The sequence below is a fragment of the Arachis ipaensis genome, chromosome B5 (genome assembly GCF_059453495.1).
Source record: "Arachis ipaensis isolate K30076 ecotype BB chromosome B5, ASM5945349v1, whole genome shotgun sequence".
In the NCBI taxonomy this organism is placed as follows: Eukaryota; Viridiplantae; Streptophyta; class Magnoliopsida; order Fabales; family Fabaceae; genus Arachis; species Arachis ipaensis.
In genome coordinates this window covers 27,258,364-27,330,452 of record NC_142440.1, presented here as the reverse complement: position 1 = coordinate 27,330,452, position 72,089 = coordinate 27,258,364, and the positions used below count along the sequence as shown (strand labels likewise).

General features: G+C 35.2%; 2 protein-coding genes, 1 long non-coding RNA gene, 1 other non-coding gene and 2 pseudogenes across 6 annotated transcripts; 3 read left to right on the top strand and 3 right to left on the bottom strand.

The window, feature by feature from the left end:
• The first annotated feature begins 11,572 nt into the window (after positions 1 to 11,572).
• LOC148563678 (small nucleolar RNA R71) lies at positions 11,573 to 11,676 on the top strand. Its single transcript, XR_015884310.1, has one exon. It is a non-coding gene; the product is annotated as a small nucleolar RNA R71 (small nucleolar RNA).
• Positions 11,677 to 21,095: 9,419 nt separating this feature from the next.
• Positions 21,096 to 26,617, bottom strand: LOC107643390 (uncharacterized). Its single transcript, XR_001620836.3, has 2 exons — positions 25,671 to 26,617; positions 21,096 to 23,886 (listed from the first exon to the last, which is right to left on the bottom strand). It is a non-coding gene; the product is annotated as an uncharacterized LOC107643390 (long non-coding RNA).
• Positions 26,618 to 35,249: 8,632 nt separating this feature from the next.
• LOC107643388 (WAT1-related protein At3g28050-like) lies at positions 35,250 to 44,515 on the bottom strand. Of its 3 annotated transcripts, none has more exons than XM_088488381.1 (7): positions 44,274 to 44,515; positions 43,984 to 44,049; positions 43,022 to 43,135; positions 36,124 to 36,367; positions 35,854 to 36,012; positions 35,622 to 35,773; positions 35,250 to 35,514 (listed from the first exon to the last, which is right to left on the bottom strand). In XM_088488381.1, the coding sequence occupies exons 1-7, from the start codon at positions 44,444 to 44,446 to the stop codon at positions 35,352 to 35,354; spliced, it is 1,071 nt and encodes a 356-aa protein (XP_088344507.1). In that variant the 5' UTR covers positions 44,447 to 44,515; the 3' UTR covers positions 35,250 to 35,351. The 3 variants fall into 3 exon arrangements, with proteins under 3 accessions (XP_088344507.1, XP_088344508.1, XP_088344509.1); XM_088488382.1 differs by having other exon boundaries at positions 43,022 to 43,184; positions 44,274 to 44,513; XM_088488383.1 differs by lacking the exon at positions 43,022 to 43,135 and having other exon boundaries at positions 44,274 to 44,513.
• A 552-nt stretch (positions 44,516 to 45,067) lies between these two features.
• Positions 45,068 to 46,263, bottom strand: LOC148563677 (uncharacterized). The gene is made up of 4 exons (XM_088486897.1): positions 46,256 to 46,263; positions 45,879 to 46,052; positions 45,705 to 45,794; positions 45,068 to 45,383 (listed from the first exon to the last, which is right to left on the bottom strand). Exons 1-4 carry the CDS (start codon positions 46,261 to 46,263, stop codon positions 45,068 to 45,070), a joined length of 588 nt encoding a protein of 195 aa, XP_088343023.1.
• Positions 46,264 to 47,113: 850 nt separating this feature from the next.
• On the top strand, positions 47,114 to 63,676 carry LOC107643389 (protein FAR1-RELATED SEQUENCE 5-like; annotated as a pseudogene).
• Positions 63,677 to 63,839: 163 nt separating this feature from the next.
• On the top strand, positions 63,840 to 64,704 carry LOC107640406 (1-deoxy-D-xylulose-5-phosphate synthase 2, chloroplastic pseudogene; annotated as a pseudogene).
• The last annotated feature ends 7,385 nt before the right edge of the window (positions 64,705 to 72,089 follow it).

The window sequence follows — 72,089 nt, the reverse complement described above, 5'->3', positions numbered from 1 at the left end:
TGTGTTTTACTTATATTGTATATACTTGTGCTTTTACTAGGATTGAGGAGGTTCGGAAGGCGGTGGTGATGGGATCGCATGGCGGATCGGTTGGTGAAGGCTGTGGGACAGCGGTGTTTGATTAGAGTAGAAATCCCCTAAGATAGATTACCCTTTGGTGGTGCTATGGCTTAAGTTTTGTTGAGGTTTTACATATTATGCGTATTTGTTTTAGAAATGCTTTAAGCTTGAATCTTGTGATGGATATAGAGTCTAGGATTGCCTTTGGCGTCCCGGGGTCTTATATCCTACATCATTGGGCACTGTTACCATACTGAGAACCTCCAGTTCTCATACCATATTTCTGTTATGTTTTTCAGATGCAGGTCGCAACCCACCCCGGTGAGATGTTATATTGGTGACAGGAGCGGAGGATCTGGATACCTTTGAAGTCCTTTTGTTTATTTAGTATATATATGTCTCTCACATTTGTATTTTGTTTTGGTCTAGAGGCTTGTATTGAGAGAACAAAACTTGTATAAGCTGTTGTTACTGTCTGGTTTCACATATGGTCTGTATATGGCTAGCCGGCTTAAACTCTGCGAGCCGTGGCTAGATTCTTATGATATTATACTACTATATTTTGTTATATACGTCTGTTTCATGTGCTTTAAGTTAGTAGCTTCGCTAGTACATTTTACACTTTTCAAATCCTGTTTTTGAGCTATATTCTTCATCGGGCTTCTAGATATTATCAATTCCTTCTATATAATATATGTAAAAGCTTAAAATTGTCGTAACCTTTGATTAACCTTTGCTTTACGACGCGAGGTAAGGCTTTAGCTAATTAGGGTGTTATAATCACCGGGTGAAACAACCCTCATCATGCCTCCATCGAATGAGGGGTCTCTCAAGTACATACACATACAAATCAAACAAAGAAAACACAATAAGGTACAGATATAGCAAGTAAAGCAAGTAGTAGATGAAAATAACTAAGCAGTTAGGCAAATCGAATCAATGCACACTCAAGAAAAATATACAAATGCATATGATGTATGCCTATCCTATGACTGATGAGTCTCATATGTCGGTTATATAACCAAACCTGACATGTCCGGTAGCTACCCCGAACATTGTCTCTCTGTTGTGCTCACTTATCTCAGCACATTGGCAGACCGTTAGAGGAAGAATCCCCTGTCACCATTAGAGGGAATATGTGCCTTGTCACCATTAGAGAGAAAATGTGCCATGTCACCAATTGCAACCAAAGAGAATTCATAGACGTGTTCATCGTTAATCATCCTCACCTCTCATTATCATAATCATTTTCATCATATCTTAATTAAACTCATTCATCAACATCTCATAATGTCATAGTCATTCTCATCACACCTCTCATCAACTTATGTCTCATTCAATTATAATTCATCATTATTATCATCATCTTTATCAATCACTACTCATTCAGTGTTACCAATACCTCATTAACTTAGTTATCCTCTTCGAAATTCCTTCTCAATAATTACTCAACTAACTCAACATGTTCACACTTGTTCCAAAGTTTTAAAAACTCACTAACGAACCCTAAACAGGTGTCAAAGAGGTTTGGAAAGGTAGATAATAGGTTAAGTGTAACACCCTAATTACCTTAAGCCTTACCTCATGCTATAAAGCAAAGGTTAATCAAAGGTTATGATAAATCTATGACTTATACATAAATATATATATAGAAAGAGTAATAATTCTAGAAGTCCGATGAAGAAAATAAGCTCAAATACGGAATTACAAAGAACGAACGTTCACACGAAACTACAAGCGTAAAAGACAAGATCCACTATGTGAGATAGCAAGATATATGTAGTTATATAAGAGTATAATAATCATATGATACTAGTCTAAGCCTGCGGAGTTTAGGCCGACTAATTAAATACAGACATACAGAATTTTGAAAGTAAAACAGCTTATACAGTATCTCTCTCTCAAAGTAAGCCTCTAAGGCAAACTAAATACAAAAGTGAGAGTACTAATGAAAATAAATCAAAGGACTCCAAAACATGATAAAGATCATCTGTTCTATCACCGTCAAGCAACTCACCGAGGTGGGTTGCGACTTGCATATGAAAAATAACAACAGAATATGGTATGAGAACCAGAGGTTCTTAGTATGGTAACAGTGCCCAATAATATAATATATAAGGTTCCGAGACGCCGAAGGCAATCTTAGAACTTCACATCGATACAGAATATCCAAGCCATAACAAAATAAATAACTTAAACCCTAAACTGTAAACAGGGTTATCTAAACTTAGGAAATTTCTAACTAATACTAAACCACACCGCTGTATCCCACAACATTCGCCAACCTACCCTCCATGCGACCCCATCGCCACCGCCTACCTATCATCCTCAGCACCAGACAATCACAGATAATGCACGCAAGTAAAACATAGATAGTATTCATATATAACAAGTAATTCAAGAAGCAAGTAGACATATTATACAAGTAGGCAAACTCAAGTAATCAAAGCAAACAAACATATAAGAGATGCATACGATGAATGCCTGTCCTATTGGCTCGTGATATCACTTGTCGGTCTATAAATGCCAATCCAACACATCCTTCCAGATGTAGCTTTTCTGCCACGTCCACGGATATAGTGCCGGGCACACTCGCATGCGCAACCCAAGGGTATAGTGCCTGACACACTCTTGCAACAGAAAAGATTATCAAACATAATTCAATTCCAGGGACATAATACCCTGCACACTATCATACTTAACCCAAGAATATAGTGCCTGGCACATTCTCAATATTCAACAAGATCATCATTCCTCTTTGAGTTACCACCACGCTTAACCCAAGGATATAGTGCCTGGTACACTCTCAACATTCATCAAGATCATCATTCCTTTTTGAGTCCTCAACTCATTACACCCATCATCAATTCATAATTCCCATTCCAAACTCATTAGTTCACCAGTTTCTCAATTCGTTGTCAGCAATCACCAAGTTCACTACTCTTCCTTCTCTCTCAACCAAACTCATCCTCAATACACCAGAAACCTAAACTTCCGTTCTCTAACATTTCAAGGTAATACCCAGATAATTCCACCCAAGACCTTCTATATGTTTAACATTAAAAAATAAGCCAAAATGTCTTAAATAGGTGTCACAGAAGTTTACAACCCTATTGGGAAGGTGGAACAGTTAAAAACAAAATTTTAGTTGAAAAACAGGGCATGTGTGTACGCACAAGGGTGTGCGTGCGTACGCCCAAGAGATTTTTAAGATGTGTGCGTACACATTGAGGTGTACATACGCACAAGTGTAAAATTTTCTAACTCTGTTCGCTCGAACAAGGCGTGCGAATGCCCTCAACAGAGTGCACCTTCCAACGTGTGCATGCGCACAGCTTGCAAAACTTCGCTGGTTATGTGTGCGCACAGGTCGTGCTAGCGCTCTTAACAGCAAGCCTTCCCCTATGTGTGTGTGTGTGCACAAGGCTGTGCGTACGCACAGGTTCAAAAACTCACATGGGTGTGCATGCACACAAGGTTGTGCATGCACACAAGGTTGTGCGTGCGCCTACAAACCAGAAATCACAAATTCTGCAGGATGCACAAAATTCAGATTTCGACACCAAACTTTGAATGATCCAAACTTCCTCTACAAAAATTCATTTCCTACAAACTTTATATCCATTTAAAGATTTTTCAATGAACTTTAATTTAAAGCAAATTTCAACAAATTTTGAAAACTGAGGCTCAAGTTATAATCTATCAAAGTTCACCAAAAATATGTTTTTACCAAAAGTCTCAAAACCTATATTTTACCAAAACTCCCAATTCAAAACCAAACTAATCACAATCCAAACAATACCAAAATAACATAAAAGTCCATACCATTCCTCTCCCAACTCAACCATCCATAATATTCCAATTACACCATTCAACACCATCAAAACCCTTAATCATCAACATCTAAAACCATCATAAACACTCATAATCATCATCAACCAACAACAACATCAACAACCAGTATAAATCCTCATCAATTTCAATAACCATCACTAAACAATGTCTAACATTAACCAAATCTATCTAAATGTTTATTCCTCATATTATCCTCATAAAACTCACATCCTCCAACAAAAGTCAACAAAATCAACATTCATACTCCTCATCAATTAACCTCAATATTAGTAATCATTATCAATATTCATATTACCACAATCAACATACACACTCATCAACATCAACCAACATAATAATATATCATTAACACCAATAACCCTCATACCCCTTATCAACCTCCCATTCATCATTAATATCATCAATCACTCATTAACAACAAATAAATCACAACATTCTTCATCCACCTCCATACAACTTATCATCGAATATCAAATTTACATACAATTAAACATACACCCAAACATTCAATCCTATCTTAAGGTCAACTAGCCTAAGTGTCCAGAAATATTACATATTACATAAAGAAAACCGAAACCATACCTTGGCTGATTATCCTCCACGCACGAAACCACCAAAAAGCCAAGATAACTCCAAAAAGCACCAAAGCTCAAACTAACAACACATATATCACTAAAATCAAAACCTAAAAACCATAACATACAACACTACAAGGGTTTATGAGAAACTTTTCCTTGTCCAAAGAGGATTGGGGCAATTCCAAATAATTACCCACTACTAGAGATCACCAAAACAACCAAAACCACAAAATCTACTAAAAAACCATAACAAAAAATGCACAGAAACTAGGGCAGGAAATTGGAGTGTGAGCTTCGAGTTCTTACCAGATTTTCTTATATAGAAACAAAGAGCTCGATGAGAACTTCACGTGGCCGCAAACAGCTCGTCAATCGGAGCTCCGTAGCTCAAGATATTGTCAAAAGAAGGAGGAGATGAATAGTGCTCTTCTTCCTCCTCTCTTCTCTCAAAACTAGCGCCCCTCTCTTTGTGTGTGTGCTGAAAATGAGCTTAAAGCTCATCAGAATGTGCTTTTATATGTTGGCCTTGGGCCCACTTTGGCCTGGTCCAACCGTGTAGCATTTTCAGTTTGTTTGGTCCACTTTGGGCCTAAACCTTTAAGGTTAGTGCCTGGTGCACGAAATTATGATCCTTAACAACGGCGCCAAAAACTTGGTGCTCGAAATGTAATTCACACACTTTGTCACAACTTCGCACAACTAACCAGCAAGTGCACTGGGTCGTCCTAGTAATAAACCTTACGTGAGTAAGGGTCGATCCCACGGAGATTGTCGGCTTGAAGCAAGCTATGGTCACCTTGTAAATCTCAGTCAGGCGGATTCAAATGGTTATGGTGAATTGATAATAAAAATATGAATAAAATACAGGATAGAGGTACTTATGTAATTCATTGTTGAGAATTTCAGATAAGCGTATGGAGATGCTTTGTTCCTTCTGATTCTCTACTTTCCTATTGTCTTCATCCAATCCTTCATACTCCTTTCCATGGCAAGCGTTATGTAGGGCATCACCGTCGTCAATGGCTACATCCCATCCTCTCAGTGAAAATGGTCCAAAATGCGCTGTCACAGCACGGCTATTCATCTGTCGGTTCTCGATCATACTGGAATAGGATTCAGTAATCCTTTTGTGTCTGTCACTATGCCCAGCACTCGCGAGTTTGAAGCTCGTCACAGCCATCCCTTCCCCGATCCTACTCGGAATACCACAGACAAGGTTTAGACTTTTCGGATCTCAAGAATGGCCGTCAATAATTCTAACCTATACCATGAAGACTCTGATCTCATGGAATGGAGGGCTCGGTTGTCAGGCGAGGCAACCATGCGGCATGAACCAGGAGGCTAAGAGATACGCACTCAAGCTATCGCAAGTAGAACGGAAGTGGTTGTCAGGCACGCGTTCATAGGTGAGAATGATGATGAGTGTCACAGATCATCACCTTCTTCAAGTTGAAGAACACGTGTATATCTTAGATAAGAAATAGGCTTGAATTGAATAGAAAAACAATAGTACTTCGCATTAATTCATGAGGAACAGCAGAGCTCCACACCTTAATCTATGGTGTGTAGAAACTCTACCGTTGAAAATACATAAGTGATAATGGTCCAGGCATGGCCGAATGGTCAGCGCCCATAAAAGTCTAAGATAGCATAAAACTGATCAAAGATGTCTAATACAATAGTAAAAGGTCCTATTTATATCAGACTAATTACTAGGGTTTACATAAATGAGTAAATGATGCAGAAATCTACTTCTGGGGCCCACTTGGTGTGTGCTTGGGCTGAGCATTGAGCTTTACACGTGTAGAGGCTTCTCTTGGAGTTGAACGCCAGTTTGTAACCTGTTTCTGGCGTTTAACTCCACTTTGCAACCTGTTTCTGGCGTTTAACTCCAGAATAGAGCAGAAAGCTGGCGTTGAACGCCAGTTTGCGTCATCTAAACTTGGGCAAAGTATGGACTATTATATATTGCTGGAAAGCCCTGGATGTCTAATTTCCAACGCAATTGAGGGCGTGCCATTTGGAGTTCTGTATCTCCAGAAAATCTACTTTGAGTGCAGGGAGGTCAGAATCCAACAGCATCTGCAGTCCTTCTTCAACCTCTGAATCTGATTTTTGCTCAAGTCCCTCAATTTTAGCCAGAAAATACTTGAAATCACAGAAAAACACACAAACTCATAGTAAATTCAAGAAACGTAATTTTTATTTAAAAACTAATAAAAATATATTAAAAACTAACTAAATCATACTAAAAACTATGTAAAAATAATGCTAAAAAGCGTATAAATTATCCGCTCATCACAACACAAAACTTAAATTGTTGCTTGTCCCCAAGCAACTGAAAATCAAATCGGATAAAAAGAAGAGAATATACTATAAATTCTAAAATATCAATGAAACTTAGCTCCAATCAGATGAGCGGGACTAGTAGCTCTTTGCCTCTTGAATAGTTTTGGCATCTCACTTTATCCATTGAAGTTCAGAATGATTGGCATCTATAGGGACTTAGATTTTAGATAGTGTTATTGATTCTCCTAGTTTAGTATGTTGATTCTTGAACACAGCTACTTTATGAGTCTTGGCCGTGGCCCTAAGCACTTTGTTTTCCAGTATTACCACCGGATACATAAATGCCACAGACACATAACTGGGTGAACCTTTTCAGATTGTGACTCAGCTTTGCTAGAATCCCCAATTAAAGGTGTCCAAAGTTCTTAAGCACACTCTTTTTTTTGCTTTGACCTTGACTTTAACCGCTCAGTCTCAAGTTTTCACTTGACACCTTCACGCCACAAGCACATGGTTAGGGACAGCTTGGTTTAGCCGCTTAGGCCAGGATTTTATTCCTTTAGGCCCTCCTATCCACTGATGCTCAAAGCCTTGGATCCTTTTTATTACCCTTGCCTTTTGGTTTTAAGGGCTATTGGCTTTTTTCTCTTGCCTTTTGGTTTAAAGAGATTTTGGCTTTTTCTTTCTCTCTTTTTTTTTCGCCATTTTTTTCTTTTCTCTTCTCTTTTTTTTCGCAATCTTTTGTATTCACTGCTTTTTCTTGCTTCAAGAATCATTTTTATGATTTTTCAGATTATCAATAACATTTCTCCTTTTTCATCATTCTTTCAAGAGCCAACATATTTAACATTCATAAACCACAATATCAAAAGACATATGCACTGTTCAAGCATTCATTCAGAAATCAAAAAGTATTGTCACCATATCAAAATAATTAAACTAGTTTCAAAGATGAATTCGAAACCATGTACTTCTTGTTCTTTTGTTTTTAGAACATTTTTCATTTAAGAGAGGTGATGGATTTATAGGACATTCATAACTTTAAGGCATAGACACTTAAATACTAATGATCATGTAATAAGACACAAACATAAACATAAAGCATAGTAAACGAAAAACAGGAAAATAAGAACAATGAGATTAAGGAATGGGTCCACCTTAGTGAGGGTGGCGTCTTCCTTTTCTTGAAGAACCAATGGTGCTCTTGAGCTCCTCTATGTCTCTTCCTTGTCTTTGTTGCTTCATCCCTAGTGATTTTGGTGCTTCTATCCTTAGTTGCTCCCAATAGTTATGTGGAGGAAAATGTATCCCTTGAGGTATCTCAGGAATTTCTTGGTGAGAGAATTCCTCATGCTCTTGTTGAGGTCCATGATCTCTTGTTTGCTCCATCCTTTTCTTAGTGATGGGCTTGTCCTCTTCAATGAGGATGTCTCCCTCTATGTCAATTCCAGCAGAATTGCAGAGGTGACAAATGAGGTGAGGAAAGACTAACATTGCCAAAGTGGAGGACTTGTCAGCCACCTTGTAGAGTTCTTGAGGTATAATCTCATGAACTTCCACTTCCTCCCCCATCATGATACTATGGATCATGATGGCCCGGTCTATAGTAACTTCAGACCAGTTGCTAGTAGGAATAATTGAGCGTTGAATGAACTCCAACCATCCTCTAGCTACAGGCTTAAGGTCCAGTCTTCTCAATTGAACCGGCTTGCCTCTTGAGTCAACTTTCCATTGAGCTCCTTCCACACATATGTCCATGAGGACTTGGTCCAACCGTTGATCAAAGTTGACCTTTCTAGTGTAGGGGCGTGCGTTTTCTTCCATCATTGGCAAGTTGAACGCCAGCCTTACATTTTCCGGACTGAAATCTAAGTATTTCCCCATGGTAAGCCAATGCTTTGGATTCGGGTTCACACTTTGATCATGGTTCCTAGTGATCCATGCATTTGCATAGAACTCTTGAACCATTAAGATCCCGACTTGTTGAATGGGGTTGGTGAGAACTTCCCAACCTCTTCTTCGGATCTCATGTCGGATCTCCGGATACTCATTCTTTTTGAGCTTGAAAGGAACCTCGGGAATCGCTTTCTTCTTGGCCACAACTTCATAGAAGTGGTCTTGATGGACCTTTGAGATGAATCTCTCCATCTCTCATGACTCAGAGGTGGAAGCAATTGCCTTCCCTTTCCTCTTTCTTGAGGTTTCTCTGGTCTTAGGTGCCATTGATGGTTATAGAAAAACAAAAAGCTATGCTTTTACCACACCAAACTTAAAATATTTGCTCGTCCCCGAGCAAAAGAAGAAAGAAAGAAGGAGAAAAAGAAGAAAAATGGAGGAGAGGGAGAGAGGTGTGTATTCAGCCAAGGGGAAGAAGAGAGGGTTGTGTTGTGTGAAAATGAAGAATGAATGAAGGGTTTATATAGGAGTGGGGGTTTAGGGTTCGGCCATTAGGGTTGGATTTGGGAGGGAAAAGAATTTGAATTTTGGAGGTAGGTGGGTTTTTTTGGGGAAGAGAGGATGGATGTGAATGGTGAAGAGGTGATGGGGAAGAGTGATTGAGGTGATTGGTGAAGGGTATTTGTGGAAGAGAGTTATGAAAAGGTGTAAAGAGGAGAGAAGAAGAGGTGGGGATCCTGTGGGGTCCATAGATCCTGAGGGGATCTTGTGGGGTCCACAGATCCAGTGGGGTCAAGGACTTAACATCGCTGCTCCAATTAGGCGTGTAAAATGCCTTTAGCATGCATGTCTGGCGTTAACGTCAGCTTGCTGCTTGTTTTTGGTGTTAAACGCCCAAATGTAGCCTGTTTCTGGCGTTTAACGCCACTTCCATGCTCTGTTCTGTCGTTAAACGCCAGTTTGGTGCTTGTTTCTGGCGTTTAACGCCAGCTTGATGCTTCTTTCTGGCGTTAAACGCCAGTTTGATGCTTCTTACTGGCGTTTAAACGCCAGTAAGTTCTTCCTCCAAGGTGAGCTGTTTTTAAAGCTGTTTTTCATTCTGTTTTTTATTTTTCAGTAGTTTTTGTGACTCCACATGATCATCAACCTAAAAAAACATAAAATAATAATAGAAAATAAAATAGATATAATTAAATAACATTGGGTTTCCTCCCAACAAGCGCTTCTTTAATGTCAATAGCTTGACAGTGAGCTCCCATGGAGCCTCACAGATGTTCAGAGCATTGTTGGAACCTCCCAACACCAAACTTAGAGTTTGAATGTGGGGGTTCAACACCAAACTTAGAGTTTGACTGTGGGGGTTTTGGTTGACTCTGCAGTGAGAGAAGCTTTTCATGCTTCCTCTCCATGGTTACAGAAGGAGATCCTTGAGTTTTAAACACAAGGTTGTCCTCATTCAGTTGAATGACCAATTCTCCTCTGTCCACATCAATCACAGCTCTTGCTGTGGCTAGGAAGGGTATTCCAAGGATGATGGATTCATCCTCATCCTTCCCAGTGTCTAGGATTATGAAATCAGCAAGGATGTAAAAGCCTTCAACCTTTACTAACACGTCCTCTACTTACCCATAAGCCTGTTTTCTTGAGTTGTCTGCCATCTCTAATGAGATTCTGGCAGCTTGCACCTCAAAGATCCCTAGTTTCTCCATTACAGAGAGTGGCATTAAGTTTATTCCTGACCCCAGGTCACACAGAGCCTTCTCAAAGGTCATGGTACCTATGTTACAGGAAATTAGGAATTTACCAGGATCCTGTTTCTTTTGAGGTAATTTCTGCCTATCCAATGCATTTAGTTCATTGGTGAGCAAGGGAGGTTCATCTTCCCAAGTCTCATTACCAAATAATTTGGCATTCAGCTTCAAGATTGCACCAAGGTACTTAGCAACTTGCTCTTCAGTAATGTCTTCATCCTCTTCAGAGGATGAATACTCATCAGAGCTCATGAAGGGCAGAAGGAGGTTCAATGGAATCTCTATGGTCTCTAGATGAGCCTCAGATTCCTTTGGTTCCTCAAAGGAAAACTCCTTATTGGTCACTGAGCGTCCCAGGAGGTCTTCCTCACTAGGATTCACGTCCTCCTCCTCCATTTTGGGTTCGGCCACACCAAGTAAGGTAATGGCCTTGCACTCTCTTTTTGGATTCTCTTCTGTATTGCTTGGGAGAGTACTAGGAGGAGTTTCAGTGACCCTTTTACTCAGCTGGCCCACTTGTGCCTCCAAATTTCTAATGAAAGACCTTGTTTCATTCATGAAACTTAAAGTGGCCTTAGATAGATCAGAGACTATATTTGCTAAGCTAGATGGATTCTGCTCAAAATTCTCTGTTTGTTGCTGAGTGGATGATGGAAAAGGCTTGCTATTGCTAAACCTGTTTCTTCCACCATTATTAAAGCCTTGTTGAGGCTTTTTTTGATCTTTCCATGAGAAATTTAGATGATTTCTCCATGAGGGATTATAGGTATTTCCATAGGGTTCTCAGGATCATAAGCTTCTTCTTCAGAAGATGCCTCTTGAGTACTGTTGGATGCAGCTTGCAATCCATTCAGACTCTGAGAAATCATATTGACTTGCTGAGTCAATATTTTATTCTGAGCCAATATGGCATTCAGAGTATCAATTTCAAGAACTCCCTTCTTCTGAGGCGTCCCATTACTCACAGGATTCCTTTCAGAAGTGTACATGAACTGATTATTTGCAACCATGTCAATGAGTTCTTGAGCTTCTGCAGGCGTTTTCTTTAGGTGAATGGATCCACCTGTAGAATGGTCCAATGACATCTTTGATAATTCAGATAGATCATCATAGAATATATCCAGGATGGTCCATTCTGAAAGTATGTCAGAAGGACACTTTTTGGTCAGTTGCTTATATCTCTCCCAAGCTTCATAGAGGGATTCACCTTCTTTCTGTTTGAAGGTTTGAAAATCCACTCTAAGCTTGCTAAGCTTTTGAGGAGGAAAGAACTTGGCTAAGAAAGCCGTGACCAGCTTATCCCAAGAGTTCAGGCTATCTTTAGGTTGAGAGTCCAACCATATTCTAGCTCTGTCTCTTACAGCAAACGGAAAAAGAATAAGCCTGTAGACCTCGGAGTCAAACCCATTGGTCTTTAACAGTATCACAGATCTGCAAGAACTCAGTTAAGAACTGAAAAGGATCTTCTGATGGAAGTCTATGAAACTTGCAATTCTGTTGCATAAGAGAAACTAATTGAGACTTTAGCTCAAAATTGTTTGCTCCAATGGCAGCGATTGAGATGCTTCTTCCATGCAAGTTGGAATTTGGTGCAGTAAAGTCACCAAGCATCTTCCTTGTACCTCCACCATTATTATTGGTTTCGGCCATCTCAACTTCTTTTTCGAAAATTTCAGTAAAGTCCTCTTCAGAGTGTTGTGTTTTAACTTCTCTTAGCTTTCTCTTCAGAGTCCTTTCAGGTTCCGGATCAGCTTCAACAAGAATGTTCTTATCTTTGTTCCTACTCATGTGAAAAAGAAGAGAACAGAAAAGAAGAGGAATCCTCTATGTCACAGTATAGAGATTCCTTTATGTGAGTAGAAGAAGAAAAGAATAGAAGAAGAAAAATTCGAACACCAAGAGGAAGAGAGGGTTCGAATTTTGAGATGAAGAGAAGTGTTAGTAAATAAATAAATAATTAAAAGGAGATGAGAGAGGGAAGAATTTTCGAAAATAATTGAAAAGAAAAGAAAAATATTTTTTGTTTTTAATTTAAAATTAAAGTTAAAATTCGAAAATTCAGAAAGGAAAATAAAATTAAATCAAATTAAAATTTAAAACAAATAGTTAATTAAAAAGGAATTTTGAAAAAGAGGAAGGTGATTTTTGAAAATCAGAGAGAGAATTAGTTAGGTAGTTTTGAAAAAGATATGATTGAAATAGTAAACCTTTAAAATCAAACAAAAAGTTAAGTAGTTAATTGAAAAAGATTTGAAAATCAATTTGAAAAGATAAGAGGTTAGAAAAGATTTTGAAATTGATTTTGAAAAAGATGTGATTGACATTTATTTTGAAAAAGATTTAAAAAGGAAATTAAAAAGATTTGATTTTTGAAAATTAAAGTTGATTACTTGACTAACAAGAAACAAAAAGATATGATTTTAAAATTTAAAGATTGAACCTTTCTTAATAAGCAAGTAACAAACTTAAAAATTTTTGAATCATTCACATTAATTGTTAGTAAAGATTTTGAAATTATGAACAAGATAAGAAAAAGATTTTTGAAAATTAATTTGAAATTTTCGAAAATCATAAAAGAAAAATGAAAAAGATTTGATTTTTGAAAAAGATTTGAAAAAGATAGAATTTTTTTAAATTGAAATTTTGATTTGACTCATAAGAAACAACTAGATTTTAAAAATTTTTGAAAAAGTCAACTTAAATATTCGAATTTTATGAGAAGAAAAAGGGAAAGATATTTTTTTTTTATTTTTGAATTTTTAATGATGAAAGAGAAAAACAACCAAGAGACTCAAAACATGAAAATTATGAATCAAAACACATGATGCATGCAAGAACACTTATGAATGTCAAGATGAACACCAAGAACACTTTGAAGATCTCAAGATGAACATCAAGACTTATTTTTGAAAATTTTTAAGAAAAGAAAAACATGCAAGACACCAAACTTAGAAATTTTCAATGTTGAGACATTAATAATTCAAAAATGCATATGAGAAACAAGAAAAGACACAAAACAAGAAATTTTAAAGATCAAACAAGAAGACTTACCAAGAATAACTTGAAGATCATGAAGAATGCAATGCATGGATTTTCGAAAAATGCAAGAAAGAGATAAACATGCAATTGACACCAAACTTAAAAACTGACACAAGACTTAAACAAGAAACATCAAATTATTTTTTTGATTTTTATGATTTTATTAAAATTTTTTTTAATTTTCGAAAATTATTTTGGGCAAAACGAAAAAGGAAAAAAAAATTTTGTATTATTTTCGAAAATAAGAAATAAAAAAGCTTAAAAATAAAATAAAATTACCTAATCTGAGCAACAAGATGAACTGTCAGTTGTCCAAACTCGAACAATCCCCGGCAACGGCGCCAAAAACTTGGTGCTCGGAATGTAATTCACACACTTTGTCACAACTTCGCACAACTAACCAGCAAGTGCACTGGGTCGTCCAAGTAATAAACCTTACGTGAGTAAGGGTCGATCCCACGGAGATTGTCAGTTTAAAGCAAGCTATGGTCACCTTGTAAATCTCAGTCAGGCGGATTCAAATGGTTATGGTGAATTGATAATAAAAATATGAATAAAATATAGGATAGAGGTACTTATGTAATTCATTGGTGAGAATTTCAGATAAGCGTATGCAGATGCTTTGTTCCTTCTGATTCTCTGCTTTCCTATTGTCTTCATCCAATCCTTCATACTCCTTTCCATGGCAAGCGTTATGTAGGGCATCACCATCGTCAATGGCTACATCCCATCCTCTCAGTGAAAATGGTCCAAAATGCGCTGTCACAGCACGGCTATTCATCTGTCAGTTCTCGATCATACTGGAATAGGATTCAGTAATCCTTTTGCGTCTGTCACTACGCCCAGCACTCGCGAGTTTGAAGCTCGTCACAGCCATCCCTTCCCAGATCCTACTTGGAATACCACAGACAAGGTTTAGACTTTTCGGATCTCAAGAATGGCCGCCAATAATTCTAGCCTATACCACGAAGACTCTGATCTCATGAAATGGAGGGCTCGGTTGTCAGGCGAGGCAACCATGCGTCATGAACCAGGAGGCTAAGAGATACGCACTCAAGCTATCGCAAGTAGAACAGAAGTGGTTGTCAGGCACACGTTTATAGGTGAGAATGATGATGAGTGTCACAGATCATCACCTTCCTCAAGTTGAAGAACAAGTGTATATCTTAGATAAAAAATAGGCTTGAATTGAATAGAAAAACAATAGTACCTCGCATTAATTCATGAGGAACAGCAGAGCTCCACACCTTAATCTATGGTATGTAGAAACTCTACCATTGAAAATACATAAGTGATAATGGTCCAGGCATGGCCGAATGGCCAGCCCCCATAAAGGTCTAAGATAGCATAAAACTTATCAAAGATGTCTAATACAATAGTAAAAGGTCTTATTTATATCAGACTAGTTACTAGGGTTTACAGAAATGAGTAAATGATGCAAAAATCTACTTCAGGGGCCCACTTGGTGTGTGCTTGGGCTGAGCATTGAGCTTTACACGTGTAGAGGCTTCTCTTGGAATTGAACACCAGTTTGTAACCTGTTTCTGGCATTTAACTCCACTTTACAACCTGTTTCTGGCGTTTAACTCCAGAATAGGGCAGGAAGCTGGCGTTGAACGCCAGTTTGCATCGTCTAAACTCGGGCAAAGTATAGACTATTATTAATTGCTGGAAAGCCCTAGATGTCTATTTTCCAACGCAATTGAGGGCGTGCCAGTTGGAGTTCTGTAGCTCCAGAAAATCCACTTTGAGTGCAGAGAGGTCAGAATCCAACAGCATCTGCAGTCCTTCTTCAACCTCTGAATCTGATTTTTGCTCAAGTCCCTCAATTTCAGCCAGAAAATACCTGAAATCACAGAAAAATACATAAACTCATAGTAAAGTCCAGAAATGTGATTTTTATTTAAAAACTAATAAAAATATATTAAAAACTAACTAAATCATACTAAAAACTATGTAAAAATAATGCCAAAAAGCGTATAAATTATCCGCTCATCAGTGCCCGATTTTCAATTCTAAATTATTTGTATCCTTTCAAAACAATTAAATCAATTTTCAAAATCTTATTTTCTGAAATACACAGTACTGGACAGACTAGAGCTGGTACTCCAGCTTAAGCACCAGTACGCATTTTTACAAAAACTTTTCGAAAAAGATATATTTTCCAACTCAGAAAAATTCATCGAAATCGAATTTCACCTTTCTATTTCAAATTAAAACTTCTAAATTTTGAATCTACTCTGGGCACTTAAAAATTATTATTTTATTAAAACGGTTATGCTGGTTCTTACATTCTCCCCTCCTAATAAAATTTTCGCCCTCGAAAATTCGAATCACGCGATATATCTTCCTCGAAGCGTCTTACCGTGTCGATGTTCCCTCTCGCTTTCCATTGCGTCACTCTGATTATTTGTCACTAAGAGTCCGACTCACTCCACTACCTTGAACAGAGATGTTCCTTTAAATCAAATACCGCTTTTGTAATATTTTTCAAAAGCTTCAAAATAAGTTCAATCTAAACCTTTTTAATGTCAAAGCTTTTTCAAAAGATTCAAAAATTATTTCTTCGTAAATCAATTAGTTTATATCATGATTTTCTTAAATTCATTAAAATCCTTAAATCATAACTTTTCAATTTGAATCCCTTTTTGATAAGTCAAATGTCAAACCAAATTCACAAATTAAGAAAATCTCGGAACTCACTTTTTCTATAAACCAAATTATTCAAACTAAAAGTTTTGACTTAGTTTCAAAACCAATTCATTTAAACCAAAGTTCCAAACCAGATTTGAAAATCCTTCTAAACCTTAAATCTGCAAAAGCGTCAGTTGGTACTTTCATTGCCACCAGTGCTGACCCGCACCCATCACCTATACAGGGAGCCGACAAGATTTCTAGTCATGCCCGATAACCATTTCGGCACGTCCACTCTGATTATCGTCATTAAGAATCCAGATTACTCAGCTACATGCATCAAAAGCCTCCTTCTCCATCGGTCCCTCTAACAAATCTCTAAGTCCGACCAAACTTACGACAACCTTCCATAGGATAAAACTAAGCCAACTGGGTCCTAATAACATATCACAACAACTTTATGTGCTTACCTCTTATCAGCGGATCCGATTCCGTCGCCTCTCTTGCATTCATAGTGAAATCTCGGTTTGGTTGCTGACTCCTTTCCACATCTCGGTTCCTCCCTCGACGGCAGTCCTTAACAAGGTGCCCTGGCAATCCGCAAGTATAGCATCGACCATTTTTCTTTGCCATGTGGAACTGAGCATTGTCGTTTCTTCTGAAATCCCCTTGACCTCAAAGATGCTGAGGAGTGTGTCCATTTCTCTTAAAGTTCTGTTCCCTTGGTCTAAGGTAATCGCCACGTCCTCGATTAGTGTTTCCTCCATGAGTGTCCCTTGACGAGGCTACCGTCTTTGCATATTCCTCAACCACTCTCGCCTTGTTTACAAGATCGGAGAAGTTCCGAATCTCCAAAGGAGCAACAGCAGCCATGATGTTATCCTTCAAGCCCCTTTGATACTTAATGCACTTCCAACTTTCATAGATCTCTGGGGTACCTGACACGCCCTAGAGAACCTACAGAGCTCCTCAAATTGGCTAGTATAGTCCACCACAGACAAGGAACCTTGTTTCAGCTGCATAAGCTCCATCTCCTTCGCTTCCCTAGCAGATTCAAGAAAGTACTTCTTGTAGAAAGCTGTTTGGGATACATCCCAAGGGATTTCTACATTCGGAAGTCGTAGCAACTGGCACTCTCCTTGCCACCAATGCTGAGCCTCTCCCAAAAGCTGATACGCAGTAAATTCTACATACTGGTTGTTCGAAACATGCTGTGCTTGTAACGCATGCTCCATGGCCTGGAACCAATTATCTGCTTCTGTAGGGTTGATTGAACCTCTGAAACTTGGTGGATGAACCTTGAGAAAAGTAGCCAAGGTCATCAGAGCACCTCCCATGTTATCACCATTTCCTTCCACATTATCGTTCCGTTTCCATCTCCGTTTCCGTTTCCAGCTTGTTGGCCTAACCTCTGCACAGCTTGCAGAGTCGCAACAGCATTTGCCTCCATGGTATTTGCAAGATTCGCCATTGCCGCCATGAACTTGACATGGTTATCGGCCGGTTGCTCATTCCTACTCTCTCCTCGTGAACGCGTACGACCTTGTCCGCGAATGTCCATTAGGGTTCCTGTCTACACCAATCAATCGATATCAAGGTGATCAGTATCAATATAAAAAGCCTAGTGTTTCAATTATCCCTAAACGGCACTCACAAACAAGCATGCTATGCATATATCAAACAGATAACCTAAATAGCATGAAAGAAAAAGACACAGAGTATGCAATAAAGCATAATCGGTCCATTCCTTAGGCTCACGAGAATGAACCGCTCTGATACCACTAAATATAACACCCTAATTACCCTAAGCCTTACCTCAAGCCGTAAAGAAAATGTTAATCAAAGGTTATGACAAATCTATGACTTATACATAAATATATATATAGAAAGAGTAATATTTCTAGAAGCCCGATGAAGAAAATAAGCTCAAAAATGGAATTACAAAGCACGAACGTTCACACGAAACTACAAGCATAAAAGACAAGACCCACTATGTGAGATAGCAAGATATATGTAGTTATATAAGAGTATAATAATCATACGATACTAGTCTAAGCCTGCGGAGTTTAGACCGACTAATTAAATACACACATATAGAGTTTTGAAAGTAAAATAGCTTATACAGTATCTCTCCCTCAAAGTAAGCCTCTAAGGCAAAATAAATACAAAAGTGAGATTACTAAGAAAATAAATCAAAGGACTCCAAAACATGATAAAGATCCTCGGGTCTGTAACCGTCAAGCAACTCACCGAGGTGGGTTGCAACCTGCATCTGAAAAATAACAACAGAATATGGTATGAGAACCAGAGGTTCTCAGTATGGTAACAGTGCCCAATAATGTAAGATATAAGGTTCCCAGACGCCGAAGGTAATCCTAGAACTTCACATCGATACAGAATATCCAAGCCTTAACAAAATAAATAACTTAAACCATAAACCGTAAACAGGGTTATCTAAACTTAGGAAATTTCTAACTAATACTAAACCACACTGCTGTATCCCACAGCCTTCGCCAGCCTACCCTCCATGCGACCCCATCGCCACCGCCTATCTATCCTCCTCAGCACCAGACAATCACAGATAATGCACGCAAGTAAAACAAAGATAGTATTCATATATAACAAGTAATTCAACAAGCAAGTAGATATATTATAAAAGTAGGCAAACTCAAGTAATCAAAGCAAACAAACATATAAGAGATGCATATGATGAATACCTATCCCATTGGCTCGTGATATCACTTGTCGGTCTATAAATGCCAATCCGACACATCCTTCCAGATGTAGCTTTTCTGCCACGCCCACAAATATAGTGCCGGACACACTCTATTCACCCACGAATATAGTGCCTAGCACACTCTTGTAGCAGAAAAGATTATCAATCATAATTCAATCCCAGGGACATAATACCATGCACACTATCATACTTAACCCAAGGATATAGTGCCTGACATACTCTCAACATTCAACAAGATCATCATTCCTCTTTAAGCTACCACCACACTTAACCCAAGGATATAGTGCCTGGCACACTCTCAACATTCATCAAGATCATCATTCCTTTTTGTGTCCTCAACTCATCACACCCATCATCAATTCATAATTCCCATTTCGAACTCATTAGTTCATCAGTTTCTCAATTTGTTGTCAGTAATCACCAAGTTCACTACTCTTCCTTCTCTCTCAACCAAACTCATCCTCAATACACCAAAAACCTAAACCTCCGTTCTCTAACTTTTCAAGGTAATACCCAGATAATTCACCCAAGACCTTCTCTATGTTTAACATTCAAAAACAAGCCAAAAAGTCTTAAATAGGTGTCACAGAAGTTTACAAGCTTGTTGGGAAGGTGGAATAGTTAAAAACAAGATTTTAGTTGAAAAACAGAGCATGTGCGTACGCACAAGGGTGTGCGTGCGCACGCCCAGGAGATTTTTAAGATGTGTGTGTACGCATAGAGGTGTGCGTACGCACAAGTGTAAAATTTTCCAACTCTGTTCGCTCGCACAAGGCGTGCGAACGCCCTCAACAGAGTGCACATTCCAACGTGTGCGTGCGCACAGGTCACAGCTTGCAAAATTTCGCTGGTTATGTGTGCGCACAGGTCGTGCTAGTGCACTTAACAGCAAGCCTTCCCCTGTGTGTGCGTGTGCACAGGTTCAAAAACTCACAGGGGTGTGCGTGCGCACGGGGGTGTGCATGCAGACATAAAATATCCCAATTACACCATTCAACACCATCAAAACCCTTAATCATCAACATCCAAAACCATATAAACACTCATAATCATCATCAACCAACAACAACATCAACAACCACTACAAATCCTCATCAATTTCAATAACTATCACTAAACAATGTCTAACATTAACCAAATCTATCTAAATGTTTATTCCTCACATTATCCTTATAAAACTCACATCCTCCTACAATAGTCATCAAAATCAACATTCATACTCCTCATCAATTAACCTCAATATTAGCAATCATTATCAACATTCATATTATCACAATCAACATACACACTCATCAACATCAACCAATATTATAATATATCATTAACACCAATAACCCTCATACCCCTTATCAACCTCCCACTCATCATCAATATCATCAATCCCTCATCAACAACCAATAAATCACAACATTCTTCATCCACCTCCATACAACTTATCATCAAACATCAAATTTACATACAATTAAACATACACTCAAACATTCAATCCTATCTTAAGGTCAATGATGAGCGAGAATTTGTCATTGATTCAGAATTTCTCAAAATAGAAATCATTCGTCGTAAGTATAGCCAAATCAACAACTAACTCTCAACATCAAAGTTTAATTCAAAAAATAAGTCACAATACAAAACAAATAACCGAGAGTTTGAATTCCCGGGTCGTTCTCCCTAGGGATTGCAATGAAGTGTCATATTATTGGCTATGAGGAAAAGCATGGGGTTTTGATTGCAAGTGACAAGAAAATTAGAAGGCAAGAAAGTAAAGAAGCATGCAAGGAATTAAAGCTCAAAGCAAGTAAATCAAAAATGTAATTCAAGTGGCAAAAAGGAGGAATTCTTAGCAAGGATTGGGAGTTAAGGATCCCTATCATAATCATAGACCACAAACATGATAATTGCTAAGAATTAATCCCAATTAGTCTATCCTAACATCGAGAATAAGTCAAAAGGGCATAATTGATCTCAATCCACAAGTCCTAATCAACTCACTAATTAACTTAGTGAAAGATTAGCGTTAGTGGAAACTAAACCAACTAACAATTCTAATCATAACATCGAATGGACATCTATGACTCAAGGTCACCTAATTATCCAATTCCAAGCCAAGAGTATGAAAAATTAGGCAAAAGCTAAAAGAGACATTTTATCAAACACCTAGCATGCATAAAAGGAAAAATATCATAAATTGCAATAAAAATAAATCTAGAACTACCAATTGTAATAAAATGATAATAACAACTCAAACAAGCATTAAAGAGAGACAAAATATCAAAATTGCATTAAATAAAATTAAAAGTGACAAGTGTTCATAAACTAAAAGTAGCATGAAAGTAAAATTAACAAAGAAAACTAAGAGATTAAAGGCAATAAAACATGAAAATGTAAATAAAACTACAATAAAACAAGAATTGAAGAGAGAAATTAAAGAGAGAATAAAGATAAAAATCCTAATTCTAGAGAGAAGGGGGAGCTTCTCTCTCTCTAAAAACTAAGACAAAAACATGTAAAAACCTAAACCTAAGTGCTCCCCCCTTCATCCTCCTTCAATTTGGCTTGAAATAGCTTCAGAAATGAGTTGGATTGGACTTTGGAGGCCCAGAAATCGCCCCCAGCGATTTCCAGTTAATGAGCTCACGTGCTAGGACCTGTGCGTACGCACAGGTGTTTGCGTATGCACACTTGCTATTTTCTGACTTGTGTGTACGCACAAATTTGTGCGTACACACACTTCAACTTATGTCCACTATAGCAAATTATATATCATTTTGAAGCCCCGGACGTTAGCTTTCTAATGCCACTGAAACCGCCTCATTTGGACCTCTGTAGGTCAAGTTATGATCACTTTGGTACTGAGAGGTCAGGACTGACAGCTTTACAAATCCTTCATTTCTTGAATTCTCTCATTTTGCATGCTTTCCTTCCACTTCTTCAATCCATACTTGCCTTGTAAGTCTGAAATTACTCAACAAATACATCAAGGCATCAAATGGAATTAAAGTGAATAAAATTTAGCAATTATAAAGGTTAAAAAGCATGTTTTCACTTTCAAGCGCAATTTAGGGAGAAATTATGAAACTATGCTATTTCAATGGATAAATGCAAGAAAAGTTGATGAAATCCACCAAATTAGAGCAAATAAATATCATAAATTGTGGATTCATCACATCCCCATACTTAAACAATAGCATGTCCTCATGTTATACCAAAGGAAGACAAGAAGGGGAAACAACATTTATTCAATATAACTAACTATATGCAATCTACCTATGTGTATGTAACTATACTATCTAACTATCTATATGTATTTAATTAGTCCAAGTAAATCAATTTCCAAGAAAGCATCCACACAAAATCAAGGGCTAAAGCAATCATAACCAAATCACATTCACAATTGAATTGAGTCATATAAAAGATTTTAACAAACTTGCAAGATAACAATGATCAAAGGTGGAAATATGGAATTGAGTGATTGAACCCTCACCGGATATGTATATGCACTCTAATCACTTAATTATTTAGGGTCAATCCACCCAATTCTCCTCTAATCATACTTTCTAAAGTTTGTTCTTCATCTAACCAATCAACACAAATTTAATGTACATATGCAAAATTTATGAGGTCTTTTCAAGGTTGTAATGGGGCTAAGGTTAAAGATAAGGATGTATATATGGCTAGGTGAGCTTGCATTTGAATATTTGATTAGCCTAAATTCTCACCTAAGACATACACAACCTATACAATTCTAATATCAAGTTTAGCTATCCATAATCTCACTTTTATATATATACATACTCATGCATCAAATTCAATCACATATGCATTGATTTTTATTAGATTTCACATTGGGGTACTTTTGTCCCCTTTTCATTGTTTCTTTTTCTTTTCTTACTTTTTTTCAAGAACATAATATATATACCAACTCATCAATGCATATGGTTTCTATAATATTACATGAGCATGTACCCAAATTTTCAACATTTTTTAATAATCATAAAACACATTTTCATCACCCAAAGTTTTCACATTTTTTCCACACTTAAACATTACATACTCTCACTAACTTAAGCTACTCAAAGATTCAAATAAGGGACACTTCATTGTTTTTCGCTTAAGGTTAATGATGTGGCAAAATAAAGAACAAAAGGGGATTAAAAAGGCTCAAAGTGGCAAGCAAAGGTAAATGAAATGGTAGGCTTTTTTGGTTTAAGTGAGTTATAAAAGAATAATGGCCTCAATCTCATAATTACATAATATACATTAAACAATGGATATATAGAATTAAACAAACCAAAGGTTAACATTGCAATCACAGAGAAGAGCAACACACAAGAATAAAGTAAGTGGTTGAATAATGCAACCACACAATGAGGCTCAAAAACTCACAAGTTGTGTGTTCTTTAACTCAACCATATTCCACAATGTATAAGTCATACAAGTTTCAATGAAAAATTTCAACTCAATTCAATTTGAATTTTAATGCCCTATATAAAGAGTAAGTTTCTTGAAAATTTCATTAAATTGACTAATATTTATTCTATATATGTATATAATGTGATTGGATGAAAAAGGTCAAAAATCCTAAGTTTAATTCCTAATATCAAACCAAAATAGCAAGTATATAGGAAACCAAACTAGGTGCAATCATCACATCATCCAAAATCACAATCATAGCTAAAAAAACTAAAAAGCATATGTAAAAGCCAAGATTAAGAGCAAAATGCCAAAATTTGCATAACTACTATATAATACTAAGTTATGTACAAACAAAATTAAAAAGTGCAATAAGCTAAGTAAAAAGTTTCTCAAAAAGATAAAATATATACTAAGTACCAAAAAAAACATAAAAAGAAACTACACTAAAAGTGTTCAGAAATGAAGCTTGTCACCCAAAATGTGCTTGCTGAAGATGGACAGCCTCTCCACACTTAAAATGTAGCACCGTCCTCGGTGCTCACGATCATGCGGAGTGGAAGGAATCGTAACTGGGTCACTTCCACCTTCAGTTGGTAGGTTAGGCGATAGGGTGGTTACAAGAGTGATAGTGGTGCTGAAAAGGAAAGAGCTAAGTCACAAAATAGCATATGAAGTGAACAAATAATAAAAAATTGAACGAAAGCATACATGAGAATCAAATTAAATCAAACACAAACAGCTTCCAATCAAATTCAGGACATGGGAAAAGCAAACTTGCTTGTTTATCAAAGAATAAAAAAAGGAAGGAGTATTGTTACTATGTACAGAGAGAATGAAAACAGTTAAAAGTGAAAAGGTAATGTTAGTTGAAAAACAAAAAGAAAGTTAAAAGTTAAAAGTTATGTTAGTAAAAAGAAAATAATTAGTTGAAAAAGAAAAGAAAGAAAAGATAGTCAAAAGTTATGTTAAGAAGAAGAAAAAAATTAGTTGAAAAAGAAAAGAAAAGTCAAAAGTTATATGAAGAAAAAGAAAAAGTTGGTTGAAAAAGAAAACAAAGGTCAAAAGTCATATAAAGAAAAAGGAAGAGTTAGTTGAAAACAAAAAAGAAAAGCAAAAGTTATGTGCATAGCAAAAACGTCCCTTAATTCTGAAAATTCCAACAATTTCCAAAACAAGCAAGTTCATGTTCAACTTCTCAACAATTCAAAATGCCAAAACAAGTGATGCACATGTATGTGTAGAGCACATAATCAAGTAATTATCAATCACAAGTAAAGTGGCATAAGTTTAAGCAATTTGGTGTTGGCAAAATCAAAACATTGGGAAACAAGTTAATCAAGAAACATTCAAACACCAAATTCAATGAGGCATAAAAGTCACAAGTTGAAACAAGAATGGAAAACCTCATGATCTATGTGACTTAATGTAAATTAGGTATGAATAGAATGAATCAAATTAGCCACATAGATTAAAAACCTTCAAACTTGTGAGTTTATGCAAAAGAGGCTCAACTTTTCCAAAGAGTTTCAAGTCTGGTCAATTTAAAAATTCAATTAAGGCATATTCAATGCTCAAGAAGAACGCATAATTTAAAAGAAGCAAAGAAGTTAAACAATTGACCAAAACTCGTAAGGAAGCACAAGAAAAAATTTCCAAACCCATTTAGCAAACAAGATTATATTAACATGGAAATCCTGCAGCATTTCGGCAGTAAATTGGACTATTTCCGAAATTCAACCAATCAGTTCAGATGCCATATGAATTCATTAACTAGTAAAAACACAAAAATCATATCTGAATTCATATGAACCAAACAAATAAGCCAATTATCCAGTAATAAAGCATGAACAAATAATGAAAACTAAAGCAACGGCATCAAGCAACATTCTTTGAACCATGAGCAAAAGTAATGGTTCAAAATTCAACACCACAACAGATCAACAAAGAACAATTCAGCAGCACTCTTTTTGTTCGATTCAACAACCAATCACAAGCATTCAACATGAATTTAAACAAATAAGCATGTTGGGTCAAGTGATTAAGTGTAAACTGAAGCATAAACACAGTAGCAATAACAGTTTTAACGCAGACATTGAGCACAAAGCACCATTGCACAAACAACCATTAAAAATATTTAGCAACTGGTTCACTCCAAACAGCCATGAACAAAAGCATAGCAGCAAGAAACAGGGGTGCAGAAGAATCAGACAAACCAAATTAGCACGGGGGCAAATCAATGAAACAGCAAAATTTCCAAACAGCAGCATGAATCAAAACAAAACTAAATCTACTATCCAGCTCAGATTCTCTAACAACCTAATCAAATAACATGCATTTCTAACTAACTTAATCAACACAAATTAAACTAAGCTAACAGAAAACAAAAAAGGGAATAGAAAATAGAAAAGAAAATGGAACCTGGAAGGAAGGAATTGGAACAGAGTAAGAGAAGGAAAGGTGGATGATGGTGAGTGGATGGCTGGAGCAACCCAGCTGGCCCGGTGGTGGCACTGCTTCAATGGCAGCAGCGGAAGAGGGGCACAGAAAAGAAACAGAGGTAGTATCGCAACAGCTGGAACCCACCTCAGACGAAGCGAACAGGAGCATGAACTTGCTCTGCTCTTCAAACCAGAAGGAACGAGAGAGACAAGGATACTAGCGCCATTGCACTTGATGCCGACAGAAAGGGTAGAGGGAGGAGGTTGAACGCGGTGGTCGAGACTGGAGTTTGAGACAGGGCTAGGGTTCGCGATTGTGGTGGCGGAGGTAAGGGGTGATGATAATCAGAGGAGAGGGGAAGGGCTTCGTACGAAGGAGAGGGAACAGGGGTATGGCGCGTCGGTGTTGAGCTCGACAAAAAGGAGCTCTGATAGGTGGTCCTCCGGTTCGGTGAGCAGGAAGAACGAGGGATGAGAAGGTAGCTGTGATTTCTAGGCTCGGCGGAGGTAAGAAGAAGAGAAGAGGGTGACACAGAAAAGAGAAGGGCTGCGGTGATCCTTGGCTCGGGTTCGAAGATGAGGGGTGAGAGAAGAGGAAGAAGGGATGGGGTGAGGGGCGGTGGTCTGAGACAGTGATGGATGGTGATGATGGTGAAGAAGATGAAGATAATAATGGTGAATGGTTGGCTCATAGAAGAAGAAAGGAGAAGTGATGGGAAGGTGAAAGGGATGCGGACGCACCAAATATGCAGGTGCTCCCAGCAGAAGGAGGTGAATTGTGGGTGCGTACGCACTAACGCTTGTGCGTAAGCACGGATAGGGAAATGGACAATAGTGTGTATGCATATGCTGTGCAAACGCCATGGACAGAAGGGTGGTATGAAAGTGTGTGTACGCACAGAGGACGGTTTTTTTTTTCTTTTAAAATAGAATTTCACCCAACATTCTAATATGCATATAAACAAGAAATTAATAAAAATATGCAACTATTTACATTAAACTTTATAATTAATCCAAAATTTCATCTTCCAAATCAAAATTATGGACTATTTAAAGCACTTGTAATATGCCAAACAAAAATTTACCCAAAACTATTTCAACCATCAAAAACTAATTCAAAATTTTAAATATGCAACTCAAGTCAAAAAGGCAATTTAAACAAATTACTAACTATTTACATATGCATTTTAAAACAAAAATTTATTTAAGCAAGCTAACAACCAAAAGACATATTTACAAGCAAAAATAAGAAACCAATCAAAAACAAACTATTCACATATTCACATATCAACAATAGCCAATAATGTAACACCATTGCAATCCCCGACAATGGCACCAAAAACTTGATGAGCGAAAATTTGTCATTGATTCGGAATTTCTCAAAATAGAAATCATTCGTTGTAAGTATAGCCAAATCAACAACTAACTCTCAACATTAAAGTTTAATTCAAAGAATAAGTCACAATACAAAACAAATAACCGGGAGTTTGAATTCCCGGGTCGTTCTCCCTAGGGATTGCAATGAAATGCTCAATTGTTGGCTATGAGGGAAGCAAGGGGGTTTGATGGCAATTGGCAAGAAAATTAGAAGGCAAGAAAGTAAAGAAGCATGCAAGGAATTAAAGCTCAAAGCAAGTAAATCAAAAATGTAATTCAAGTGGCAAAAAGGAGGAACTCTTAGCAAGGATTGGGAGTTAAGGATCCCTATCATAATCATAGACCACAAACATGATAATTGCTAAGAATTAATCCCAATTAGTCTATCCTAATATCGAGAATAAGTCAAGAGGGCATAATTGATCTCAATACACAAGTCCTAATCAACTCACTAATTAACTTAGTGAAAGACTAGCGTTAGTGGAAACCAAACCAACTAACAATTCTAATCACAACATCGAATGGACATCTATGACTCAAGGTCACCTAATTATCCAATTCCAAGCCAAGAGTATGAAAAATTATGCAAAAGCAAAAAAGAGATATTTTATCAAACACCTAGCATGCATAAAAGGGAAAATATCATAAATTGCAACAAAAATAAATCTAGAACTACCAATTGTAATAAAATGATAATAACAATTCAAACAAGCATTAAAGAGAGACAAAATATCAAAATTGCATTAAATGAAATTAAAAGTGACAAGTGTTCATAAACTAAAAGTAGCATGAAAGTAAAATTAACAAAGGAAACTAAGAGATTAAAGGCAAAAAAATATGAAAATATAAATGAAACTACAATAAAATAAGAATTGAAGAGAGAAATTAAAGAGAGAATAAAGATAAAAACTCTAATTCTAGAGAGAATGGGGAGCTTCTCTCTCTAGAAACTAAGACAAAAACATGTAAAAACCTAAACCTAAGTGCTCCCCCCTTCATCCTCTTTCAATTTGGCTTGAAATAGCTTCAGAAATGAGTTGGATTGGTCTTTGGAGGCCCAGAAATTGCCCCCAACAATTTTCAGTTAATGAGCTCACGTGTCAGGACCTGTGCGTACGCACAGGTGTGTGCGTACGCACACTTGCTATTTTCTTACTTGTGCGTACGCACAAATTGTGTCTGTATGCACACTTCAACTTATGTTCACTATAGCATATTATATATCATTTTGAAGCCCCGGACGTTAGCTTTCCAATGCCACTAGAACCGCCTCATTTGGACCTCTGTAGGTCAAGTTATGATCACTTTGGTACTAAGAGGTCAGGACTGGAAGCTTTACAAATCCTTCATTTCTTGAATTCTCCCATTTTGCATGCTTTCCTTCCACTTCTTCAATCCATACTTGCCTTGTAAGCCTGAAATTACTCAACAAACACATCAAGGAATCAAATAGAATTAAAGTAAATAAAATTTAGCAATTATAAAGGTTAAAAAACATGTTTTCACTTTCAAGCGCAATTTAGGGAGAAATTATGAAACTATGCTATTTCAATGGATAAATGCAAAAGTTGATGAAATCCACCAAATTAGAGTAAATAAATATTATAAAATGTGGATTCATCAGTCAACTAGCTTAAGTGTCCAGAAATATTACATATTACATAAAGAAAACCGAAACCATACCTTGGCCGATTATCCTCCATGCACGAAACCACCAAAAAGCCAAGACAACTCCAAAAAGCACCAAAGCTCAAACTAACAACACATATATCACCAAAATAAAAAACTAGAAACCACAACATACAACACTATAAGGGTTTATGAGGAACTTTACCTTGTCCAAAGAGGATTCGGACAATTCCCAACAAGTACCCGCTACTAGAGATCACCTAAACAACCAAAACTACAAAGTTTACTCAAAAACCATAACAAAAAATGCACAGAAACTAGGGCAAGAAACTGGAGTGTGAACTTCGAGTTCTTACCAGATTTTCTTAGATAAAAACGAAGAGCTCGATGAGAGCTTCACGTGGTCGCAAACGGCTCGTCAATCGGAGCTCCGTAGCTCAAGATATGGTCAAAATAAGGAGGAGATGAATAGTGCTCTTCTTCCTCCTCTCTTCTCTCAAAACTAGCGCCCCTCTCTTTGTGAGTGTGCTGAAAATGAGCTTAAAGCTCATTAAAATATGCTTTTATATGTTGGGTTTGGGCCCACTTGGGCCTAGTTCAACTGCGTAGCGTTTTTAGTTCGTTTGGCCCACTTTGGGCCTAAACATTTAAGGTTAGTGCCCGATTTTCAATTATAAAATTATTTTTATCCTTTCAAAATAATAAATCAATTTTCAAAATCTTATTTTCCAAAATATGCAGTACTGGACAGACTAGAGCTGGTACTCCTGCTTAAGCACCAGTACGCATTTTTACAAAAACTTTTCGAAAAATATACATTTTCCAACTCAGAAAAATTCATCGAAATCGAATTTCACCTTTCTATTTTCAAATTAAAACTTCTAAATTTTGAATCTACTCTGGGCACTTAAAAAATTATTATTTTATTAAAATGGTTATACTAGTTCTTACGTTAAGTCTCAAAAATACAACTTTTTCAAAATAGGGTGGTCATGCATACACATGCCACCACTTGCGTACGCATGGATGTAGTTTTTGACAATCTCACGACACGAGCACCTTTCGCTTATGCAAGTTCTCAAAACATAGGGGGTGGCTCACGTACGCATAGTCATTGCCGCGTACGTACACGTTCAAATTTGGTCATTCTCACGACCGCATACCTCATGCGTACACAAGGGTGTTGAACAGAGGAAATTCTTGCGTATGTGGGGGTGTTGAACAGAGAAAATTCTTGCATACGCATGCATGTTTCCACGTACGCATGCCCTGTGTTTTTCAGAAAAACTATTAAGTCTGCAGAAATTAGTTTTACACACCCAACTTCGAAATCGCATAACTTTTTCGTAAAAAATCATTTTTATTCTATTCTTCGAACATTATAAACTTCACGGACCCAATTTTCTTTCAAAACATAGTTTACAAATTTGAGGGTCTGAAAACCAAATTATGACCCACCGAAATTGGTCAAAAATAAGCTTTTACCAAAGTTTACAAAATCTCTAGTTTTCCAAAATTCTCAATTTCAAACCACTAATTTTACAACAAAAACAATGCCAATTGTCCCTACGTCTTTTTCTTAATCATTCCATACCTAATTGCTCAATTTCATTCTCAATCCACCATTTTCAATCTTTATCAAACCTCATCAACATCAACGGTTGAGATTGAAAAACATGGATTATTATGATGATCAAACATTATTAAATATGTTATTTCAATATTTGCTTCCAATTATTTGTATGATAATTTTGTTAATGTGCAGATTTTGATTATTGGGCCAAAGTCACATAAGCCCAATGTGATGAGAATAATCAGCCCTTGTGCAAAAACGTTTCATACTAAGTGGCTGAATTATTTAAAAGGATATCAAAGCTATTTGGGCCAGGAAATATATGCACAGCCCAAAACAATGTTTTTAGACCAACAAAGCCTTTGGTCCGAAATTAAAGAGAGAAGAAATGGAAAGAGAAGTGGTTCGATTACCCACTCTCTTTTGGTGGTGAAATTCAAATTTTAATTAAATTGAATGCATGCATTGGTAACTGAAACACAAATTTCAATTTGATTAAATGTTCACATAGGTAACCGAAATCCACAATTCAATATCATTTAATCTTACATTGAAAGCTTTGTTTCTTCTCTCTCCTCTTTCTTCTTTGCTATTCGGTCACTTCACTCAGGAAAGAAGAGTGAACAAGTTATCAGAAGAGAAGTACAGATACAGTGAAGCTAATGGAAGAATAAAAGGCTAGGTTGATGATGGCCTTTGCAAAAAGAAGATCCGAAGCATGGTGTGGCTAGATCTTTGCTATTGAAGGCAAGATTTCAAGAAGAGCTTCAAGATCTTCCATGCCAAGAATAGAAAAGATCCACCTCGGTCAGAGAAGAAGATCTCTGTGACTAAAGCTCATTTCCATTTTTGTTCATCCAAAAAAGAATGTAGCTTCTGAAGCTATGAAGAGGAAGAAGCAAATATGGAAAGGAAGGAGCTGTCAAGGATCAGAGATTCATCAAGGGTCAGAGTTCTTTCTTGGAGCCAAAGTCAAGATCAAGGGCTCAGAGTGAAGGAACTTGATGAGAAGGGTTGAGAGAGGTACATGCATGTTGATTTTCGATTTTTCCCTCTCTCTTCTCTCTTCTCTGTCCGAACCGGCTGTGTGTTGGAGAAGATGTTGGTGGCTTGGTTGAACCGGTTTCAACCTTGGAAGCTTCCCCTTCTATATTAAGGGTAAACGGCCAAGGGTTGAGATCAAGGAGAGTAAGTACAGAGTTCTCATAGCTACCCGAAGCTAACAGAGTTCTTCTCCTTCAATGAGTTTTATTTTGTTTTCTTTTCTTTATTTTGTCTGTCTGAGTCTCATGGTGAAAAAGACAAACAAAGTGAGGTTTGTAAGAAAAAACCAGTGAGAGGAAAAAAGCAGTGAACAAAATTAAAGAAAAAGCCATAGATGTCTCAGAGTTTCTTTGTACATCTGTATGTTGTGGTTCATGATCCTGTGGGGATTTCCTTACAAGTTGGGTTAGCACTTTGCAGTTGAAAGCTTGGCAGGTATCCAAGTAAAGTTCAGATTTGGGGATAGAATCTGGATTTGTCCCAGATAGGAATGGGTAGTTCCTAGGGAAGAATTGGTGTATGTAATCTGATGATTATAGTAAAATTCCGTCACTGTTGTGATGGAGATTGGATGTAGGTTGCATTGCACTTAGCAACTGAATCAGGATCCTTCTGGGTGTGATTCTCTTTTTCTCTTCTCCTCCTATTCTGTTTCTGGTGCACTGAAAACAAAATTGAAAATAATCTCCTAACCGGTGGTATGCAAAATCGTGATCGTTCATTCCTTGGTAACGGCACCAAAAGCTTTATACGCACGTTCATAATCTTAGTTCTTTGTCACAACTTCGCACAACTAACCAGCAAGTGTACTGGGTCGTCCAAGTAATAAACCTTACGTGAGTAAGGTCGATCCCACGGAGATTGTCGGCTTGAAGCAAGCTATGGTCACCTTGTAAATCTCAGTCAGGCAGATTCAATAGGTTATGGAGATTTGATAATTAAAATATAATTAAAATATAAAATAGGATAGAAATACTTATGTAATTCATTGGTGAGAATTTCAGATAAGCATATGGAGATGCTTTTGTTCCTTCTGAAGCTCTGCTTTCCTATTGTCTTCATCCAATCTTTCATACTCCTCTCCATGGCAAGTTGTATGTTGGGCATCACCGTTGTCCATGGCTACATCCCGTCCTCTCAGTGAAAATGGTCCAAAATGCGCTGTCACCGCACGGCTAATCATCTGTCGATTCTCGATCCTGCTGGAATAGGATTCAGTAATCCTTTTACATCTTTCACTACGCCCAGCACTCACGAGTTTGAAGCTCGTCACAGCCATCCCTTCCCAGATCCTACTCGGAATACCACAGACAAGGTTTAGACTTTCCGGATCTCAAGAATGGCCGCCAATAATTCTAACCTATACGACGAAGACTCTGATCTCACGATCATTAGGCTAAGAGATACACATTCAAGCTTGTTTACATGTAGAACGGAAGTGTTTGTCAGACACGCGTTTATAAGTGAGAATGATGATGAGCGTCACATAATCATCACATTCATCATGTTCTTGTGTGCGAATGAATATCTTAGAGAAGAAATAGGCTCGAATTGAATAGAAAAACAATAGTACTTTTCATTAATTCATGAGGAACAGCAGAGCTCCATACCTTAATCTATGGTGTGTAGAAACTCTACCGTTGAAAATACATAAGTGATAATGGTCCAGGCATGGCCGAATGGCCAGCCTCCCAAAGAGGTTCAATCATCAAAACATGATCAAAAGATAATCCAAAGATGTAAAAACAATAGTAAAAAGTTCTATTTATACTAAACTAGTTACTAGAATTTACAGAGATAAGTAAATGATGCAGAAATCCACTTCCGGGCCCACTTGGTGTGTGCTTGGGCTGAGCATTGAAGCTTTCACGTGTAGAGGTCTTCCTTGGAGTTAAACGCCAGTTTGTAACCTGTTTCTGGCATTTAACTCTGCTTTGCAACCTGTTTTTGGCGTTTAACTCCAGAATAGGGCAAAAAGCTGGCGTTGAAGCCAGTTTGCATCGTCTAAACTCGGGCAAAGTATGGACTATTATATATTTCTGAAAAGCCCTAGATGTCTACTTTCCAACGCAATTAAGAGCGCATGATTTGGACTTCTGTAGCTCCAAAAAATCCACTTTGAGTGCAGAGAGGTCAGAATCCAACAGCATCTGCAGTCCTTCTTTAGTCTCTGAATCTGATTTTTGCTCAAGTTCCTCAATTTTAGCCAGAAATTACCTGAAATCATAGAAAAACACACAAACTCATAGTAAAGTCCAGAAATGTGATTTTTATTTAAAAACTAATAAAAATATACTAAAAACTAACTAAATCATACTAAAAACTAAGTAAAAATAATGCCAAAAAGCGTATAAATTATCCGCTCATCAACCGGTTACGAGACAAAAAGAAAATGTCTCTTGACATGTTACGAGACAAAAAGCAGAAATATCTCTTGAAGTTCTTTTAAAAGGCAGTAATTAATATTCAGCAAAAAAGGAGCTAAGATTTAACCCCCTCCCCCCTTCTCTTAGCCACTGATTACCATCATCAACAATTATCATCTTATAATCATCAAATTATACTCCAACACATACAACTCACTCAATCTTCATTCACAATTCATAAACCACATACATAATTCAATCAACAGTTCATTCAATTTAACCCTATCTTATGGTCTTCTATCCTAAGTTTTCACGTGACATTACACATTAAGTGCATGTTTGGGCGCCATTATTTTGTTAAAAAAAGATCTTTTTTCAATAAAAAAAAGATCTTTTTTTATTTTTTAACGTGTTTGGCAAATTTCTAGTAGTAAAAGTAAAAGCACTAGTAAAATAAAAAAAAAAGATCTTTTTTGAGAAGTTGTAATTTACATCTTTTTTTAAAAGATCTTTTTTCCTTAAAAAAAAGATGTTTTTCATGTAATAAATAAACAAAAAAGTACTTTTATATTGTTATACCCAAACATAATTGATTGATAAAAAGACCTTTTTACATGAGATATCCAAACATAAAATTACTTTTACTTCTCTATAAGATCTTTTTAAAAAAGATAACTCGAAAAAAGATCTTTTCTTAGAAGCTCACCCAAACAAGCCCTAAGTACGAAAAATCAAAACCATACTTTGGCCGAGTCCTCCCTAAGCCAAAAAAATAAAAATCCCGAACTTCAAGCTTTAAAGGCTCCAAATCAATCCTAATAAATTCCATCCACCCAAAGCTGAGTTTCAAGCACTCCAATTCACCGATTCAATACCAAATTCAACATAATTTTAATGTAATTTAATACAATTTATCAAAATTAGACAAACCACAAGGGTTTAGAGTTTTTTTAGCTTACCCATTGATGATTGGGATAAAACTCAACAATTATCCAATGTTTGGACTGCACCTAAACAATCAAAATCATCAAAATCCCTCAAAATCCAAACAAAAAATGTAAAAAAGAGGAAAACAAAGAACTGGGCATGAAAATTAAATATCCTTACCACATTGTTATGTTAGAATTGAAGAGTTCGACGAAACGAATGCGTGATCGCAGACGGTGTGGCGATCGAAGTTCCGGATTGAAAATTATGAGCCAAATAAGAGAGGAGTGAATAGTGGACTAAGGGTTTGGCTCCTCCTTGCCAAACTCAACGTGTTTCATCATTAATGAAGGAAAGAGGAGGCTGGGTTAGGGTTTTATATGTTGGGTTTGGGTCCAATTTAAGTTCGATTCAATCGGTTTGGTCTGTCGGTCTAATTTTAAGCCAAAATTTTTAAAATTAATATTAAAATTTATATTTTTTTTATAAATATTTTTACTTCTTTAATTTATAAAATTTAAATTCTCTAATTTCTTAGACTCATAATTAATTTATTAGTTAATTATTTACTATTTTTTAGGGTTTTACACCGATTGTAAAGCTATAAAAGCTCTATTATTGTGATCAAATAATTAGTTGTGACTTGTGAGTGAATATACATCATTATTGTGAAACCCATTTGTCTTTTAGATACATGACTTTTGTTTATTAGTTTCCCATGCTAGCTTGTAGCCTAAAATGGCTTCTATACATGAATGCTCTTGTTCTGCAACAAAGGAGCCGTAGAAGAAGATGATAACACAGAGTCACATCTTCCATTATTTTTCTCATCTACCATCTTTTCTTCTTGATCCTGCCCCCATATCACGCCATAAAACCCAAGAGCTATAACACCAGCTCCAATTATGCTACATATAAACCAAAGAGAATAGTAATAAGTATTATAAAATTTATTTCATCATAATGATGAATAATATAATTAAAACTTGAATAATAATTTGTAGTACATAGATACCTTCCTAGATAGAGCGTGTCCTTAAGAAATGTGACCCCCATGGCAAGTGAAATTACCATCCCCAAAGGATTGAACATAGCAACATACACAGGTCCTCTTTTTCTACATGCCCATATATGCACAATGCTACGCAATGACACAACAAATATTCCCTGCATACCAATTTACTTTAGTTTCTCGCATTCATCAAATTCAATTTGTACATTACATTACATTAAATAAATTGGCTTACTGAATACACTATAGCTATCAACTCTGTATCAGGTTTGAGCAACCATGCTTGTGCACTTGAGTCAACAATGAGAGCTACTATACTTGAAAGGATGATCACAAAACTACAAGAAATTGTTGCTACCATTAACTCTTCGGGGTAATCCTTGATAATCCATGTCTACATTCATTTATATATAACTGTTATTAGAAGATCAAATCAAATAAGCTAAAAAGAGCAGTGTGCAATGTCTGAATGATAATGAGGTTAATTAGTTAGTTATTCAATCACCTTGACAATGAAGACGAGCGAAAGACAGAAGCTTCCGGCCGAAAGAAGGAAGCCTCCGAGCACCCAATCCGATGGTTCTGGAATTAAGTTTTCACCCGAGACGACGATGTTATGTGGCGGACCACGGTGACTTGTTAATGGGAAGCCTTCGTGTAGGGTCACCACCAATGCCCCAACAATTGAGACCACAGTGCCAATGCTTTTTGCCTTGCCACTCCGTAGTTTCATGTTAAGCTTTTCCAACCTGAAAGAATGGATGCACATATTTTGCAAGAGTTTCTATGGTACCAAATTACCAACCATAGTTAAGGTGTGTTTGGAAAACACGTTGGGAAGGAGAAAAGCCCATTTGAGCTTCTTAAAATTTTTACTTTGATGTTTAGCAATTTTTATTTTTCTAAACGCAGAATTGATTCTGCCTTTGAACGCACGTTTAGGAGAAGCTAAAATTTGTAGTTTTTGCCTTTCACGTTCATAGTTGCTGATTGCCATTAGAAAATTGAGTATAAAATTTTTTTTTTTTTTTACCAACCCTACCTATCATTTTCTTCTATAGTAATGATACCAATAACTATTACCTGTTCTTTGTAGTTCTTCCTAGATCCTACTTCTTCATAGTTTTTTTGTTTCAATTTTTTTTCATCAAAATCGTTCAAATTTGTTTCAATCACTAGCAAATTGAATATTTTAATTTTTTTATTATTTTTAGTATTCATTTTCATATTTTAATTTTTATACTTTTTTATTGTATTTTTTATTTATATTTTTTATTTATATGATAAATATTTTTATATTATTTATGTAGTGTTCTGATTTCTCATGTTATGTTTTTATATGAGTTTTTTTATCATTTAATATATTATTTTTTATATGTATATTTTTTATGAAATCTTTTTTTTATTTTTGGTTAGCTTTGTTTATATGATTTTTAATTTATTTTATTATATTTCTTTTATTTATATGATAAATGTTGTTGATTTTTTTTATGGTGCTCTAATTTTTTAAGTATTTTATTAAGTTTTACGATATTTTTATTATTTTTTTCATATGAATTCTTTTTTTTCTGTTCTTTACGGCATTGTATTTATGTTGTGTATGAAATTTTTTATTTTTTTATTTGATTTTATTCATATGAATTTTATTTACTTTTTATGGTATTTTTTTGTTCATATGATATATGTTGTTGATTTTATGGAATTTTTATTATTTCTTATTTGTATAATTTTTTTTCTATTCTTTGATGTACTCTATTTTTGTTTTGTATTAATTTTTTTTTATTCTGACTTTGTAAAATTTGTAATTGTAATTATTATATACTACGTTTATTATCAAAATTTTGTATAATATAAATTATGATCCTATAAAAAAAAGAACAAAATGAATAAAAAATTAATTATAAATAACAATAAAGTCATAAATAATAAAAATTTATAGTCCAAAATAATACTAAATTAAAGAGTACTGACGGTACTAAAAAAATTATAGAATATTTTTTTTGTTTGATATTATAAAATTTATAGTACTCTTTTTTATATTTTTATTTTTTATTGTATTTATTTTATTTATATGATAAATATTTTTTATATTATTTTTTATAGTATTTTGATTTTGCAGGTATATAAAAAAATTATTTAAATTGATGTCTCTTAGTAATTTTTCATCTAAAAGTGATTTTAAGTAGTATAATCCAAACAACATTTATTTTACTATAATCAATTTTGATATAAAGATTGCCAAATATAAATCACATTAACCCAAACTTACTTATCATCAAAATCAATTTTGCAAAATCAATTTAATGCAAATTCCCATTTACAAACTGTAATCCAAACACACACTTAATAATTAGTTACAGAATAATATGTTAGATAGTCTGCAAAATATTTGTAGCAGGAACAATTCAATTTTCAAAACAATTTAATTATCACTTTAATTTTTGACCTTTTATTTTGTTAAATATATTAATTCTCACATCAAATTTTGACAAAAAAGTTAAACAAATTAGTCTTATATTTGTTTTTATTATTAATAAAAGCTAAAATTTTATAAAATTTTTATATTAGTCTCTTCATATAGATAAATAATCTGATGTAGAACTGATTTCTTTAGAGAAATAAAAGTTTTGGAACTGACTTAGTGATTAAAATTTGTTGAGATTACACTAAAAATTTTGTATGAGTCTCGCTAAAGAGACAATGAGGTATCTATATAATATGTAGAATGGGCTGTTTATTTAGTCCAATATGTATTAATAATGTAAAATAAATATTATTATCCCTAATTTCTAGTTGCTTTTTGTGATTTCTACCCCAAATTTACTCCAAATTCTTTCACATTAACCCTTCATCACCCACCATTACCTACCCTCCAAAAAATCCCATTGTTTGTTCCGCAGAAAAATGTCCTTTCTTCGCCGCCCTGTCATGTGCGCAGCAACCTACGTTCTACCGCTTTGTTTCTGCGTGACGTGTAACTTCCGTTCCTGCTGACCGGAACTGTCGCGCTCCGCCTCTTTGCGCCAACGCCCTCGCCGGAAGAACCTCCGTCACTCCTCACGCGGCCGAACATCCGTGACCTGCAACTATCAGCGTCATCGACGTGAGTTGCAGCTCTGAATCCCGCGCTTGCATCATCCCAGCGCTGCTGCCTGACTCTTGTTGAATTACTCGAAGAATAAACATCCACAAAAATTGAGAAAGTGAACATCCAATATGAACGTGTATAAATCATAACCAGCAATAATCTTCTACAATTAAGCACTCAAGAATAACGATCCACATTCACAGAGAAAGTGAACATCCGACGACAGGAAGAAGGTACAAACCGGCTGTGATGGAGGCGCTGGACGTCTAGGTTGCTGCGGTGCTGTGAGCTCGACTCACACAATATGCGCGTCCTCCCTACGTATGGTGCCTGTGCGGACGACGGCGCCAGTCGGAAGAGTGTCGGCGCGATATCCGACGGCGAATGGTAACCGTGGCGACACTGTACCAGTTTTTGCTTCGAGGAGAGAGTGAGTGAAGAGTTTATACCGTATTGAGAGAGGGAGATAATCTTAATTTGATTATGACAGGAATCATGATTTGATTCAAATTTTAAATGGGAAACTACTCAAAATTAATTAATTGCCATAACTACTCAAAATTAATTAATTACCATAACTAACGGAAATCATGATTTAATTCAAATTTTAAATTGGAAACTACTCAAAATTGATTAATTGCCTCTAATTTAATTCTAATTTCAATTTAACCTCATTGTACACATTGTATAAAACATACATTGGCTCCTCATACTTTTCCATTTTTTTATAGACTAATTTAGGATATAATACATTCTATACAATATGATTTAGAGTAAAGTATCGTTTGGGGTAAGTCACAAAGTTATCCTGACATTTAGATCATTCTATTTAAATCTTCAATGTTTCAAAATCGTCTGAATATTATCCTGTCATTATTAGTGATTTGTTATTAAAAGAGTTGATGGTGGGACAAAATTAAGATGATTTTGAAATGTTAAGGACTTAATTAGGACGAAAATATTAAGGACAAAAATAATATATTACTCTTAGAAGAATTATCAAATTAAGTAAAATGGTAGTAAATTTTAACAGAATAAATTGCATTATGAATTTAAGATTTTTACTCATGCTTGTAAAATAGTTAGTAGCAATAAACTTCAGAAAAAAGAAAACAAAATATGGTACATATATAATAAAGTATAAATTATATCTTTTTGTCTCTCATATACTATTTTTTTATGTTTAATTTAATTAAACGTTATTTTTAGGGTAAAAAACCTTAATAAGCCAAGTCAAGAATCATGTAACGTAAATACGCCAAAGCGAAAATCGTTTCAGCAATAAGCCAAATCATATTTTTATATAATTCGAACCATGCTGGTTCGAATTCCATTTCTACATAATTCGAACCAGCTTGGTTCGAATTATACACAAACACATGCATAAACACACACACGTAATTCGAACCAGCTTGGTTCGAATTACACACAAACACACGCACACACTAATTCGAACCAGCTTGGTTCGAATTACACACAGTAATTCATGGTATAATTCGAATTATGCTGTTAAAAAATTAATAATTTATTTAAAAAAATTTATTAAAAAAATTAATAATTTAAAAATTAAAAAAATATATTTTTATTTCATACGTTAAAAAAAGCTAACAAAATATTTAATTACGAGACTTCTTTAAAATATTAATGAGCTATCAATTCGAATTCCATACAATACTTTTCTGTCCATTTTTAATAGTTCATGAATATTTTTTAATAAATTTTTTTAATAATTTTTTTTAAATTATAGTACAAAAAATATTTTATCCTATGCAAAACAATTTAAAAAAAATGGCTTAAAAAATGTTAGGAGTACTATAAAAATTTGTAATGTTATAATAACTTAGATAAATACATGCATGTACTCAAATTTTAAATAAAATACTCTACATAGTCAATAATAATTTAGAAATGAAAGAAAATATTTTATTCCATACAAAATAATTAAAAAATATATTTTATTCTATACAAAATAATTTTAAAAAATGGCTTAAAAGATGTTATGAGTACTATAAAAGTTTGTAATATTCTAGTGATTTAGGTAAATACATGATAAAAATATTTTTTCTTTAATTTCTAAATTATTAGTGACTATGTGGAGTATTTCTTTAATGTCTTAAGTCATTAGGACATTACAAATTTTTATAGTACTTCTAACATCTTTTAAGCCATTTTTTAAATTATTTTGCATAGAATAAAATATTTTTTTATGATATAATTTAAATAAATTTATTAAAAAATATTCATGATAATTTTTTAATAAAATTATTTAAATTATATGGTGAGATATTACATGATTCGAATTACGCATAGGGAAGTTCGAATTACTCTGATTCAAATGATATGGTGAGCAATTCGAATTCTATACAATACTCTTCTGCCCATTCTTGATAGCTCATGAATATTTTTAATAAATTTATTTAAATTATAACACAAAAAAATATTTTATTCTATGCAAAATAATTTAAAAAATGGCTTAAAAGATGTTAGAAGTACTATAAAAATTTGTAATGTCCTAATGACTTAGGACATTAAAGAAATACTCCACATAGTCACTAATAATTTAGAAATTAAAGAAAAAATATTTTTATCATGTATTTACCTAAATCACTAGAATATTACAAACTTTTATAGTACTCATAACATCTTTTAAGCCATTTTTTAAAATTATTTTGTATAGAATAAAATATATTTTTTAATTATTTTGTATGGAATAAAATATTTTCTTTCATTTCTAAATTATTATTGACTATGTAGAGTATTTTATTTAAAATTTGAGTACATGCATGTATTTACCTAAGTTATTATAACATTACAAATTTTTATAGTACTCCTAACATTTTTTAAGCCATTTTTTTTTAAATTATTTTGCATAGGATAAAATATTTTTTGTACTATAATTTAAAAAAATTTATTAAAAATATTCATGAACTATTAAAAATGGACAGAAAAGTATTGTATGGAATTCGAATTGATAGCTCATTAATATTTTAAAGAAGTCTCGTAATTAAATATTTTGTTAGCTTTTTTTTAACGTATGAAATAAAAATATATTTTTTTAATTTTTAAATTATTAATTTTTTTAATAAATTTTTTTAAATAAATTATTAGTGTAATTCGAACCAAGCTGGTTCGAATTATGTGTGTGCGTGTGTTTGTGTGTAATTCGAACCAAGCTGGTTCGAATTACGTGTATGCATGTGTTTGTGTATAATTCGAACCAAGCTGGTTCGAATTATGTAGAAATGGAATTCGAACCAGCATTGTTCGAATTATATAAAAATATGCTTTGGCTAAACGATTTTTGCTTTGGCGTATTTACGTTACATGATTCTTGACTTGGCTTATTAAGGTTTTTTACCCTTATTTTTAACTTTAAATAAATCTTATTTTTTTTATTTGTTACGATAGATAATTATTTAATTTATTATTTTCTCTAAATCAAAAATAAATTTATTTAGAATCAAAATAATGTGAAGAGTAAAATTAAAAATTATTTATTTAGAATAAAAATAACGTGATTAAGAGTATTTTACTTAGATTAATTAAACAAATAATTGAATAAAATTTAATTGATTAAAAAAATTAATATTATTAAAGGATAAAATTAAATTTTATTTTAAAATTAAAATAAAATTTGATTAAATAAAACATTAAAAATATTTGATACGTTATAGACAAAAATGTATAATTTATACTCTATTATATATGTACTATTTTTTTATAAGTTTATGTACTAACCATTCTATAAATATTTTATGATGAGAAAAATGTTTAAGAATAAAATTTAAAAAATAAATTTACTTACAATAGAACTAATGTAATTAACAATAATTTACTTAGATGTCATAAAAAAAATTAAATAATTATGTACCATAAAAAATTAATATTGTTAATAATGTGTTATTTTTATCCCTCAATATTTTCGTCCTATTTAAGTCTATAATGTTTTAAAATAATCTCAATTGAATAATCTTTTTTTATATATATCTTTTATGAGAAATAGATAGAGAAGATTATCATAAAATTTATAAAAAAAAATTCTAACAATACTAGAAATTAGTTACTAAATTAATTATTATATGTTTGTATATTTATCGATATTTCATGTAACTTTTAAAATAATTAATCAATAAAATAAGCAAATTTATCATAAATATCAAATATATTTTTGTTTTGTATTTTCTTTTGTACTTTGCTATAAAATAAACTTAATTTGATTGTATTATAAATTAGTAGTTAATTTCTGATATGATATATTTAGTTTATTGAAAGTTTGAAACACAATAAGATGGAGGGTATGTAATTATTGACAAACCGGGAAATGAGAGCAACAATATAGGTAAAAGCTGGAGTGAGATCCACCATAGCTGAAGCCAATGTAGGAGAGCTATATCCAATACCAGTATACATCAACGTCTGTTCACAACAGCTATCACAAAAACACCCCACCACATAATCAAATCCAAATTCACACATACCTAATTCAGAAATTATTGTCAAATTCCCATTTTCAAATAAATTTTATTTTTTGGACAATTATTGATTTTATTTTTATCGTTCAAAATCTTGGTAATCATGGGTACGACGTGTATATATATAGGCTAAACATATTGAAAACAAAATAAATTATTATTATTATTATTATTATTATTATTATTATTATTATTATTATTATTCAAGCTTTCAAGCTAGAAAATTATCTATTTTTTGGCTAACTTCATTTAACTTTTTAAAATTATCCTTTTATCCCTTCTTATCTTTTTTCTTCTTTCTACTATGTCTATAATTTCATATCTCATCACCGGCCGTCTTCAGCTACTATTGTCATTGGCCACTGTTGTCAACCACCCTAATCATAAATTTTAAATTCTAAATTCGGTATTAATCCTAAATTTTAAATTTTAAATTTAAAAAAAAAATTAAAAAAATAATTTTACAATAAAAATATTGATTAATGTAGATTAACTAAAATTAGTTTTCTAATATTTGTTCTATTATTATATGAGTAATGTAAGGAACCAATATTTTTTAAATCCACATTAGCCAATATTTTTAAAATTAATTTGTTTATCTTAAATTTTAAATTATAAACCATAAATTTTAAATGCTAAATTATAAATCTTTACTCCTAAAGTTGACTAATATTACCAAACTAAAAATTTGTTTCCTATGCTTTTTGTAAACGAAAGTATATTGATAATATATCTTGAAGTAGTGGCATTTAAGCATTTAATTTTTAAAATAGTAAATAAGGATTGTAATGTACGTTAAACATACCTAACCATGCTAAGAAGAAATATTCTGGACACAACTCCCCTTGTGATCGGTAGGAAACCTCTCTTTCTATGATTTTGAAGTGACAAAGAAGAAGAGAAAAAGAATAAAGTGTCATCAAAACAGATATTACTACTATATTAGAGTCCAGTTACAAGTAAAAATTCAGATATAGTTGTCTTGAATTGTTAGATTATTTTAACAAACTATAACTTCATATAAAAGTAACTCTATGTGAATTTTCACTTAACAATAATATAGCAAATGGGAAAAATAATTAAATAAATTAGAACCTGTAATAGATAAAGGCAGAAGGTAGAAGGAAACAGAGGGCCATGGCATTTGAATACACAACAAAAACAAAGTCACTCATTCCTTTGGCTGTGGCTTCTTTGATTAATGTGTTCAAACCCACTTCCAAGCACTGAACTGTTACCATTAGTGTTGTCACTCCTGGAATCTTCATTGATTCTGTAATTTCTCTCTGCTCTCTTTAATTAATTCATCACTCCAACTTATTTTAATTTGTTTATACAAGTTCACAAATCAATATTACCTACTTATAGTTAATTTGAAATTCACGCAATCACGTTTATAGGAAGCTTCTGCTGTGTCGTAATGCTTTGTCTAAATTCCCGATTTACTTACTTTTTTTCAAGTACAATTCATAATGTACTTATCGTGGCCTTTGAATATACTCTAATTAAGTAGCCAAGATATCTTTGGCCACTAACAAAGTAACACCTAATTGAGAAATGGGGGATGCTCCCATAAAGTTGCACAAAATATCTTTTTGTAAAGATGCTTATGTGTCGTTATATTATTGGGCGTTTAATGAACCGATTTTTTTAGATTTTTTAACTAACCAGAATAAAACCGATTTTTTATAGTAATAATCAATATTCTAAAAATCGGCCGAACCATCCGGTCTAATCGATTCAACCGGAACCAACCTGAAAAATGGTCTGGTCCACTTTCCAAAATCCACCCCTTCCCTCTAACACCCACCCCACCCCCACCCCCCCCCCCCCAAAAAATTCGTGAATCACTATAACTATCCCCCTGAAATCTGAACCCAAGGTCAAACTCACCCAACAAAAATCCTAAGTTCTCCTTGCAACGGTTCCGCTGCAGTGCCGCCGCCGTCCGTGCTGTCGGCGCCCCTGCTTCCTCTCTTGTAGCTCGGCGTCCTCCTTCCCCCTGTCCCCGTCCTCCCTGGCTTCTCTCGAACTTGGAGCAGCTCGCCGCTGTGTCGCCACTCGCCGCTTTGTCGCCACTCGCTGTCGTTTCGCCGGTCGCCGTCTATGTCTCCATCGAAGGTTAGCGGCACTGCCTTCACTTCTTTGGTTCTTCTCTTCCTTTTATGCCCTGTTGCTGATCTTTGAATGTGAAATTGTGAATGGATAAATAGTCGACTGGGTATTCTTCTCGGTCTTTTTACTTTCCTTGGGCTAGTCTTGGATCTTTCTGTCTCTAAGCGTGTGATAGATTGATTCTAAAAAGGCTTGGAAAAATCCCTGTATTCCAATATCTCATGCTCTAGCGAATCTTCTTTATAGTAGTAAATTGTTCACCTCCTCTTTGATATCCTAGATTATGAAATCATAGGGTTCGATTGGTCGTCTGATGAGGTTGAAATCCCTTTCTCTTTGAGCTTTGTAGCATTTATCTTCAGGGGTCTGATTCTCAGTAGTGAATGACAAAGAAATGTGGAATGTCAAGCTGTGAAACTGAAATCATCAATCTTTCTTTTGCATTGATTTTGTGCTGTTGCTCTTTTTTTAATTCCTGAAATTTTTGTTAGAATTTTCTTACTGCTGCTAAAATTAGAAATCAAATCATTATTGAAATTTTTGTTTAGCTTTATTGATTTCAGGTTTAGTGTGATTAGGGATTACTTGTTACTATTTTTTAACGATTGTTGCTGAATGCTAAAAATGGAAATCAAATCAAGTGTTGTTTGTTGCTGAATGCTGAATGCTGTTGGTAGTATTAATTTTGCACTGTTATTAATTTTCTGGTTGTGCTGCTGCTGCTGTGGGTTCTGGTGTGCTGTTGTGTGTTTTGTGGCTCTGCTGTGTTGATCATCTTTCTCAATTGTCAATGTTCACTCGTCACTTGCATTGTGTTGATCATCTTTCTCAATTGTCAATTTTCTTTATCAAAATTGAGAAGGAAAATGGCAATCTGAACTAGCAAAAGGATTTTCGCAGCATCAGCGTGTGCTCACAATCGCAGGAACAAAAAAACTAACTCTTTTTCTGCCTTCTAGTACCTCTTCATATTTTCTTCTATTTCTGCACTCGTTCATTGTATAGTAAGTCAACCCTCTGGATTACTGGCATAATTGAATTGGAGATTTAAGAGAGATAGTTGGTTTCTTAATACTAAAAATTCACCTTTAGTTTTGATCTAATTGTTTTGTTTAGTAGGAACTAATAGAATCTCTTCATGGCTTTATCATTGTTGTTTTCTAAGTTATACTAGTTTCTTGTAAGAGAATTAATGCTAGCTAGTCTAGCCTTCCGTTTAGCACAAATATCAATATGTAAATACGGCCATTTTATCAAAACTATAGTCACAATTAGGAAGTTTAATTTAATAGTATATGATGCAGATATGCCTACAATACAGATATTTGAGCAGAAATAACGTATTTGTACGTTATAGCATATGTTGCGGAATAGGATAATAACAATTAAGAGTATTGAGTATTGATATACTTGTTATCTCTCTTTGAAAACTTTTTGTATTTACTGTTTTAATTTAGCTTTGCATTCTCTCAGGACTTCTTGGAATAACGTTTTAATAAGGAGGATATATATTTTAGGTAGGTTTGTTTGATTATTTAAAAAAGACAAATTTCAGTTAAATACATTTTTTAGCATCATTTTTAAGCATCACCCTTCATTCACTAGCCTAGCTTGCATATTCTTTGCATTTGATAAGACCAAGTATTTTTGCTACTTCATTTGCTGATTAATCTTTATTTCATCTAATGGATCGGAGCAAAGAATTATCATAACAAGTAATAGTCAGTCACTTTCAAAGGTTTTAATTAATTAATACTAATAGCTTTTAATAAAAAATTGTTATTTATTGCCCTTTGATTAATTCATCTCATTAGGGTGCAATGGATGTTGACTCGGAACCACTCAGTTCACAAGACAGCGTCGAAGATTGCATGATGACTGGTGTGGAAGAAAATATTAACTGCACTTGTGATTGCGGTGGCAGCAGTAGTAAGTGTGTGTCTGTGATGGCCGATGATATTATAAACCAGACCTTTGAAACATCGGATGTAGCTTATAACTTGTTTGTACGTTATGCGAGGTGTCTCGGGTTTGGAGTTTGCAAGGGTGATACAGCACGTGGAAAAGATGGAACATAGCGCAGAAAGAGGTTTTTTTGCAGCAAGGAAGGAAAGAGAGCTGAGAAATACATATCTAGTTCGACTAGGAAGAGGGAGCAAAGAGCGTTGACTCGCACTGGTTGTGAAGCCATGCTTGCGGTGTATTTTGACACCAAAACTTCGACTTGGAGGGTTAAAAAATTAGTCAAGAAGCACAACCACGATCTTGTCCCACAATCCTTGGTACACCTAATTCCAAACCACCGAGGGTTGACTGAGCTACAAAAAGCTCAGGCGAATACCATGCATGATCATGGTCTTCCAACCTCTAAAATAATGGGTCTAATGGTAGGCCAAGCCGGTGGTTATGCAAATATCGGGTTCACAAAGAAGGACCTAGATAATCACTTTCAAAGAACTCGTCTTGCAAAGCTCAGTGGTGGGGATTCCAATGCGACGATTAGCTATCTACTTGGGAAAGCTGATGTCGACCCGATGGCCATGGCAAGGTACAGTGCTACTGATGAAGGTCGGCTGGCAAATTTATTTTGGGCAGACAGCATTTGTAGGTCCGATTATCAGTACTTTGGAGATGTGCTTGCATTCGATACAACCTACTGGAAGAATAAGTACAGAAGGCTGTTGGTAATCTTCTCAGGTTGTAACCATCACCGCCAAACATGTATATTTGGCTTTGCCTTGGTAGAGGACGAACGGACAGCAACATATACGTGGTTGTTGCAAAACTTTCTAGAAGTCATGCTGAATAAGTCTCCCAGTGTTGTGGTCACAGACGGTGACGAAGCAATGAAGGCAGCAATTCAAGAAATCTTCCCGGATGCAACTCACCGATTATATGGATGGCACATTCAGAAGAATGTAACGGAAAACATAAAAAACAAAAATTTTTCCAACAACTTCAGAAGATGTTTGTATGATCCATGGCATCCGGATGAATTTGAAGAATATTGGGAGAATATGATAAAAAAAAATATGGATTGGAGGAAAATGAATGGGTTCTAAATGAATATGAGAAGAGGAAAAGTTGGGCAAGCACTTACTTGAGGGATAAATTCTGTGCTGGATTTAGAACAACATCAAGGTGTGAGGCGATAAACAACTTCATCAAGAGGTTTATTTGCATTCGCCAAAGTCTTCTAGAGTTGGTCCAAAATCTTGAACATGCTCTTAGGGACTATAGAAACAATGAATTAGTTTCTCAATTTAAGACGCTGTATGGGGAGCCCGTTCTAACTACTGGGCTAGAAGCATTGGAGCTTTCTGATGCCAATTTTTACACAAGGGAGATTCTTAGAGAAGTAAAAAAGGAGATTCAAAGAGTGGTCACATTAGATGTAATAAATGAGAAAAACATATGAACTACTGTTGTGTTAAAAGTTAAGGAGTGTGACAGGAGGCAACATATATATAACGTACTTTATGATCGCAATACTGAGCATATGGAATGTGAATGTAGTCGGTGGAGTAGTGAAGGCATTCCTTGCAGCCACATGTTTTGTGCAATGAAAAGGGTAGGTTTACAGAAGTTGCCAGATAGTCTTCTTTTGAAAAGATGGTCGAAGGATGCCAAGAAGTATCTGGATGAAAGTTCCCAAGGATGCACTACGCAAGACAGAGAAAGAATTTTTAATGCGCTATGGCGCATTGTCAGTGGTAGCTACGTGGATGGTATTCTTAGGAGCTTAAGATGGTCCTTCTTTCCATGACACTATGAATGAAGTCTGTCGTTGCACCCAAACACTAGAACAAAAATCTGGCTTGAAAAGACAAACAAGAGATTCTCCCATGCTAAACTTTGTTGGTGACCTTTCAGTGGTCAAGACAAAAGGATCACCCAAGGGGAAAAAGGAGAGGGGTAAACGGAGGTGCACTAAATGCAACGGTGCTAGTCATGTAAAGAATAAATGTCCTGTGAGGAATGACGGTGACGATGTGGGTGATAAGACTGGTAGTGGCGCACAAGCTAGCGTTGGTACTGAAGAGGTCAGTAAGATACAATATTGCATTAGTTGTTACTTGAATTAAAATAAACCGGTAACCTCTATATTGTAGTTATACTTGATAGAATTTTTGACTCCATGTATTTTTTTTTCATAGGAGCTTCCCAAGGACCCTGTGGCTTCTCAAGAGACATTAGCAGCGCTAAATACAGAAGTAAATGCATCTGTACAGCAAGAGTTTGGGCTAGGTGATTCAGGATTGATTAATGGCCATGAGACTCCCATCCCACCGTATGGAAGTCATCATCAGTGGCTATTACATGTATAAATAATAAGAGATGAATAATTGCATTGTTGAAACTTAGTGTTTTGGTAAGTTTTAAACTATTTGAAATCACATTATGATTCGCTGAAGTCCTTTTTATTTCTCTCAAATTTGTTTGTGCTGTGGAGAACAGGTTCTACAACTAGGACATTATTCGAAGTTCAATGGGATGCAGTAGCATGTACTTGTATATACTCATGAGAGTATGGTTTAAGATGTTAGTTAAATTCTTGGATTTCAAATAGTAGTGCTTTGAGATTGATATAATTTTTTTATAATTAAATTTTAAGATATTTATCATAACTTGTCATCGTTACACTCGGCTTAAATGTGCAGAAGGATTCAATAGTTTTGATTTATATAGTTAAAATCTTATTGATTCTTATTCATGCTAAAATTCAAAAGGGTCTCTTGTTGGTTCTTATTCATGCTAAAATGCATGCTAAAATTCTGTTTGATTTACGAAATGTATGGAAAAATTATTATAACTATAATATACCTTCCATAGTTGATGTCTTGACAAGTATCAATCTGTGTGCTAAAGAAAAAGACGATTTAGAACCTGTGTTCTCTTCCTGAGAAAAAGAGAGTATTGCAACTACCTCTTCCAGAGGGATCTCTGCAACAGTCCCATGATAACTCCAGAGGTGAAGCCATGCGATCCTTTGATCAGCAACATTTTGGTCGTCACCATGCTAAGAAATCAGTGATACAACTGGATGAAGAAATACAGAAGGTATTTCTTGAATATTTATAGTATATTTGAAAAATAAAATTGGCTTACTGGAATTATTTTTAGATAAAAGAATAATTTTCTGAACAAGAAAAGAGAATGGAGGACAAGAGATCCTCATGTAAATGGAAACCAATTGATGAGCGGATATTTTATACGCTTTTTGGGGTTAATTTCATATAGTTTTTAGGATATTTTTGTTAGTTTTTAGTCTAATTCTTTTTGTTTTTAGGAAAAATTCATATTTCTGGACTTTACTATGAGTTTTGTGTTTTTCTGTAATTTCAGATATTTTTCTGGCTGAAATTGAGGGAGCTGAGCAAAAATCTGATCCAGGCTGAAAAAGGACTGCTGATGCTGTTGGATTCTGACCTTCCTGCACTCAAAGTGGATTTTCTGGAGCTACAGAACTTGAAATGGCGTGCTTCCAATTGCGTTGGAAAGTAGACATCCAGGGCTTTCCAGCAATATATAATAGTCCATACTTTGCTCAAGGATAGATAACGTAAACTGGCGTTCAACGCCAGTTCTCTGCCCAATTCTGGCGTCCAGCGCCAGAAAAGGATTAAAAGTTGGAGTTCAACGCCAGAAATGGATCCAAACCTGGCGTTGAACGCCCAAAACAGCCTTATGCACGTGAATTGCTTAAGTCTCAGCCCAAGCACACACCAAGTGGGCCCCAGAAGTGGATCTCTGCACCATCTATCATAGTTTACTCATTTTCTGTAAACCTAGGCTACTAGTTTAGTATTTAAACAACTTTTAGAGACTTATTTTGTATCTCATGACATTTTTAGATCTGAACTTTGTACTCTTTGACGGCATGAGTCTCTAAACTCCATTGTTGGGGGTGAGGAGCTCTGCTGTATCTCGATGAATTAATGCAAGTATTTCTGTTTTCCATTCAAACACGCTTGTTCCTATCTAAGATGTTCATTCGCGCCTAACTGTGATGAAGGTGATGATCCGTGACACTCATCACCTTCCTCAAACCATGAACGTGTGCCTGACAACCACCTCCGTTCTATATCCGATTGAATGAGTATCTCTTAGATCTCTTAATTAGAATCTTCGTGGTATAAGCTAGAACTGATGGCGGCATTCATGAGAATCCGGAAAGTCTAAACCTTGTCTGTGGTATTCCGAGTAGGATTCAATGATTGAATGACTGTGACGAGCTTCAAACTCGCGAGTGCCGGGCGTTAGTGACAGACGCAAAAGGACGAAGAATCCTATTCCAGCATGATCGAGAACCGACAGATGATTAGCCGTGCTGTGACAGAGCATGTGAGCATATTCTTCACTGAGAGGATGGGATGTAGCCATTGACGACGGTGAACCCCTACATACAGCTTGCCATAGGAGGACGTGCGTGCATGAATCAGAAGACAGAGGAAAGCAGAGATTCAGAAGACAAAGCATCTCCAAAACTCCAACATATTCTCCATTACTGCATAACAAGTAACCTTTAATTCATGCTCTCTCGTTTATTCGCAATTCAACTGATAAACATAATTGACTTCCTGACTAAGATTTACAAGATAACCATAGATTGCTTCAAACCAACAATCTCCGTGGGATTCGACCCTTACTCACGTGAGGTATTACTTGGACGACCCAGTGCACTTGCTGGTTAGTGGTACGAGTTGTGAAAAGTGTGGTTCACAATTCATGCACCAAGTTTTTGGCGCCGTTGTCGGGGATTGTTCGTGTTTGAACAACTGACGGTTTATTTTGTTGCTTAGATTAGGAAAATTTTTTCTTTTTGGTTTAGAGTCTCTTATTATTGTTCTTGGTTAAAAATATCCTTCTTCAAAACAAGTGTTACATTTACTGCCCAATTGGCTAGAGCGTTGGTCTAAGTCCGTGGCAGTTTGGTACACTCTTTTTAAAATATTTTTCAAAAATAATATTTTCTCTATTAAATTTTGTGCCAAACTTTAAGTTTGGTGTTTTCCTGTTGATTTCCCTTGATTTTCGAAAATTTTGGTTTGGTTTTTTAAAAAAAAATTTTAAGTTTGGTGTTCCTTCTTCATGTTCTTGTGTTCTTGTGAGTCTTCAAAGTGTTCTTGAGTTTTCCTTGTGTCTTGATATTAAAATTTTTAAGTTTGGTGTTCCTTGGTGTTTTCTCTCTCTCCTCTTTAAATTCAAAAATATTTTTTCTCTCTATTTTTAAGCTAATTGTCGAAAATTTCCTTTAAAAATTCAAAAATATTTTTTTTAAATTGAAAACCTTTTTCAAAAATCATCATATCCTTTTCAAAACTTCCTAACCACTTTCTCTCTCCTCTTTTTTCGAAAATCTTCACCCATTTTTATTTATTTTATTTTAATTTATTTTATTTTTGAAATAAATAAATAAATTAAATAAATAAAAATATTTTCTCTATTTTACATCATCTCCCTTTCTCCATCATGGATCTAAGCGAAAATGAACAGTCCAGAAGGACTCTGGGGTTATATTCTAACCCCTCTACTGCTTCATATGGGAGTAGCATCTGCATACCCTCCATTGGAGTCGGTAGCTTTGAGTTGAATCCTCAGCTCATTATCATGGTGCAGCAAAGTTGCCAGTATTCCGGTCTTCTACAGGAAGAACCTACAGAGTTTCTGGCACAGTTTCTACAGATTGCTGACACAGTACATGATAAAGAAATAGATCAGGATGTCTACAGACTATTACTGTTTCCATTTGCTGTAAAAGATCAAGCTAAGAGGTGGTTGAATAACCAACCTAAGGCCAGCATAAGGACATGGAAACAGCTGACAAAAAAATTCCTGAATCAATACTTTCCCCCAAAACGGATGACACAGCTAAGGCTGGACATCCAAGGCTTTAAACAAGGAGATAGTGAATCTCTTTATGATGCCTGGGAGAGATACAGAGAGATGCTACGAAAATGCCCTTCTGAAATGTTTTCAGAATGGGTTCAGTTAGACATCTTCTATAATGGGCTTGCTGAAGGAGCTCAGATGTCTCTGGATTACTCAGCTGGTGGATCTATCCACATGAGAAAGACAATTGAAGAGGCTCAAGAGCTCATTGATACAGTTGCCAGGAATCAGCATCTGTACCTAAGCAGTGACCCTTCCATGAAAGAAGAGGTCAAAACAGCAACTGCTGAACTCAGTCCTGTAAAACAAGTTGCTGAATTCAATCAGCAATTGGACTTTCTGACAAAGCAGTTAGCCGAATTCAAAGATAGACTACAAGAGACAAGGATGACTAATATACATATGGACGAACAGTTTAAGCAAACAAAGCAGCAGCTATCAAGGCAAATAACAGAAGAATGCCAAGCAGTTCAACTAAGAAGTGGGAAAACGTTAAATATCCCACCTCAAGGCAGCAAAAAGCTAAGAAATGAGCAAACCACCTAAAATTCACCTGAGGACAGTAAGAGCCCAGGGAAAAGTAATTCTGGAACTAAAACGCCAGAAATTTGGTAGAAGGCTGGCACTGAACGCCCAGACCATGCTCAGGACTGGCGTTCAACGCCAGAAACAAGGCAGGACTGGCGTTCAATGCCAGAAATGGGCAAGGATCTGGCGTTGAATGCCCAAAATGGGCAAGATCTGGCGCTGAACGCCCAAAATGGGCACAGTTCTGGCGTTCAGACGCCAGGAGCAGACAAGGAGTTGGCATCTAACGTCACTCCAGTCTCTAACTCTGGCACTCAACTGCCAGTGAGGGATCAGACACACACAAATGCTGATAACAACCCCTCTAAAAGAGCTCCTTCAACCACTTCTGTAGGCAATAAACCTACAGCAACTAAGGTTGAAGAATATAAAGCCAAGATACCTTATCCTCAAAAACTCCGGAAAGAGGAGCAGGATAAGCAATTTGCTCGCTTTGCAGATTACCTCAGGACTCTTGAAATAAAGATTCCATTTGCAGAAGCACTTGAGAAAATACCTTCTTATGCCAAGTTCATGAAAGAGATCTTGAGTCATAAAAAGGATTGGAGAGAAACAGAAAGAGTTCTCCTCACTGAAGAATGCAGTGCAGTCATTCTGAAGAGCTTTCCTGAAAAGCTTAAAGACCCTGGGAGTTTTCTGATACCATGCATATTAGAAGGTAATTGCACCAAGACAGCTTTATGCGATCTTGGGGCAAGCATCAACCTAATACCTGCATCCACTATCAGACAGCTTGGTTTAACTGAAGAAGTTAAACCAACCCGGATATGTCTCCAACTTGCTGATGGCTCCACTAAATACCCGTCAGGCGTGATTGAAGACATGATTGTCAGAGTTGGGCCATTCGCCTTTCCCACTAACTTTGTTGTGTTGGAAATGGAGGAGCACAAGAGTGCTACTCTCATTCTAGGAAGACCCTTCCTAGCAACTGGACGATCCCTCATTGACGTCCAACAGGGGGAAATAACCCTGAGAGTCAATGATGATGAGTTTAAGTTGAACGCTGTCAAAGCCATGTAGTATCCTGACACATCAAAAGACTGCATGAAAGTTGATCTTATTGACTCTTTGGTAGAAGAGATCAACATGGCCGAGAGTCTCGAATCAGAGTTGGAAAACATCTTTAAAGATGTTCAACCTGATTTAGAGGATTCAGAGGACATGAAAGAGCCTCTGAAATTTCTTCTGGAAGAGGAAAAACCTCCTAAACCCGAACTCAAGCCATTACCACCATCCTTGAAATATGCGTTTCTGGGAGAAGGTGACACTTTTCCAGTGATCATAAGCTCTGCTTTAAATTCATAGGAAGAGGATGCACTTATTCAAGTGCTAAGGACACACAAGACAGCTCTTGGGTGGTCCATAGGTGACCTTAAGGGCATAAGCCCAGCTAGATGCATGCACAAAATCTTATTAGAGGATAATGCTAAACCAGTGGTTCAACCACAGAGGCGGCTAAATCCAGCCATGAAAGAAGTAGTGCAGAAAGAGGTCACCAAACTACTAGAGGCTGGGATTATTTATCCTATTTCTGATAGCCCCTGGGTGAGCCCTGTCCAAGTCGTCCCAAAAAAGGGAGGCATGACAGTGATTCATAATGAAAAAAATGAACTGGTTCCTACAAGAACAGTTACAGGGTGGCGCATGTGTATTGACTACAGAAGACTCAATACCGCCACCAGAAAGGATTATTTTCCTTTACCATTCATAGACCAGATGCTAGAAAGACTGGCAGGTCATGATTATTACTGCTTTCTGGATGGCTACTCAGGCTATAACCAGATTGCAGTAGATCCTCAGGATCAAGAGAAAACAGCATTCACATGTCCATCTGGAGTATTTGCTTACAGAAGGATGCCATTTGGGCTATGTAATGTGCCTGCAACCTTCCAGAGATGCATGCTCTCTATTTTCTCTGATATGGTGGAAAATTTTCTGGAAGTCTTCATGGATGACTTCTCAGTATATGGAGACTCATTCAGCTCCTGTCTTGATCACCTGAAACTTGTTCTGAAAAGATGCCAAGAGACCAACCTAGTTTTAAACTGGTAAAAATGTCACTTCATGGTGACTGAGGGGATTGTCCTTGGGCATAAAATCTCAAACAAGGGAATAGAGGTAGATCAAGCAAAAATAGAGGTAATTGAAAAATTATCACCACCTGCCAATGTTAAGGCAATCAGAAGCTTTCTGGGGCATGCAGGATTCTATAGGAGGTTTATAAAGGATTTTTCAAAAATCGCAAAACCTCTAAGCAATCTGCTAGCTGCTGACACGCCATTTGTGTTTGACACAGAGTGCCTGCAGGCGTTTGAAACGCTGAAAGCTAAGCTGGTCATAGCACCAGTCATTTCTGCACCAGACTGGACGTTACCATTTGAGCTAATGTGTGATGCCAGTGATCACGCCATGGGTGCAGTATTGGGACAGAGGCATGACAAGCTTCTGCATGTCATTTATTATGCTAGTCGCGTTTTAAATGATGCCCAGAAAAATTACACAACCACAGAAAAAGAATTACTTGCAATGGTTTATGTCATTGACAAGTTCAGATCATACTTAGTAGGATCAAAAGTGATTGTATATACTGACCACGCTGCTCTTAAATATCTACTCACAAAGCAGGATTCAAAACCCAGGCTCATCAGATGGGTGTTGCTTCTGCAAGAGTTTGATATAGAAATAAGAGACAGAAAAGGGACAGAGAACCAAGTGGCTGATCATCTGTCCCGGATAGAGCCAGTAGAAGGGACGCCCCTCCCCTCTCTTGAGATCTCTGAGACTTTTCCGGATGAGCATTTATTCGCCATTCAAGAAACACCATGGTTTGCCGATATTGCAAACTATAAAGCTGCAAGGTTCATACCCAAGGAGTACAACAATATACAAAAGAAGAAATTAATTACTGATGCAAAGTACTACTTGTGGGATGAACCTTATCTCTTTAAGAGATGTGCAGATGGAATAATTCGTAGGTGTGTGCCTAGGGAAGAAGCACAGAGGATCCTATGGCACTGCCATAGATCTCAATATGGAGGTCATTTCGGAGGCGAGCGAACAGCCACCAAGGTCCTCCAATGTGGCTTCTATTGGCCCACACTCTATAAAGATTCCCGAGAGTTTGTACGTAACTGTGACAGTTGCCAAAGAGCCGGTAATCTGCCTCATGGTTACGCCATGCCTCAATAAGAAATCTTGGAAATTGAGTTGTTTGACGTATGGGGAATTGACTTCATGGGACCCTTCCCACCATCATACTCAAACACTTATATTCTGGTGGCAGTTGACTATGTATCAAAATGGGTTGAGGCCATTGCCACACCCACCAATGATACTAAAATAGTGCTGAAGTTCCTCCAAAAACATATCTTTAGCAGGTTTGGTGTCCCTAGAGTACTAATCAGTGATGGGGGCACTCACTTCTGCAATAAACAGCTTTACTCTGCCATGGTTCGATATGGAATTCGCCATAAGGTGGCTACTCCATATCATCCACAAACTAATGGGCAAGCTGAAGTCTCTAACAGAGAATTAAAGAGAATCCTAGAACGGACAGTAAGTACCCGTAGAAAGGATTGGGCACGGAGCTTGGATGATGCTCTGTGGGCTTACAGAACAGCATTCAAGACCCCTATAGGGACCTCTCCATACCAACTTGTGTATGGTAAGGCATGTCACTTGCCCGTGGAACTGGAACATAAAGCCTACTGGGCAACCAGATTCCTAAACTTTGATGCCAAATCAGCAGGAGAAAAAAGATTGCTCCAGCTAAATGAGCTAGAGGAATTCAGATCTACAGCTTTCGAAAATGCCAAGCTTTATAAAGAGAAATAAAAAAAGTGGCATGACAAAAAGCTGTCATCTAGAATCTTTGAGCCAGGACAGAAGGTTCTACTGTTCAACTCTAGACTCAGGCTATTCCTCGGGAAATTGAAATCCCGGTGGAGGGGACCATACGTGATTACAAGTGTATCACCATATGGTTATGTGGAGCTTCAAGATATTGATTCTGATAAGAGGTTCATTGTCAATGGACAGAGAATCAAGCACTATCTTGAAGGCAACATTGAGCAAGAATGCTCAAGACTGAAGCTAGACTAAAAGCTCAGCAAGGTCCAGCTAAAGACAATAAAGAAGCGCTTACTGGGAGGCAACCCAGCCATGGGGCATCAATCCTCTAAGCATTTTGCCCTATTTTTATTTTTTATTTGTTTATATAAAGTTCACTGACACTAAGGTAAAGAATAAATTTTATAAATTCACAGGGTCACAAAAGGAATCTGCACTCAAAACAGAGAAAAAGAGCTCACTGGCAAGAAAACGCCAGTAAGGGGCCATTTTGGGCGTTCAACGCCCAAAAGGGGCAGCCAGTGGGCGCTGAACGCCAATAAGGGTAGCAATCTGGCGTTCAACGCCAGAAAAGGGCAACAACTGGGCATTGAACGCCCAGGAGATCAGCATTTGGGCGTTGAACGCCCAAAACAGGCAGTGTTTGGGCGTTCAAACGCTAGGATGGCAGGGAGGAGGCAAACTCATTTTTCTTCATATTTTTTCATCCTAATCTTGATTTTCATACTTCAATTCATGATTTCTTGCATAAACATGTCAAGAACCCTGATTTCTAAAATCCCTAATTTCTAAAAATCCTACTTTAAAAATGTCAAATGTATCTTAATCCATAAGCACCAAGCCTCTTTGCAAATTCAATCCAACTCTTTTCAAATCCTATTTTCAAAACAAATCTAATTTTTTTCCAACTAATATCTTTTTCAAGTCTCCACATTATCTTTTTCAAAAAATCTTTCATATCTTTTCAATTTTAACTATATCCTCTCTTATCATATCTTCTATCTTATCTTTTCCAAATCAATCTTTTTATCATATCTTTATCTCTTTTTTCGAAAACCCACCCTCCCCCCCCCTTTAAATTTGGGTTCGGCCTCCCTTCTCCTCCATCAAAAATTGCACCTAGCTCTCCTTCCATCCTTCTCCTTTCTTTTCTTTTGCTTGAGGACAAGCAAACCTCTAAATTTGGTGTGTTTATCCGAGATCACTAAGATCATGGCTCCTAAAGGAAAACAACCCACTCCAAGAGGCAAGAAAGAGAGCGTTCCAAAATCACTTTGGAATCAAGGGAAGTTCTTATATAAAGAACATTCAGACCATTATAACAAAATAATGGGTCTGAGATCAGTGATCCCGGAAGTTAGATTCGATCTGAAAGAAGATGAATATCCGGAGATCCAGGAGCAAATTCGAATCAGGAACTGGGAAGTCCTAGCTAATCCTGAAACGAAGGCGGGAAGGAATATGATCCAGGAGTTCTATGCTAATATGTGGCAGACTGATAAGCAAAAACTATCTGGAACTGCTTTCTATGAATATCGGACCATGGTCAGAGAAAAGATTGTTCATACCACCCCTGACAAGATCAGAGAGATCTTAAAGCTACCTCAGCTGAAAGATGATCCAGATTCCTTCAACAGGAGAATGATGAGAACAGACAAGGGTCTGGATAAGATTCTAGAGGACATATGTATCCCTGGAGCCAGGTGGACCACCAACACAAAGGGTGTCCCAAATCAACTCAAGAGAGAAGATCTCAAACCAGTCGCCAGACGATGGCTGGACTTCATTGGGCATTCTCTGTTGCCTACTAGCAACCGTTTTGAAGTCACTGTTAAAAGGGCAGTGATGATCCATTGCATCATGATGGGAAAAGAAGTGGAAGTCCATCAGCTGATCTCAGCTGAACTCTACAAAATTGCTAACAAAAATTCTAAAGAGGCCAGGTTGGCTTATCCAAGCGTGATATCTCTGCTCTGCAAGGATGCTGGAGTAAGGATGGGAATAACTGAGTATATCTCAGTTGAGAAGCCAATCACCAAAGCATCAATGGAAAAACAACAAGCACAGGATGATCCCACCAAGAAGAAAACACAGGAATTTCTCCCAGAAATCCCTCAATCTGAATACTGGGAGTATCTTGAGACATCTGTTACCAAGATACGGGAAGCTATGGAACAAATAATAAAAGAACAGAAGGAGCACAGTCAAATTCTTACCTATATGTTTAAAGAACAAGAGGAGCAAGGGCGTGACTTAAGGGACTTGAAGCGCCAGAAGTTATCTCTTGCAGGACCAAGCACCCCAAAGATCAGAGGAACCCCCGTTCTCCCAGAATAAAGGTTGTTAATTTCCAATTTCTGCCTTAACTCTGTGATAGTGTCCTTATAGAAGTTTACCTTAGGAGTCATATAGTAGTAATTAGTATCTATTTTGATCTTATCTCCAATTAAGCTATAGTTCATTTTTCTCATCATCAGCAAACATGAATAAAGTAGTAGATCTTTTGAATAAGAGGCAATAAAATTTCGAGTTTTAATAAGAGAAATTCTAATTAGTTAAATGTGGTGGCAATGTTTTCTGTCTTCTGAATGAATGCTTGAACAGTGCATATGTCTTTTGAATTTGTTGCTTAAGACTGTTAAATATGTTGGCTCTTGAAAGAATGATGAACATGAGACATGTTATTGATGATCTAAAAAATCATAAAAATGATTCTTGAAGCAAGAAAAAGCAGCAAAGAACAAAGCTTGCAGAAAAAAAAAATAGCGAAAAAAAAAGAGAAAAAAAAATTTTAGAAAGAAAAAGAAAAAGCAAGCAGAAAAAAGCCAATAGCCCTTAAAACCAAAAGGCAAGGGTAATAAAAAGGATCCAAAGGCTTTGAGCATCAGTGGATAGGAGGGCCAAAAAGGAATAAAATCCTGGCCTAAGCGGCTAAACCAAGCTGTCCCTAACCATGTGATTGTGGCGTGAAGGTGTCAAGTGAAAACTTGAGACTGAGTGGTTAAAGTCAAGGTCCAAGCAAAAAGAAGAGTGTGCTTAAGAACTCTGGACACCTCTAATTGGGGACTTTAGCAAAGCTGAGTCACAATCTGAAAAGGTTCACCCAGTTATGTGTCTGTGGCATTTATGTATCCGGTGGTAATACTGGAAAATAAAGTGCTTAGGGCCACGGCCAAGACTCATAAAGAAGCTGTGTTCAAGAATCATCACACTAAACTAAGAAAATCAATAACACTATCTGAATTCTGAGTTCCTATAGATGCCAATCACTCTGAGCTTCAATAGATAAAGTGAGATGCCAAAACTGTTCAGAAGCAAAAAGCTACTAGCCCCGCTCATCTAATTAGAATCTGAGCTTCATTCAAAAACTCTGAGATATTATTGCTTCTCAACCCATTAGTCTTCTATTTTATTTGTCTAGTTGCTTGAGGACAAGCAACAGTTTAAGTTTGGTGTTGTGATGAGCGGATATTTTATACGCTTTTTGGGGTTAATTTCATATAGTTTTTAGGATGTTTTAGTTAGTTTTTAGTCTAATTCTTTTTGTTTTTAGGAAAAATTCATATTTCTGGACTTTACTATGAGTTTTGTGTTTTTCTGTAATTTCAGGTATTTTTCTGGCTGAAATTGAGGGAGCTGAGCAAAAATCTGATCCAGGCTGAAAAAGGACTGCTGATGCTGTTGGATTCTGACCTCCCTGCACTCAAAGTGGATTTTCTGGAGCTACAAAACTCTAAATGGCGTGCTTCCAATTGCGTTGGAAAGTAGACATCCAGGGATTTCCATCAATATATAATAGTTCATACTTTTCTCAAGGATAGATGACGTAAACTGGCGTTCAACGCCAGTTCTATGCCCAATTCTGGCGTCCAGCGCCAGAAAAGGATTAAAAGTTGGAGTTCAACGCCAGAAATGGATCCAAACCTGGCGTTGAACGCCCAAAACAGCCTTATGCACGTGAATTGCTTAAGTCTCAGCCCCAGCACACACCAAGTGGGCCCCAGAAGTGGATCTCTGCACCATCTATCATAGTTTACTCATTTTCTGTAAACCTAGGCTACTAGTTTAGTATTTAAACAACTTTTAGAGACTTATTTTGTATCTCATGACATTTTTAGATCTGAACTTTGTACTCTTTGATGGCATGAGTCTCTAAACTCCATTGTTGGGGGTGAGGAGCTCTGCTGTATTTCGATGAATTAATGCAAGTATTTCTGTTTTCCATTCAAACACGCTTGTTCCTATCTAAGATGTTCATTCGCGCTTAACTGTGATGAAGGTGATGATCCGTGACACTCATCACCTTCCTCAAACCATGAACGTGTGCCTGACAACCACCTCCGTTCTATATCCGATTGAATGAGTATCTCTTAGATCTCTTAATTAGAATCTTCGTGGTATAAGCTAGAACTGATGGCGGCATTCATGAGAATCCGGAAAGTCTAAACCTTGTCTGTGGTATTCCGAGTAGGATTCAATGATTGAATGACTGTGACGAGCTTCAAACTCGCGAGTGCCGGGCGTTAGTGACAGACGCAAAAGGACGAAGAATCCTATTCCAGCATGATCGAGAACCGACAGATGATTAGCCGTGCTGTGACAGAGCATGTGAGCATATTCTTCACTGAGAGGATGGGATGTAGCCATTGACGACGGTGAACCCCTACATACAGCTTGCCATAGGAGGACGTGCGTGCATGAATCAGAAGACAGAGGAAAGCAGAGATTCAGAAGACAAAGCATCTCCAAAACTCCAACATATTCTCCATTACTGCATAACAAGTAACCTTTAATTCATGCTCTCTCGTTTATTTGCAATTCAACTGATAAACATAATTGACTTCCTGACTAAGATTTACAAGATAACCATAGATTGCTTCAAACCAACAATCTACGTGGGATTCGACCCTTACTCACGTGAGGTATTACTTGGACGACCCAGTGCACTTGCTGGTTAGTGGTACGAGTTGTGAAAAGTGTGGTTCACAATTCGTGCACCACCAATGAAAGAAGACATTAAAGAGCAAAACTTTTCAATTTCTCGTCCTGTTTGAGGGTGAAATTCTCTCTAAAATGTCATGTGCTTTGAATAAAAATAGTGTGACTTAACTAGCAGGTAAAAATCATAGCCAAAGATAGTCGAAATATTCCTCTTTTAAGGTTTCTGTTTTGACGCATTCTGGTTCAAAAGTCAGTAAGTAGCAAGAATTTTGTGATTGTTGACTCAGCAAGAATGAAAAGCATATATTATGCTGGATTTATGTCTATAGAGCTTCAAACTTAAAGCATCAATACTTTTGCAACTTCTTTTGTTATCTTATGAAAAAGTTTTGCCAAGCTGGTAGGTTTCTTTTTACCGCAGTGACTATTTTGAAAAAATGAAGGAGATGCCCTTGATTTGTTGATAAATGGTTATTTGCTCTCTTTATCTAGTTTCATCTTGGATTTTAATCTGATAATTTCAAGCACATATTTACTTTGAATAATTAATACTTATGAAGGACAATTCTGCAGGTATATAGGAATGTCATTTTAAAAAATGAATACCAATCTTCAAAGCTATGTGAGGCACTGTACACCAATTGCGAGGACATGATGGATCGGCTTCAGGTTCTCAGACTACCTTCCATGGCAAAGTTTAATGCATTTTTCTATCATAATTGTAGCAGCAGCAGCGCATGATGAAGGTCTATTATCATAATTGCATTTTTCTGTCAACTTGTATTCTACCATATAATGGGGCATAATCTTTATAATTTCTTTTTCAATTTTTGCAGATGTTAGGGAAATTTAAGTCTCAATTTATAAAGGATTATAACCAAAGGCTTTTTAATTGGTTGGTGGCCTTCTCCCTCGTCATGGTCGTGATTGACCGCTTTATTATAAAGTTCATTTTGATCGAAATGGGAGCATTGTTACTTTTTATATTTCTTGAGACCTACACAAGGATGTTTTGGTCAGTAGAGTCACTGTACTATGATCCAGTTTGGCATTTTATAGTTACAACATGGAAAACTCTTGTTTATAGCCCAGTTCTTGATCTTGACAGGTAATTCAACTGTTTTTCATATTGATGCATCTGATACAAGTTGAAAGCTTTTAATGTTGCTGGTTTTAAATTTCTTGCTTTTGCTTCATGTGATACATATAATAAGAACCAATAGACTTAAGGCTCAGTTCTATTATAGAATCTATTATACACCATTGTTTCCATCCATGCCGCCATGGGGGTATGATCAGGTGGCACATGACGTGGACCTTCAGAAGCTTCTGGTGAGATTCGCTCTCGATAGAGCTAGCCTAGTTGGTGCTAATGGCCTAACTCATTGTGGCACATTTGACACAACGTTCATGGCTTGTTTTCCAAACATGGTGGTTATGGCTCCTTCTAATGAAACCGAACTCATGCACATGATAGCCATTGCTACAACCATAGATGACAGGCCTAGTTGGTTTAGGTTTCCGAGAGGGAATGGCGTTGGTTCCATTCTTCCAAATAACAACAAAGGCATGCCATTGGAGGTTGGTAAAGGCAAGGTGTTGAAAGAGGGAAGCAAGGTGGCTCTAGTTGGATATGGAACAATGGTACAAAGCTATGTGGCGGCAGCAAAGGTTGTTGAAGCACACGGCATCTCAACAACCGTGGCTGATGCTCGATTTTGCAAGCCTCTTGATGGACCATTGATGATGCAACTTGCAAGAGAGCATGAAATCTTGATAACAGTTGAAGAGGGTTTCATTGGAGGGTTTGGTTCTTATGTTTCTCATTTCCTTGGCCTCAATGGACTCCTTGATGGCAACCTTAAGGTCTACCTTTACTTAATTATTATATTGTGTGCAGCACCACACCATGTATATTCACCACCACACCTTTACTCTCATATATATATATATATATACCTACATGTTTGTGTTAGTGCAGTGGCGAGCCATGACTCTGCCTAATAGATACATTGAGCATGAATCTCAAAAGGATCAAATTCAAATAGCGGGGTTGAGTTCAAACCATATTGCAGCTACTGCTTTGTCATTAACCAATATTCAATGGGACAATCGTTTGCTTCTCAGCATGCAAATATGAACCTTATTATTAATAGGATTTCAAATGTAAATAAATATATAACACTAATAAATTAAAACTTTGCCAAAGATTTGTTATTAGACCATGTTTATTTGATTATTATTAAAACACGCCTGGCCTAGGATTTCAAATGTAAATAAATATATAACATTAATAAATTAAAACTCTGCCAAAGATTTGTTATTAGACCGTGTTTATTTGATGATTATTAAAACACCCCTGGCCTACTGATGGGAACATCAATTTGTACATGATAGAAAACATGGATGATTGGCTGCTATATAACTAACTTTTAAGACTCTTATATTGAGCAGAACATACAATTAAATGCAAACCGTTGATAAAATTCAACAATTACTCACAAAGGGCAAAGTTTGAACATGAAATAGCATGCACATCAACTAACTGAAATAAATCATGATAAATAAAAAGATCCATATATATTTAAATAGTCCAAAAGAAAAAAGTGTAACATATAAAGATAGCTTGTATTTTAAAGAAAAATAAAATAGTCTAATTCAATCCATAACTACAAATAAAAAAGGTAATAAAATCCTAAGTCTGCATAACAGACTATTGCATCTTTTTATTCCAGTCAGTGACAGCAAGCTCCACTATGATATCCCGCTTCGAGTTATTAGAGTCATTCACCAAATCCACAGCCAGGCGCATCCTTGTGTAATCATTGACAACCTAACAGATAGTAACAACAATATCACATAATGGAATAAACATAACTTCATTAACAATGTTATTTTTCTTACCTATGTCTTGTTACCGAGGCTCCAAGCACTTCCCTTAAATCATAAAATCAGAATATTATACTATAGTAGTAGAAAAGGTTATTAAAAAATTATATGACAAATTAGCAATAAAATGAGAAATAAGTTAATTTTACTTACTCTGACTCCAAATTGTTTCCAAAAATATAGGCAGCAATGGTCAATTCTTTATCAAAAAACTCCATCTCTTTAGTTGGCCGAAATAAAAGGTCCAAACACTATAAAAATAATGGCAACAAAAAAAAGTTCAATACTCATTCATTTTGATCAACACAAAGTTTAAAAAAAATGTAATTATATAAATAATTTATAAGTTGGATTTTATCGTTTTCAGATCTAACGAAAACATGGCAAGTGTTTATAATAGTAGTAAAAATATTTATAAGCTACTAACTAAAGCCACACTTACATCGATAATATAAATACTAAAGCTGCATTTGCATAAAATATGATTTTTTTACTAACTTAATTACTAACCATCTTTACATGTCATTTGTTTAATCTTCCTTCTGTTTTAAAAAGTTGGACTATGTTTATTTACTCAAAATATATACACAAAATCAGCCAGATATTTTTTTTTGCATATTAAAAATAAAAAATTTTATCATCTACTAACGTTATCCGAAAAGTTAAGTACTCACACGTGGCATATCATCCCCGTCCATATTTGGATTGTAGTTGTTGTAGTAAAATCATGGACGCCCTAGAGGAAGCTTTTTCGCAAATTGTAATTCTTTCTGCAACTCCAAAAAATATGATAGTTATTTTAGACACTGTTACTTATTTGTCAATAATGTCCTCTCAATTGATCAGCTTTTCACGACATCAACAAATCAAATTCTCATATCAGCAATTGAAATTTAGCTCCCTAGTATTAATCAGGATTCTAATCAACCTTCTAATGTCACTAACACGCACAATATGATGACCAAAAAAAGAAACTGGTACTTACGAGCCTAAAGGCCTCAACAGTGAAGCTCAGACCTCCTATCTAGTGAAAAAGAGAGAAGTTGAGGAAGAGATTGTATTTTATGACTTAACATTAATATTATAATATGTGAGAATACTAAAAAGTTCTTCACCCCTAAATAGGAACAGTGGCAAATCCAATGGTTGAATGATGTTGTACTTTGTTAACTATAACATCATCTATTGTGTACTATTTTGATCAAATGCTATTTAAGTGGTATTTAATAGTTGTTATTTAAAAGTAAAAAGATAAAACCTTAACTGCGGTGACCGGTAATCCATGCTTTTTTCCCTTGCACCTTCAAGTACTCTTTTTTGTGACTGGTTCGTCACCCAAACACATTGAGGGATTGACATCAAGTATTTCTTTCAAAGGGTCTGACAGCGGAGTAACAATTGGAGCAGTATTATGCGTTTCAAAGTGTCCGACGGCGGTGTAACAACTGGAGCAGTATTCGAAAGCTTTACACCGTCACTCCCACTTTTTGGTGAGGAACCAACTGTTTTCACAATCTCTAGGAGAACTGCTATTATTCCTTGTACAACAGCTTTGCGAATCATCGTCGACAGTGCCTCGGCAACACCCTTTCCAAGCTACAAGATGCCATAAAATAAGACGCATTACTTGTATAATAAGGTAACAACACATCAAATATAAACATCACAAAAGATAATTAAAGACATGTTAAATAGAGTATGCCAAGAAATCATGCATATTTGAGTATTGTAGGCCAAAAATAGATTACCTTCTCATCCAAGGCGGAGAAGTCCATGTTTGATTCTCCCTTAGAAGTTACAAAGGCATCCAGTGTGTACTGCTCAAGCCAAATAAATTTCAGTATTTTTATTAGACTAAAAAAACTATTAAACAGAGTTTACAAAAGACTAATAATCCGATCATTTAACAAAAATAAGCGTGATTACTTTACTCATATTCTCTGCTTCTCTGATCTGCAGTGATTAAAAAAAGAGTGTTAAGTTTAAAACTTCATGATAAACACTGTTATTTATAGAGATAACTAACAAAGATAACATGAAAATCTATTTTTTTTTATATAAAGATATCCTAATAAATCAAAAAGATATTATAATTTTCTAACTAGTATTCAAATTAAATCCAATTTTTTGTAAAGATATGTAACAAATAACTAAGATATTTTATTTTTTCATTTGATATTTAAATTTAAATTTAAATTTAATCTAGTATTTTTTTTATAAAAATGTCTTACAAAATAATTACGTTAACTTGTAATAAATCGTTGTTGGTCTTTGATTTTAAAATAATTCAAACTTGGAAACTTTTAGATGTAAATATTCTGTCATGATGGTCAGTAGTTTTTATATTTACTATTGTGGTTTCGTATTTCCTTTCTTTTTTTTTCTTATTCATTTATTCTATTTTCTTTTTTTGGGGGGTCAAATCCTCTTTCCTTTAAATACCAGCTTCCCTACAACTTCAGAATAACACAGATCAAACGAATTTTTTATTAATATAAATATAAAAAATATTTTAATTTTTTGAAAATGTACTACGCAAAAGTATTGTCAAAGTACATATGGCTAATTCACATGAAGTCCCTGCGAAATGGAGACCGCAGTGCTTGCAAAATGGACTTAGGCGTGTCCATTTCGCGAGATGAAAGGCTATTTCACATTAATTTTATGTTTCCAAATTGTTTATCATTCAAATAAAAAACGTATGGACGTTCACTTATTGTTATTTTCTTAGTAAATGAATAAAAAATAAAAATTTTCTTAGCATTGTTCTTGGAGTTCTTTAAATAAATAATTTAACTATTTTATTTATTGATACATATGATTTGTAGTATATTTATTAATTTAAATTGTTTTATATTTTTCATTTACACCGTAAATGAGTTGGCAAAAAATTTTTTATAACGTTCTAGTAACAAAACATGTTTTTTAATTTTTTTTAAATAATTTACGATTTCGTAATCAAATCACAGAGCGATGAAATTTAAATTTTAGTTTACCTTTTGTTGCGGGATCGAGTTGAAAGGCTGGCCGACAGATCCTTCCTCAATTCCATCGCTCTCTTCTTTCTTCTTCGATTAAAGTTCGGTCTCTCTGTCGGTGAAAAGAACTATCAAAGCTCCCTTACTTTTCTTTCTTTCTGATCCCAAGACGTAACTGCTATTTCACTGCTTAGCCTTAACGGCCTCATAGTTTTCTCTGAGCCACTGTTCCCTGAAATTGTCACAGGTGCTATCTGGGCCTGAGATATTCTCATTTTTTAATGTGTATAGCGGCTATAACCAACTTAAGATGAACCTCGTGGATGCGAAAAAGAGTGAATAGCAGTGGTGATGGTCAAGTAAGTTGGATTTTGAGAGATGTGGAAAGTGAGTGGAGGGAGAAGAAGAGAAAAATGTAAAATACACAAATAATTGAAATGAAAGATAGAAAATTAGGGTTTCCTCCCATTCAATAGACGCGTTACTAAATAAATTCTTAATTACATATTTATTTAAAAAAAATAAAGATAGTTTATTATCTTTTAGAATTAAATACTAATGAATACATATAGGGGTTGACTCGCAGTAGGATTCAAAATTTAAATCCAAAATAAAGTACTTTTTTATTCAAAATTTAAATTCAAAATATTTTTAATTTATTACTTTTAGAAAAGTATAAAATAAAAAGATCTCAATTCTATTACAATATATTAATTCTGTCATCGTATAATTTTATAGTCAAATTCGATTGTACAAAGTTAATAACTAAAAAATAATTCACATTATGTAACAACAATATCAAAACTAAATCCTTATAATAAAAAGTGACGAATTTAAGTTATAAACATGTATAAATAATTATAATAATAGATAAGTTATAATAATAATAATTATTATATATTTTATGTTTATCATAAAGTGAGTTATAGCTTACATATCTGTTCCAAGTTCTTACTTTAATATTTTTATAAATATTATAATAATTAATCCTTCCTAATAATTTTTATATTACAATTTTTTAATAATTAAATATTTTTAATAATCCTTTAAACTTTTTTCTTTGATTTTCTATCTACTGAAAAGGCAAATATATCTTTAGAGTATTGGTAAAATGGTCTTTTCTAGATTGGTATCCATCATAAATCAACGAAGATCTAGTCGCATCCTACAACCATACCGATCCTTTTATAGTGTGGATCTTATTCGATTCGGTGACAGAGCGAATCGAATAATAGCCGCGATTGTCTTCGTGAGCGCTTATGTTAGAGAACTTGAATTTCATATTTGATTTAATTTCAAAGAGAGAAAAGATTAATGTAGTTGATTGAGAGAAAAGATTAATGTAGTTGATTATACGGAGTATATATCTTCTTGAAAGAACCTTTATGCAATTGCTCTTAGCAAGACGGAGATGACATAGTCTAGAACTCTTTTGTTTTCATCTTTTCTTACTTTGACTTTATATTATATCATAAAAAATATCTTCATTTTCTTTTAGTGCCATATTAAGTTCACATTAATAAATAAGTTCAAATTATAGTTTAAAATTCGTCCCAAAGATCATAACCTTAAATGATTAAAATGTTAACGATCCAAGTTCGAATTGGGTAACGCTCTGTCTTGACTCATATACAAATCTATAAATGAATCAAATTCATACTGTCACTATATTAATACTGAATTAAAGTTGCATTAAATTGCTAATATGATAATTTAGACTTATTTTTTATTAAAAGTATTATCTAAATTCTTTTAACACTATAGTATTATATCATAAGTAGCCTAAATAATAATATTAAGCAAAAAAATAATAAATTAAAGAAATTAATTTTCTTCTACTACTTGAAGTAATAGTTGGTGCAACACTTTTTTTTTCCTTCATAAATTCAAAAAGTATTTCCAAAATTCTTTTTACTTAAATAAAAGTATTTTATAATATACTATTAATATTTTATAAAATAATATAATATTATAACTATTTATAATATCTCGGATTTCTTATCTTTAATTTTTTATAATTAGTAACTATTTTGTGTAGGTACACAAATATATCCTTAGCTTATTTTTTCAGTTATTTCTTTTCTATAAATATATTATAGTTGTTAATTTTCTATCGTACTCAAAAAGATGGTCTAAATTTGCATGATTTTTGTACATTCAGTTTGGTCAGGTTATTTTTCTTAGTTGTAGTTGCAAAAATAATTCTAATATATAAATATCTAAAGTCTAGAATTTAATGTCATAGATATTACTTAAATAACTGATAAATTCTAATATTAGGATTTGATTAGTTTAATCTCTAAAGAAATGTTCTAATTTAATACTAGTTATACTACACATAAATTATATTAGTTATACTACAATTATACTTAATTATTTGTTCTTAGACTAAAAAATCAGATTATTATATCAGTAATTAATAATTTATTCTCTAATTTTAGAAGCATTATGGTTAAATGAATATACTCTAATTACAGAAATTAATATAATAAACTAAATCTTTTTTTTTTTTGAAATTTTGAGAATAGAACAATATTTTAAAATTAATTTAAGGTGTTTAAATCTCATAATTGGTTTGTTTTAGATAGTTATATTATGTTTTGTTAATATTTTATTTCCTAATGTGTTGGATAATATTTTATCTTGATATTATTTATATAATAGCATTAATCGATAACTTCTTTTTTAATCTTAAATAATATTATACTTACGGAAAGAGCGTGAATTTCAAATTAATTAATGGTAACATCTTATATGATTATATTATTAGGAGAAAGATAATATTCTCATTTATTACTATTATACCTTTTTCAAATTATACAAATTATTTATTTTTAAATTATAAAATCAAATTATTGTATTATTAATTAATATTTTTTTCTATTAATATAAACATTATGCAATTATTTTATGAAAGTTAGTTAAAATTTTTTTACCGAAAACATCTCCATAGAAAAGTTAGCAATTTTGCAATTCTTTGCATAATAAAATTATTGGAGTCTACGATTATACATTGACCTTAAGTCAAAATCACTTTGAGACAGAGTCAATGACTTTTTACACCAAATTGAAAGATACATCAAAAAAATATTTATGAAGATGGTCCAGTTCCAAAAGTATTTATTTACACTTCTTTAATTATTATATAAATTAAAAAAATAAAATCTCTCAAAATACCACTATCTTTGGCAAAGAGAAGTTAATGTCACTTAAATAAATATAAAAGAACTACAATAATTTTTGCCAAATTTCAGAGGAAACCTATATAAATTGCCATTAAAAAAAAATTTCAGCTGCTACAGTATAAGCATACCAAATGAAAGTGACAGCCCAAAATACAGAACTAAGTGACAAAAATGACATCATCCAATACATGTTAGGTTAGGAGAACCAATCTTTGAATAGTCATTTCTTTTTCAATACTCGCCATTAGTTCAGACAGATTTTTGTCTTACTCCAACAACAAACTTGAGTGCATAGTTATTCTTTCGTTAAGAGAACCAATCTCTACCAATACCTCTTGCAGTTGACTCTGAAAAAGATAAAAATTTCCAACTGTGTCAAAATCAGATCGAGAATCTAAAGACAATGCAAGGAGCTCTTCTGGAGAGAAATGTCACAATATTAGGAAGAACAAATTCAACAAAATAATAACAAG

Excerpts from the sequence above, each read along its gene's own strand:
- LOC107643388 (XM_088488381.1), bottom strand. The coding sequence starts at position 44,446 with ATGAAGATTCCAGGAGTGACAACACTAATGGTAACAGTTCAGTGCTTG. Across the intron at positions 44,050-44,273 it reads TCTGCCTTTATCTATTACAG|AAAGAGAGGTTTCCTACCGA; the intron begins GTTCTAATTTAT and ends TCAAAATCATAG. Across the intron at positions 36,368-43,021 it reads ATTGTTGCTCTCATTTCCCG|GTTGGAAAAGCTTAACATGA; the intron begins GTTTGTCAATAA and ends CCATTCTTTCAG.
- LOC148563677 (XM_088486897.1), bottom strand. Across the intron at positions 45,795-45,878 it reads TCGTTAAAAAATAGTAACAA|TAAGAAAATTCTAACAAAAA; the intron begins GTAATCCCTAAT and ends TTTTAGCAGCAG. Across the intron at positions 45,384-45,704 it reads ATTGATGATTTCAGTTTCAC|CCATTCACAATTTCACATTC; the intron begins AGCTTGACATTC and ends TCGACTATTTAT.